General features: G+C 45.9%; 4 protein-coding genes and 1 pseudogene across 9 annotated transcripts; all 5 read left to right on the top strand.

Moving 5' to 3' along the window:
* The first annotated feature begins 12030 nt into the window (after positions 1–12030).
* LOC128779651 (small ribosomal subunit protein uS5 pseudogene) lies at positions 12031–12633 on the top strand (annotated as a pseudogene).
* A 3083-nt stretch (positions 12634–15716) lies between these two features.
* On the top strand, positions 15717–28618 carry HAUS5 (HAUS augmin like complex subunit 5). Of its 3 annotated transcripts, XM_024577683.3 has the most exons (19): positions 15717–15858; positions 16642–16704; positions 16797–16829; positions 16953–16977; positions 17598–17703; positions 17783–17942; positions 19033–19102; positions 19196–19278; positions 19804–19861; positions 20016–20140; positions 20345–20408; positions 20517–20647; positions 20858–21020; positions 21236–21316; positions 21418–21563; positions 21811–21922; positions 22001–22133; positions 24149–24281; positions 24462–28617. In XM_024577683.3, exons 1-19 carry the CDS (start codon positions 15761–15763, stop codon positions 24565–24567), a joined length of 1890 nt encoding a protein of 629 aa, XP_024433451.2. In that variant the 5' UTR covers positions 15717–15760; the 3' UTR covers positions 24568–28617. The 3 variants fall into 3 exon arrangements, with proteins under 3 accessions (XP_024433451.2, XP_053771597.1, XP_045041425.1); XM_053915622.1 differs by lacking the exon at positions 21236–21316 and having other exon boundaries at positions 24462–28618; XM_045185490.2 differs by lacking the exons at positions 15717–15858; positions 16642–16704; positions 16797–16829; positions 16953–16977 and having other exon boundaries at positions 18990–19102; positions 24462–28618.
* Positions 28619–34999: 6381 nt separating this feature from the next.
* RBM42 (RNA binding motif protein 42) lies at positions 35000–43565 on the top strand. Of its 4 annotated transcripts, none has more exons than XM_024577664.3 (10): positions 35000–35237; positions 35475–35619; positions 36911–36995; positions 37102–37176; positions 38851–38916; positions 38995–39170; positions 39670–40005; positions 40507–40624; positions 43033–43227; positions 43320–43565. In XM_024577664.3, the coding sequence occupies exons 1-10, from the start codon at positions 35110–35112 to the stop codon at positions 43430–43432; spliced, it is 1437 nt and encodes a 478-aa protein (XP_024433432.1). In that variant the 5' UTR covers positions 35000–35109; the 3' UTR covers positions 43433–43565. The 4 variants fall into 4 exon arrangements, with proteins under 4 accessions (XP_024433432.1, XP_024433435.1, XP_024433434.1 ...); XM_024577666.4 differs by having other exon boundaries at positions 35008–35237; positions 43033–43202; XM_024577667.3 differs by lacking the exon at positions 38851–38916 and having other exon boundaries at positions 39016–39170.
* A 2739-nt stretch (positions 43566–46304) lies between these two features.
* ETV2 (ETS variant transcription factor 2) lies at positions 46305–48590 on the top strand. The gene is made up of 6 exons (XM_071219945.1): positions 46305–46374; positions 46479–46556; positions 46843–46902; positions 47161–47589; positions 48031–48143; positions 48375–48590. The coding sequence occupies exons 1-6, from the start codon at positions 46305–46307 to the stop codon at positions 48573–48575; spliced, it is 951 nt and encodes a 316-aa protein (XP_071076046.1). The 3' UTR covers positions 48576–48590.
* A 3135-nt stretch (positions 48591–51725) lies between these two features.
* On the top strand, positions 51726–66968 carry COX6B1 (cytochrome c oxidase subunit 6B1). Its single transcript, XM_024577532.3, has 4 exons — positions 51726–51860; positions 53663–53779; positions 54917–55017; positions 66783–66968. Exons 1-4 carry the CDS (start codon positions 51740–51742, stop codon positions 66834–66836), a joined length of 393 nt encoding a protein of 130 aa, XP_024433300.2. The 5' UTR covers positions 51726–51739; the 3' UTR covers positions 66837–66968.
* Positions 66969–69347: the final 2379 nt, after the last annotated feature.

Below are 69347 nucleotides of genomic sequence, written 5' to 3'. Positions count from 1 at the left end.
TGACAGAAAATCGAACGGCAAGGGGGTCCAACACCAAGGAAATACAAAATAAACATTCATCCAGACCGGTAGGAGGGGCGGAGACGGGCACCGGGGTGGAGAGGACTCACGTAGCTGTGGCGGGACTGAGACTGGCGGAGTGTGGGACAAACGGGGCAGGCAGTCCGAGCACTAGCAGGCCCTGCAACCCTACATTTGTGCGGATGAACCGAGAGGGCCGGACTCAGAGTGGCGGAGAGCGGGGCAGGCAGAGCAGTGGGTAGCACCCTGGGGCCCCACATTCGCACACAGATAAACTGGGCGAACGGCGGGGAGCGAAGCAGACTGCGCAACCTAGGGCTCCAGCGTGGGGAAATAAAGCCTCAAACCTCTTGTTGAGAGCTAGGCAAGAGACCTAGGCAATTATAAGCATTGCTAAGCAGAAAACCTCTTGAAGGTCACCAGAATAGATAGGGGAGAGACACAACATTGTCGGCCAAAGTAAGGGTAAACAATACGTGATTTGCAGAGGGCTTATTCTGAGTTACAGCCAATTAGTTAGAGGGCCATAAAACTTTGGGTGCCAGACTCATCTCAGGTCTGGACCCTTATCTTTAAACTGAGGATACAAATTAAGTGGGACAGACAGATGGTTCTTATCACGGGAGACAGGGTTTCAAAAGAAAATTTTAACATCTGGTTAATGTTCCTCCAGAGCCAAGAGCTATGCAGAGATAACAGCAACTCCCGCTTTTGTAACTTGCTTGCTTGCTTCTCACTGTATAAAAGAGCTAGCCTGTGAGCGTTCGGCGTGGCTCTCATTTGCAGCTCTACGGAGCACCGTGACTCCGGTCACTTTGGGAGAGTTCGCCCCTGCGCAGGTAAAAGCTTTGCTTGGCCAATAAACCATCTATAAATCTCTTGAGAGTCAGAGTCTTTCAGTTCCTAGAACGAGAACCCTCGATCTCGCATATAACACTCTGATTGAAAGCGCCCGTGGGGGTTGGGGCAGCAGCAGGAGAGACTCCCAGCCTCACGGGAGAGGTCGTTGGAGAGACCCACAGGGGCCTAGAGTGTGCACAAGCCCACCCACTGGGGAACCAGCACCAGAGGGGCCCAGTTTGATTGTGGGTATCGGAGTGAAAGACTGAAATCCGGAGGAGAGTGAGGCGGGCGCCATTGCTCCCTCTCGGCCCCTCCCCCACATACAGCGTCACAGCACAGCGACCAGCATTACCCCGCCCCGGTGAACACCTAAGGCTCCGCCCCTTAAAGTAACAGAAGCGCCAAGACCAAAAAAAAAAAAAAAAAAAAAAAAAAAAAAAGGCCCAAATGACAGAACACTTCAAAGCTCCAGAAAAAATACAATTAAGCGAGGAAGAGATAGCCAAACTATCGGATGCACAGTTCAAAGCCCTGTTATCAATATGCTCACAGAATTGGTTAAATCTGTTCGAAAAGTAGATAAAAAAATGAAGCCTATGCAAATAGAAACAAAGGAAAATGTACAGGGAACCAATAGTGATGCGAAGGAAACTGGGACTCAAATCAATGGTGTGGACCAGAAGGAAGAAACAAACATCCAACCAGAAAAGGATGAAGAAACAAGAACTCAGAAAAATGAGGAGAGGCATAGGAACCTCCAGGACATCTCAAAACGTTCCAACATCCGAATTATAGGGGTGCCAGAAGGAGAAGAGGAAGAACAACAAATTGAAAACTTATTTGAACAAATAATGAAGGAGAACTTCCCCAGTCTGGCAAAGGAAAGGGACTTCCAGGAAGTCCAGGAAGCTCAGAGAGTCCCAAAGAAGCTGGACCCAAGGAGGAACACACCAAGGCACATCATAATTACATTAGCCAAGATTAAACGCAAGGACCTACATCCAAGATTACTGTATCCAGCAAAGCTATCATTTAGAATGGAAGGGAAGATAAAGTGCTTCTCAGATAAGGTCAAGTTAAAGAAGTTCATCATCACCAAGCCTTTACTATATGAAATGTTAAAGGGAGTTACCTAAGAAAAAGAAGATCAAAAATAGGAACAGTAAAAATGACAGCAAACTCACAGTTATTAATGACCACACCTAAAACAAAAACAAGAGCAAACTAGGCAAACAACTAGAACAGGAACAGAACCATAGAGATGGAGATCACATGGAGGGGTGTCAATAGGGGAGTGGGAGAGGGAGAGGCGGGGAAAGGTACAGAGAATAAGTAGCATAGATGATAGGTGGAAAATAGACAGGGGGAGGGTAAGAATAGTGTAGGAAATGTAGAAGCCAAAGAACTTATAAGTATGACCCATGGACATGAACTATAGGGGGGGAATGTGGGAGGGAGGGGGTGGGCAGGATGGAGTGGAGTGGGGGGGGAATAGGACAACTGTAATAGCATAATCAATAAATATATTTTAAAAAATAAAAAAAACAAAACAAAAAAATTGATTTTGTAACTAAACACTTTCTGGAAAAGAATTCTCCAGACCCAGATGACTTTATTGGTAAATTATACCAAACAAATACCACCATTTCCACATGATCTCTTCCAGAAAATAGAAGAGGGGGGAATTTTTCCTAATTCATCTCAGGACATCATTATCTTAATACTAAGACCAGATACAGACTCTGTACAAAACACTATAAACCAATATCTCTCGTGAATATAGACAGAAAATTTCTTCATGAAATATTAGAAAATCAAAAATGGAAGTATATAAATAGACTACACTATGGCGAACTGAGTTTCCTACCCCCCCGCCAAAAGGGGAAGGAGTTCTCCCTAAAATTTGCAAAAAGACAAAGATGTCCACTCTCACTACTCCAATTCCACGTTAGACTGAAGTCCTAACCAGCACAAGATGTCAGAAAAATAGAAAAAGGACACATAAATTATAAAGAAAGAAATAAAATTAACCTTAATTGCACATGACATGCTTGTCTGTGTAGAAAAATCACAAGAAATCTAAAAAAAAAACCCGCCCCTAGAATTAATAAATTGAGTCAGCAAAATCTCAGGTTGCAATATCAACACACACACACACAAAAAAACTACTGTATTTTCATATAGTAGCGAAGAACAATCAGAAACCAAAAAATTTTAATAGCATTTCAATAGCATCCAAAAAATCAAGTAGGTTGGTATAAATCTAAAATATTTTGTGTATGTATGAGCTATTATGTTTAAATTATAGCTGCTGATGATAGAAATAAAAGAACACCTTTAAAAGTGGAGAACCTTCCAACCATCATGAATTGGAAGGCTCAACATCTCCTTCAAAATTGACATGTGATTCTTTTTTTTAAAATATGTAATATGTTTTTTATTTATTCTTTACTTTTTTCCACATTTTTTATTGTCGTTCAAGTACAATTGTCTCCATTTCCCTCATCACTCCCCCACCCCTTATTAAAAGAGCAACAAGATTTGTTGATCTACATTATTGTGGTCTTAAAATGGATAATTATCAGTAATATTATTCCCAAGTAAACTTGAATGGTGTTATTTTATTCATAATTTGCCGTGTTTTTATCTTGTTTTTCTTAACTTCTCCGCATTCATATTTGCCTTTTTTTTAAAGTATTTTCTATTTCAAAAAATTGCCTCTTTTAACAGACTGATGGTTGCTACAGAGGACAGAGGGTTGGGAGCTGGGTGCAAAAGGTGAAAAGATTCAAAAGTACAAATTGGTAGTCACAAAACAGTCACAGGGAGGTAAACTACAAGATAGAGTATACAGTCAATAACATTGTAATAACTATATGTGGTACCAGGTAGGTACTGGAAATATTGAGGGGACCACTTTGTAAAGTATATGATTGTCTAACCATTAGGCTGTACACCTAAAAATAATACAAAAAATATTGAATGTAAATTGTAATTGAAAAATAATTTTTTAATGCAAAAAAAAAAGATTTGTTGATCTAGACAAGCATAGTCAAAACAATTCTGAAAAAGAAAAAAAAGTTGGAGTATCACACTACCCAATTTTAAGAAGCACTGTAAAGTTACATTAATAAGACAGTGTGCTATTGGGAAACAAATATACACCTACACCAATGGAACAGAAGAATAAGGACTGCAGAAAGAAACCCACATAAATATGGCCAATTTATTTTTAAAAGAAATCCAAAGACTATTTGAGAAAGAATAGTTTTTTATCTGTAATAGTGTTAAATTCGGTGGAAAGACATTCGGTGGAATTCAGCAAAAAAATTAATCTCCACTAAACCTTCACATCTTATACAAATATGAACTCAATGTGAATCACAAATCTAAAATATATACACTATCAAAAATTAGAAGAAAACATAGGAGAAAATATTTCTGACCTGGAGTTAAGCAGAGTTCTTAAACATGACACCAAAAGCACATCCTTAAAAGAGTAAAAATAATAATTTAGATTCTATAAATATTAAAAACTTTTACTCTGCAAATAATGTTAGAAAATGAAAAGATAACCTACCCACCATGAAAAAATATTTGCAAATCACATAACTGGCAAAAGGGCTGTATCCAAAATATATAAATGACCCTCTAAAATTTAGAGTCTAGCTCTGGCTACTTTGGCTCAGTGGATTGAGTGCTGGCCTGCAAACCATTCCGTTCCCAGTCAGGGCACGTACCTGGGTTGCAGACCAGGTCCCAGCAGGGGTCCCCGGAGAGGCAACCACACATTGATGTTTCTCTCCCTCTCTTTCTCCCTCCCTTCCTTCCCCTCTCTAAAAATAAATAAATAAAATATTTTTAAAAAGTAAATAAAATTTAGAGTCTAAATTGTAGTAAAAACAACTCCCTGGGTTGACCAATCACTCAAGAGAGTAGGAATGACTGGCACTCTATCAAACCAATCAGCAGGCAGGCCAGTATTAGCCTCTCTCGCTAATCACAGACAACCTTCAATTAGCCAATAGAAGTAGTAAGCTAAAATAAGAGGAGGGGCCTGCTTGATCTCCATGGCAACCAATGGCTTTCCGGGCGGTTTGGAGTAAGGGAGAGGCTGCATGTAGTCAGCACCAGATACCCTAATGCGGGTGTTTGAGAGGGGCAGGGAGGGAATTTATGGGGGGACAGGTGGGAAGGAGTTAGAAGGGGAATAAGGGAGCAAGGAGGGCTTCATAAATGGGCGAAGAGGGTGTTTTAACTAGATTAGTGTTTAGAGGGAGCACAGCTTTTTAGAGGCTGTAATAGGTGGACGCAGAAGGAGCTCAGAGGTCAGGAAGCTAGGTGGAGAGGTAGAGAGACCTGAGAGGGAGGAAGGGCAGGACTTTATAAAGTGACGGAGAAAAGGCTATGAGTGGCATGAGAGGGACTTAGAGTTCATAGGTGCTCAAAGAAGGTCTTAGAGGAGCCCAGTGAGAGTTTATGTGGAGCTGGGGGAGCAGTTATTGGGACAAAGTGAGGGATAAATGGGATGAGCAGAGATTATTGGTGACTTTACAAGTTCCAACAGGATGAGAGTTTTTATAAGGGACAATGAAGGTTTTACAGGTGATAGGTGAGACAAAGTGTTGAGTGAGGGTCTTCTTAGCAGGGCGTTTTACAGAGGCAAAGACAGGGTTGCTTGGGTGACAATGAGGCAATTATAGGAAGTGGATGAAGTGGATTGGTTGTGGTTTCAGGAAGGATAAGTGAGAGTGATCAGAGTCAGAAAGGAATTTGGGTTGACAGGATGGAGCCAAGAAAGACATGCTGCACAAGTTTGCAAGGTGGTTAAGGAAGACAGGAAGGAGATTATAGGAGACAAGGAACAGAGGGGGATTAGGGCATGGGGGCAGGTGGGGGCTGGGAGTTATAGGGGACAGAAAGATATTAAATGGGACAGGCAGAGGTTAGAAGGGATATGGTGGGAGTTCAGCAGAGTCAGTGAGAGTTTTAAATGGAGAATTCACAGGAGTCAAGGAGACACGTTAGTATGAGGTCAGAGGGAATGGTAGAGGCCAGAAGCCATACTAAGCCATACCCACTTTCTGCCCCCCAGGCGTTTGAAATTTTGCCTGACAAGCCCCCCAGAGATTACATGTGCCTGTCGATTTTGGCCTTCTTCTTGTGTTTTCCCATAGGCATTGTAGCCTTGATCTTCTCTATCCAGGTGGGAATCTGAAACATGCCAATCCTTGCCCTCCCCTTCCTCTTCATCCTGGCTATAACCCTATTTCAAACTCTCCCTTGTTTCTCTCCTGTGGGTTCAGGTCCCTACCCTATGTCCATACAGTTCCATGGTTTACCCCCATACAATAACCCTTTTAAGCCCATCTATTCCTGTTCTACCTCTCCCCTCAAATCAGACAAGGCACAGCAACAAATGGAATGAACGAGCCTTAGCAGCTGAGACCTCCCACCAAGTCTTCTACATTGCAGTCTTGGGGATTGTTATGGGAAGCCTCATCACACTGATCCTCTTGATTTTCTACATGATGGACTTATTTTCTCGGTAACATCCTCCAGTTCATGAACAAACCAACAAATATATACAATTGTGCTACTGCCCTTGGCTCTGAGTATACACTTGGGCCAAATGGGACTCCTGCTGAACCTGGAGTGCCTGGAGTGCCAAATGTTGCTAGTCTGAGCCTGTAATTTGATGTGGTTGATAGGGAAGGAAGTGGTAGCTCAGGCAGCCCCTTGGACCAGAGCTCAAGGCCAACCCCAGGACCCTGCTGAGGGATAAGGACCACAGGAGACAGGGTAAGGGCACTGTGTCCCCAGGACAGCCTCCTCTCCTGCCAACGTTCATTCGTTCATGCCACACATTTGTTTATGTTAACCAAGGGCCTTGACTGTGCTGTCTGACTCTGGAGACAGACCCTTACCCCCATAGAACTTATAAACCAGGGTGGAAGACATATCACCAGACAGTAACGATACACAGCAGTCTAATTTCTAACGGGAGAAATTTAAGAAGGTGGGTTGTAAAGGCCAGACCTAATTGAGGTGCTTATTATCTACCAGCAAACCAGGAAGTCAAGCACCTATCAGTGAACTGGTTACAATTTGGTTCATATTCTTATTGTAGAGAGCTTCTATAATAGGTATAAATTGCTTTCTCTCCTCCCTCCCCCCAGCCATCAAGTTCATTCAGTGCCTTCTAAGCATCTACAATATACCAAGCACTGTGCTAGGAGCGAGAAACACAACAGAAAAAAAAAATAAGACCTCTTTCTGATGGAGCCACATTCCAGTGGGGAAGAAAACCATAAACAAATAGACCTTTAAACAAGCAACATAATTACAGAGGATGGAAAACATTAAGGGGGGGGGCCATAAGCTAAAGCAGTGCCAGTACTGGTCCACCACTGTTAACGGTTTGCAACAAGGTAAGTGAAGAAATTGCCAGTAAGTGCTTACAGCAATTTGCCATGACATTCAAGTATATCACCAAGAGACTTATCTTGTTGAATTGGGTATAGAACAAAGGATCAGTCCATGACTCATTGAAAGAGGTATCAAAAAATGAGTCCTACTCCACAATCACAGACAGTTTGAGATACAGGAGGGAGGAATGAGATCTAGAGGGTATGTTGTTTAGGGCCTTGCAAGCAGCTGTAACAAATAAAGCCCACCAAATAAGTAGCTCAAAAACTAGCTTATTTCTCCTCACAGAACCTACCAATGGGTATATCTGATGATCCACATATTAAGTCAAGGATCCTGGCTCCTTCCACTTAGCGATTACAGCATCTCCTAAGGGCACAGCATCTCCTAAGGGCTCAGCATCAGAAGAAGAGAGAGTGAAGAACTCACACCTCCTTCTTAAAAGCCTTGGTCTGAGCCCTGGCTGGTGTGGCTCAGTGGACTGAGTGCCAAACTGCCAACCAAAGAGTCGCCAGTTCAATTCCCAGACAGAGCACATATTTGGGTTGCAGGCCACATCCCCAGCTGGGGGCATGCAAGAGGCACTCAATCGATGTATCTCTCGCACATTGATGTTTCTCTCCCTCTCTTTCTTTCTTTGCCTCTCTCTAAAAATAAAATATTTTTTTTTAAAAGCCTTGGCCTGAAAGTGAAACTTTGTTCACTGTTGGTAGGATGTACATTTGTACAACCACTGTGGAAAAGAGTATAGAGGTTCTTCAAAATAAAAGTACCATGTGATCCAGGAATCTCACTTCTAGCTATATATCCAAAGGAAATAAAATCACTGTCTCAAAGAGGTATCTGCACTCCTCCTGTGACAATTGCAGCATTATCCACAATAGCCAAGATATGGAAGCAACCTAAGTGTCTAACAACAAATTCATGGATTAAAAAAAAAGAAGTGGAATATATACACAAAGGAATATTACTCAGCCACAAGAGTTAGGAAATCCTGCCATTTCCAGCACCATAAAGGAACCTTACTGGTGTTATGCTAAGTGAAATAAGTCAGAGAAAGACAAATACTGTGTGATGTATGTGTGAAATCATAGAAACAATGTATAATGGTGGTTGCCAGGGGCAGAGGGCTGGGGGGAATGAAGACAAGTGGGGGGAAGGTAAAACCTTTCAGTTATAAGATAAATAAGTTTGGGGGATCTAATGTATAACACAGTGAATATGATTAACAATACTGTATTGTATACTAAAATATGCTGAGAGTAGATTTTTTTTTTTTAATACAGAGGGGAAGGGAGGGAGATAGGGAAACATCAATGTGTGGCCGCCTCTCACACGCTTTCTACTGGGGACCTGGCCTACAACCCAGGCATGTGCCCTGAATGGGAATCGAACCTGTGACCCTTTCGCAGGATGGAACTTAATCCACTGAGCCACACCAGCCAGGGCTAAGAGACTAGATCTTAAGCATTTTCACTAAAATAAAAAAACAAAACGTAACTATGTGAGGTGATGGGTGTGTTAATTAACTTGATTATGGTAATAATTTCACAATGTATACATATATAAAATCACCATGTTGTGCACCTTAAAAATATTACAATTTTATTTGGCAGTTATAGCTCAGTAAAGTGGGGGGAAAATTGTTACAATCAAGCCCTACACTTTTGCATTCGGTCCATTGGACAGAATGAGTCTCATGGCATAAGGAGCTGGAAGGACAGAGCTCCCCTTGTCTGATCTTGGGAAGGGGGTGAGAAATAAGTCTGGGAAGGTATGGTGTAGCAGTCATTAGAGTGTTTGGGAGCCATATTCTGGCTCAGAGATTCATTCAACAGTGGTCATGTGAAACTTCCTGAGCCAATGAGACTTAAATAAATAGTTTTGGGAAGCATTTACTAAAAAGAAGCAGCCTACCTCTTCCATGTTAACTCTAAAACCACACCTTTCTCTCCCACCTTGGAGGGTGTAGGGTCTCATTTGCAACCACGTGGAAGAACTTGGGGGTGCCAGATGAAGGAGGAGCCAAGGAAGCAAACAATAGAAAGTGGAAAACAGTATAGTACTGGCATAAAAACAGACACATATATCAATAGGACAGAATAGAGAGCCCAGGGGGAAAAAAAACCCCACACCTTTGTATTCAACATTTGATAGAGAATGCAAGTACATACAATAGCTAAAGACAGTTTATTCAATAAATGATGTTAGGAAAATTGGACAGATACATGCAGAAAAATGAAACTAGACCACCTTCTTACACCACACACAAGAATAAATTCAAAATGGATTAAAGATTTAAATGTTAGACTTGAAGCCATAAAAATCCTGGAAGAAAATATAGACAGTAAAATCTCAGACATTGCTTGTAGCAATATTTTTTCTGATATATCTCCTCAGGTAAGGGAAACCAAAGAAAAAATAAACAAATGGGACTACATGAAACTAAAAATTTTTTGCACAGCAAAGGAAATCATCAACAAAATAAAAAGACAGCCCAGTATATAGGAGAACATATTTGCCAATATACCTGGCAAGGGGATAATATCCAAAATTTACTTAAAAACTTATAAAACTCAACACCAAAAAAACAAACAATTCAATTAAAAAATAGACACTTCTTCAAAGAGGACATACACATGGCCAATAGACATAGGAAAAGATGCTCAACATCACTAATCATCAGAGAAATGCAAATTAAAACCACAATGGGATATCACCTCACACCTGTCAAAATGACTATCATTAATAAATAAACAAACAACAAGTGCTGGCAAGAATGTGGAGAAAGGGGGAACCCTTTTGCCTTATTGGTGGGATTGCAGACAGGTGCAGCCACTGTGGAAAGCAGTATAGAGATACCTCAAAAAATTAAAAATGATGCCCTGACTGATGTGGCTCAGTGGATTGAGTGCTGGCCTGCGAGCAAAGGGTGGCTGGTTCAATTCCCAGTCAGGGCACAAGCTTGGGTTGCAGGCCAGGTCCCCAGTGGAGGGGGTGCATAAGAGGCAACCAAACACTCATGTTTCTCTCCCTCTCTTTCTCCTTTTCTTCCAATCTAAAAATAAATAAACAAAATCTTTTTAAAAAATGGAACTGCCTCATGACCCAGCAATTCCACTTCTGGAAATTTATCCAAAGAAACCAAAACACTAATTCAAAAGAATATAAGTCCCTTTATGTTCATTGCAGCGTTATTTACAATCACCAAGATCTAGAAGAAGCCCAAGTGTCCATCAGTAGATGAGTGGATAAAACAACTATTGTATATTTACACAATGGAATACCACTTGGCCATTAAAAAGAAGAAAATTTTAGCCTTTGCAACAGCATGGATGGACCTGGAGGACATTATTTTAAATGTAATAAGCCAGTCAGAGAAAGACAAATACCATATGACTTCACTCATACGTGGAATCTAATGAACAAACTGAAGGAACAAGTGAAATAGAGATAGATTCATATATAGAGAGCAGGCTGAGAGTACTGGGGCATGGGTGGTTAGCGGGAGGAGGGATGAGGACAAAGGACTCGTGGGCATGGGCAACAGGGTGGTGATTACAGGAGGTGGAGGGTATAAGGGAAATAAATGGTAATGGAAAGATACAATAAACATAATGTGTGCCAAACTTTTTTTAAGTGGAGGAGCAGGAGGCTGGGTCCTCAATGACATTACCATCATCATCATCATGACAGTCATTGAACAGTCAACTGTGTTCAAACAATATTCAAAGAGCTTATGCATATTATCTCATTTAAATGCTGCAACAACACTGAAAAGTAGGTGTTGTTATTGTCCCCAATTCATAAATGCAGAAACTGAAGCCAGAGAGATTGAGAGACTTGCCCATGGTTATCCAGCTTGTGAGTGGTGGAATCAGAATTCAAACCTTATTACTCTGAACACAGAGGTTTTGCTCATTATAACTGCCTTCCAGCATTTGAGCTGCAGGATCACACCTCACCTGAAGCAGTTTTTTTTTAACCATGTCAGCCAAGATATTTCTTGTTCAGGAGGGAAAAAACTACTTTGAGTTGGGTTTTCATACAGTCATAATCCAAAAAGTGGTTTAGCTCTGGGTATGAAGGAGGTAATCCAATAAACCTGGTGTTGGGGGAGGTGGGGCAGTGAAGGCTTTCCTGGGTCGGCACATCTGAGGAGGAGATAGCTATTGTAGATAAGAAGTAAGGGTGATTGAGGTAGCAGCAAAGGAATCAAATCAACAGGAATAAAACCCCAGAAGTGGAAGGAAGGTACCGCCCCAATGAGAACACTGGTCTCCTCTCTGGAAAAGTTTTAACCTGTGGATAAGTTCTCTCCACTCAACCTCAGCATCAGTCCCACCTGCCCCCTGCTATGTTTTAACCCCATCATCATTATTCCTGCCCCAGCCTCAGTCTCTTTCTGTGATCCACCCTCCACAGAACAACTAGAATGTTCTTTCCCACTTTTTAAAAACTTTAAATTTCTTAATCTATTTAGATAAAGGTTTAAAATCCGCTTCTTCTCCAAGGAAACACCAAACGGTGATGACACTCGTGCTACAGGAGGGCCCGGAGTTCTGGGGGCCCTGGAATGGGATGCTGTGGCAGCTTCCATGGAGGATTTGGCAGCAGCATCCAGAACCAAGGTCATGACTGTGGTCAGGTCTAGGCTGAGGCCATGGAGCTCACAGAAGCAAAGCCAAGGACCAGGAATGGATCCCTGTCATCAAGTTGGGATGTCTGGTCAAGGACATGAAGGTCAAATCCCTGGAAGATTTGTATCTTCTCCCTGCCCATCAAGGAATCATTGACTTTCCTGGAGGCATCCTTCAAGAAGGAGGTTTTGAAGATTATGCCTGTGCAAAAGCAGACCTGTGCTGGCCACAGGACCAGGTTCAAGTGATCCAAGGAAGTAGCCACTGTCATCCATTGGGGCCATCATCTTGGCCAAGCTCTTGATTGTACCTGTGCAGTGAGGTTATTGGAGGAAAAAGATTGGCAAGCCCCACACTGTCCTTTGCAAGGTGACCAACTGCTGTGCCTCTGTGCTGGTGTGCCTCATCCCTGCTCACAGGGGCACTGGCATTGTCTCAGCCCTGTGCTCAAGAAGCTGCTGCAATGGCTGGTGTCTACAACCGCTACATCTCAGCCAGGGGCTGCACTGCCACCCTGGGCAACTTTGCCAAGGACCCCTTCAATGCCACCGCCAAGACTTACAGCTATCTCACCCTTGACATCTGGAAAGAGATCATATCCACCCAGTCTCCCTAACAGGAATTCACTGACCATCTTGTAAAGCCCCACCCCAGAGTTTCTGTACAGAGGACCCAGGCTCCAGCTGCGGCCACCACATGATTTTACACAAGAAAAATAAAGTAAATTAAGCCTGTTTTTAAAAAGCATTCAAATCTACAGACTGTACTAAAAAATAGTCTAACAGACCCCTGTATAATGCCCAGATTTAACAGATGTAAACATTTTCCTATATCTGCATCAGATCTCTTATTTTTAGAAATAAAATATTATACAGATTAAGCCCCTGGCCCCTCTTCTCTGTTCCCTTCCTCCCTCCCTCTGTCCCTGAACTCAGGTTGCTATGAATCACTCCTATATGTATTTTGCACCTTTACTCAATATGCATGGGTACACTTGATGATGCAGAGTTGTTGTTTTGTGTGTGTAAAGTGTGGGAAAGCTAGTGCAAGCTGGAATAAACTTGTTTCTGCCCTTGATGGTATGAGCATCCACAGGAGAAGATGGCCTCCTTCATCATAGATTAAACACACACCTGGCCCAGGAGTTGGAGAAGTTGAAGGAAGATCCAGGAGAAGGTGAAATAATTGCTGGCCTGTCTACTGCCCTATGCAAAAATGATGAGTCAGCAGCCAGCCACCCAGATAAGCTGTGTGATCTAAAAAATGGCAGCTGCTTCACTTCTGACCTCCAAATCTTGCCCAAGAATCTGTTGGCCCATCCTAATCCAACACATAGAGAAAAAGGTATTTCCATGATATAGTTAATTCAGTCTAGTCAAGCTGACATATATCACAAAGACACTATACAGAGACTGGAGGAGAATAGTGAGAAGATGGTGAGTAGCTGCTGGGGAGATGGTCACATGACCAGATCTGCTCTGCTTTTAGGTATCACGTAAGTGGCTTTTTTTTAGAGTTGCAGGAGTATGGCATCTTTGTTACAATTGACCAACAGTGAAACATTACTACTAATTAAATCCATATCTTACATTAGGGCTCACTTTGTGTGGTACAGTTCTATGGCTTTTTACAAATGCATAATGTGATGTATCCACCATTACAATATTATACAAAATAGTTTCACTCATCTGAAAATGTTCCTTGCTTCACCTGTTCATCCCGACCCCCACCCCGTGATTTCCCTGGCAACCACTGATCTTTTTTACTGATATCTATAGTTTTGCCTTTTCCAGAATACCATGTAATTGTAATCAAACAGTCCATTGTCTATTCAGATTGTCTTCCAAAGTGGCTGTATTATTTTGCATTCCCATCAGCAACTAATGAGAGTTTTGTTGTTCCACAGCCTCAAGAGCATTCAGTAGTGTTGTTTTGGATTTTAGACATTCTAATAGACATGTAGACATATCCCATCATTGTTTTAACCTGCAATTCCCTGATAACATGTGATATTGATCAAGTTTTCATATGCTCCTTTGCCATCGTATATCTTCTTTGGTGAGACATTTGTTCATAACTTTTGTCCATTTTTAATTGGATTATTTACTATCTTATGGTTGAGTTTGAAGACCCAAGTTCACCATCGGATATGTTTTGCAAATATTTTATCCCAGACTGTGACTTTTCATTCTCTTAACAGCCAATTTTTAAAAACCCCTTGAAAGGCTCATAGACCCATGGAAGACATGCTGTCCATTGATTTTTTTTCTATTATATTCTAGAATGCCGTGAGTTGGGGAAGGGGTAAAACAAAGTTATCCATTTTGCCTTATATTGGTATATGGCAATAGGTAAGGACCTAAGTAGAGGTCCCCCCAAAATGTCAACAGTTATCTCAAAATACCTATTAAAAAATTTAAAACAACACCCATTGAAGAAACTTCCTATTCACCTGTCCAGTGATATTTAGATAGAAAAATACTCCACAAGAGGCAGAAGAGTGGAGACGTTTGAGAGAAAAAACAGCTGTTGCAAAATTAGGCATCATGGAATAGCAACTGCTAATCTTTCCTCCAGAAAGCCCACCTGGATTATATCAGCCCCTGGCACCTTCTTTTGCTTCTCTGCCTTTATGAAGCATTTGAAGCTGGACTCAGCTTCTCCCCCAAATCTGTTATCTCAATGGTGATCCCATGGGCCCCTTGTCCTTGGTCCAGAGGCTCAGGATGTATTCTTTGTTCCTCATACGGATACATTCTCATATTGTTAACAGCACCTCCCCCAACACTTCCCTTTCTTTCCTGCCCCCATTTTAAAGTCTGTTTCACCTATTCCACAGTCCAGAACCCTGGACCTCACACTAGTTGCCACCCCCTTCCCCTACAACAAATCAACTCCATCCACTCAGTCTTCTCTCTGCTCCACTGTACCCTACTGTGGACCAACAGTACCCTTGCCCCTCACTCCTCATTCTGCTCCACCCTCCTTCCTGGGTTCCCAGCTTTAGTGTCACCCCACCACCTCTCCCTCCCCTCCATTTGTTTTTTCAACAACTTTTTAGAGTTGGGCTCCGTGTTAGACACTAAGGGCAGAGTGGTGACCTAGGCAAGCATGTTGAATGAAAGGTCCCTAAATGTTACCATTTTCCAGGACTCTATTTGAGGCCAATAGGCTCTCCAGAACTCCAGCCCTAGTACTCAGTGCTTTCTGGGGCACCCCACAGACCTCTCGCACTCCCTGTATCCCAAACCGACCCACCCCTGTTGCTTATTTTCTACCCTCCCCACCTGGTGATGCATCTATTCCTCCATTGAACTGTGAGCTCCGTTGCATGAAGACTGGGACTGTCTCAGCCCCTGCAGTGTCCTACACACAGGGTCGGCTCATAAATGTGATGGAATGATAAGGACAAAGGACTCTGAAAGAAAGCATTCCAGGGCCATATTAGGGTCATACTATCTGCCCTCTATCCTTCACTCAGACCTAAGACACCCTGTTTCTGAAATTAAAGCGCTGTAAGGTTGGCATCTCCTTGCTTGGCTCTCATTCTCCTAGAATGAAAGTTCCTTTTTGTCAAGAAAATCAAACGAGACATTAGGGGCCTTTTGCCTCTTAGGGATAAGCTGGTAGTGAGAGGGAGGAAGCAGTAAGCAAGTGTGCCCCAGGGTCTCGGAGAAAGCAAGGTATCTCCGAGACCCTGCAACCCGGGATGCCCTGGTTTGCCTGGCAACCAATCAAGTCACTGTCGGTGCGCGCGCTAGTGACGTCAGAGGCGGGCGCCACTCTTGAAGTGAGTGTTGGAGACGGCGGCCTAGGCGCTGTCTGTCATGGAGGTCGTGCAGGAAGCGCGGGAACTGGTTTGCTGGTTGGAGGAAGAGATGGAGGCACCGGAGGCTGCCCGGGTCCCGGAGTCGACACTGCGCAGGTGAGGGTCGTTCGGGAGTGAGGATTCCCCAGCCTAGAGAGAGTGTCTCCAGGAGTGACAACCTCGTTTTTACTGAAGACGCACCTTCCTCCTCCTCCGACTCAGTGAGAATAACCTCCAAGGGCGCGCTCCTCACCCACCCCCACCCCCCGAGTAGAATACCCAGGAAGAGGATGCTGCATCTGAGTGAGGACGTTCTGGCGGTAACCCTCACACTCCACCCGCACCCCATGAGGGCGCCCAGAGGTCCTTTGCACCAGTGAGGCTCCTCCATGAGATAGCAAAGCCTTCTTCCCATTTGTTGAGTTCTGATAATCCACTACCATCGGACCAGCCCCTTCTTCCCATTTGTAAATAGGATCTCGTGGGTGAGGAAAGCCTCCCCGCAGCACCTCCCCATTCACCACCCAGCCCCACCAGTGAGGACCCTACCCACTAGAGATTAAATCTATAGGAGTAATAGCTCACAAACTATAATGACAGAACACTTCCTGGCAGTACACCCCTCATCCCCACTTCTGGAAGTGACTGAAAGTAACCCCCTCCACAGAAAAAGGAAGCACCCCACCAGGGAATAAGACCACCCCCACGCCAAGCAAGAATCCCACCTTCTCCATGACCCTCCCAGGAAAGAATATCTTGGCCCCAAAAATATGAATCCTCCCTCAACCCTGGAAATAAGAATTCCCTAGTAAAGACCTTCTCCCCCACCACCATCCTGGAAATGAAGATCCTCCACCCTGTGTAGTGCCCCAGATATACCCTTACATGCTGTCCCCACAGGCTGTGTCTGGGCCAGGGGGCTGACATCTGGGCCTATGTATTACGGCATGTGCACAGCCAGAGGTGAGCCTGACTGCATAAGGTAGGCTGTGGCAGGGGAGGGGACACAGACAAGTCCCACAGTAACTCCTCTTCCTCCTACCTCTCCAATATAGGAACGTCAAGAAGATCCGGGGAAACCTACTCTGGTAACTGGTCCTCAAAGCTATCACTTCCTATCTTCCGCAGTCCCATCCAGCCCTGTCCCCACCCACAGCCTCACACCTTCTGGAAGCCTCTGTCATCCCCTAACTCTGGTCTCATTCCCTCAGGTATGGCCACCAGTACAGTCCAGAGGTGAGAAGCATGTGCTACAAAATTTTCTTTCATCCAAAAAGAGGACTTGTAGATCTGCTCTTGGCTTAGCCTTGTGTTGGGTGATAATGGGGATACTGGATCACAAAACAGCCTTGATCCATGCATTCATAGAGTTTATAGTCCAAGGGGAGACAGGATAAACTGGGGGGAAGGGGAGGACATAGATATGAAGCACCAAATCTGGTGAGGGTAGATGGGAGGATGGACTAGTTTGGGAGAGATACTGAGGTCAGTATGGGACTCAATGTGTGCCAGTGGTCCAGGTGACATCTAGGGGATGCTTTCAGAAGACCTCAGGACTCCTAGATGAGGGGCTTATGAGGAAATAAGGACTGGGACAGAGATGTGATATCATCAATGCAGAGACAGGAAACACGTTGGGAGGGTGGTGTAATGCCAGGAGGAAGGGGCGGAGGGGCCAGGATAGCACCCTGGTGCTCCTCTGGGCCTGGAGGTTCAGACACAGTTAACTGCCTAGGAAAAATCCTCTGCCACCCTGCTGTGCAGGTGAAAAGACAACTGGTGCTCCACAAAGGATGGTCAGGCCAGGCTGAGCCGCAGCCAAGCCATTTACCTGACCCTATACCTGATCCCACCAGACCTCTCGGAAGTTGGAGCTGGAAGCTGCTGTTGCCCACCTACGGACAGAGATCCAGGAGTTAGACCAGAGCTTGGAGCTGATGGATCAGGAGACTGAGGCTCAGGGTGACTCATGGGGCTGGACAGATGGGCAGCAGAATGGGTGTTGGGGAGGTACTAATGGCCATGCCTGTTCCTCACACAGACGTGGCCATGGAGCAGGCACTGCAGAGCATGCAAGACACCCAGCGGCATGCTCTCCTCCTCCGGGCCCAAGCTGGGGCCATGCAAAGACAGCAACGTGGACTCCAACATCCCATGCAGTGGCTACAGAATCAGCTCAAGCACCTGCAGGACATGGAAAGGTGGGTGTCAAGTACCCAGGGACTGCCCGCACCAGGCTGGGTGGAGAGATGTTTTCCTCAGAAACCTCAGTACTCTGCCCTGACCCCTTCTTGCATTCTAGAATTCTGAGCTCCACTCTTTAGGATTTAAAGTCCATGATACCAGGGAAGTTTTATCATTTCAGCTACTTGTATCTGTGCCTAGAATGGTAGCACCTATATATCTACAATATCACCGCTGGGAAAGAACGGTAAACAAAGGACAACCCTGCCCTCGTGGAGCTTACACGCTGATGTAGAGGTGGCAGATGGTAAACTAGAAAGCAGACAAACCCTGTAATTGCAGCTAGAGATACGTGCTCTGAAGAAAAGGTGATACAATAGAAGGGGAGAAGGAGATGCTTCTCTAGGTAGGATGGTCAGAGAAGGCCTCTCCTAGGAGGTAAAGTGAGTTGGGGAAGGAATTTCCCTGAAGACAGCAAGAGCAGAGGCCCTGCAGTTGGCATATGGGAAGAACAGCCAGGAGGGCAGTTCAACCTAAGCAACACAGGCAAAAGGGAGAGTATGAGGAGGTAAGGTTGGAGAGGTGTACATAGCATCACAGAGGCACTGGAATTCTCCTCAGAGGCTGAGTTCATGCCCTCGCTTGACCACTTACAGCTGTGTGACCTTGGGCAAAGTTTGTGCCTCAGTTTCTAAGATCTATAAATTGGAGATAATATTACCTACTTTATATGGTAGATATGATAGTTGAGTTAAATCACTTAATAGAAGAGTTTCTATTACCCCTTGTTATTATTCTGAGGGTGATGAGGACGAATCACAGAGTTTTGAGCAGAACAGAGACATGATCTGTCTGAGGTTTGAACATAATCACTTTAACTACTGGGTGGAGAACAGATTGCAGAGAGTGAGAGCAGGGAGACCAGTGAGGAGGCTAATGGGATCATCCAGCTAGAAAATGCCAGTGGCCTAATTCTGGAGGTGGCCCCTGAGATTCAGGCTTAGTGATCCCTGTGACTAGCTTTGCTGGCAGCAGGAGGGGGACACAGACATTTGTTCTCCCAGCTCCTTCCAGGGACCCCAGTCCCAAATGCACTCCTCTCTCCAGGAAGGCTAAAATGGATGTAACCTTTGCACCCTTGACATCAGCAACCCTGGGCCTGGAGCCTGTGGTCCTGGTAAGAGTCCTGGGCCATGGGGGGCGGGGCAGGTCTGGGATCCAGTGGACCGGGCCCCTGGTTCCCCTTAATGTCCCATCATCCTCTTCCCAGAGTGATGTCCGAACAGTCTGCAACCTCCGAACTCAGTTCCTGCAAAACCTTCTGGTTCCTCAGGCTAACAGAGGCAGCGTCCCGTGAGTATCACCCAGTCCTCAGAAACCCTGGGAAGAACCTGGGCTTTGGGAAGGGTTACTTGTCTGTTAATTCCTCGGACATTGGGCCTCTGGGCTGTGGTAGCCCCAGGGCCTGCTTCAGCAGGGCTCCCAGGCTGGAAGAGGTAGAGACAAACTCATCACAGACAGTGACAACCCACATGGTCAGGACTATTGGCGGGTGGGGAAGCCTGAGAGGCTCTGGGTCCTGAGAGGAGGCACTCCACCCAGCTAAGGAAACAGGGAGGGTGGGTTTTCTGGCCAGGAAGCTTAGCTGGTAAGGTAAAAGGTAAAAGGTAGAGAGGGCATTCCAAGCAAGCAGCACATGTGAAAGGGCCCATGGCCAGCAAATTGGTATAAGAGGGAAATAGCAAGCATAGATGAACTTGCTTTCCTCATCTATAAACAGGGGACAGAGACAGCTCCTACTTTGTATGGTGGTGGTGATCATTAGGGGAAGAATTGGTTGTCTTGTAACATTCTCTTCCCCCTCCCGCAACCCCACAGAACCCCTCAAGAAGACCACTTTGGAACTTCCTACCAGCAGTGGCTTAGCTCAGTGGAGGTAAGGGGGGTTCTCAGGAAAGGCCACACCTGCTGCCCCATGATCAAGCCTCAGGGTACCAGGACCTGATTCTTCATCCCTGCCGCATCTTCATGTGGTCCCAGCTCACACCCCTGCCCCCAACCTGCCCTGACTTCACCACTCCCTGCACCAGACTCTGCTGACAAACCACCCTCCAGGCCATGTCTTGGCCGCCTTGGAACACCTGGCTGCAGAACGGGAGGCAGAAATTTGGTCCCTGTGCGGTCCAGAAAGGCTCCAAGATACACAGATAGCCAGGTGTGTGGTAGAGTGTTTCCACAGGCAGGCAGGGCGGGTGACTAGGTGACTTGGGATAGGGTCGAGACCGGGCACAGTGATCTGCTGATAGGGGCAGAACTGAAATCCAGGGACCAAACTCAGGTGGGCTGATGCTGACTGCTCTCAAGGGTCCTGCAAGGGGACAGAGCCCCTCCCTCAGCAGTTTCACCCCCACCCCCACAGGTCCCAGGTACCAGACCAATCAGATGCCAGCCAAGCCCTGCCATCTGTGGTGCATCTCATCCAGGTGACCCCCAGGAACCCTTCCCAGGCCCTCCCCTTCCCATCCCAAGACTCACTCAATCCCCTCACCCCCAGGGACAATGGCCACCCTGACTTTGTACCCCTGCCCCAGGAGGGCTGGCAAGCTGTGAGTGTGCTGGTCACCCAGCGGGGCCCCCTCCTGAAGGAACATCAAATCCTGACCCGGCGCCTCCAGAGCCTGATGGAAGAGGTGGAGAGATGTACCCTGGGATCCTGCAAGAGGTGAGGGGCTCCCTGGGCAGAGGCCTCTAGGCCATCTCTCTCCCTGGGGTCTCAGGATATTGGACTTCCGCCCTTGTGGCTCTCTTCTCTGCCTCTGTGCTCTCCATGCATGTGTAGCTCCTTGTGCACCCGTGCAAATTTCATCTCCCCTCCTCCACTGTGGGTCTTAGTCACCTTCCTCTCCATTGCTGTCTTCTGCTTGTCCCCCAGGCAAGCATTGGTGCTGGGGCTCCGAGACTGTGGCCTGCGGGCAGAGCTCAAGGCCCTGTGTGCCCAGAGCCAGGAGCTGGAGGAGGCTGCCAGACTGCGGCAGCTTCTGCTGCAGGAGCTGCAGGCCAAACAGCAACGGATCCTGCACTGGCGCCAGCTGGTGGTGAGAAGCAGGACTCCGGGAGAAATGGCAGGGCCTGGTGGAGGGTCAAAGTGAGGCTGGGAGCCTTATGATCCAGAACTGGGCTCCCTGGTTAGGGCAGAGGCCCAGGGTGAGTCTCCCAAGAGGAAGCAGACCTGTGGAAAGGGGATGCCAGGGCCAGAAGCTGGGAGTTGGGAAGGAAAAGCAGCTGTCTTGATGGCCTCCTGGCTGTCCAGGGGGAGACACAGGAACAGGTCCGCCTGCTCATCAAGGGCAACTCAGCCAGCAAGATGCACCTGTGCCAGAGCCCGAGGGAGGTGAGTTGGGATTTGGAGTGAGGTCTGGGTAGGGCCAGGTCTCCTAGGGATGTGGCTGGGTAACCTCAGGCTGCCCCTCTCATCCTTTCCCTTCCCTAAAGGTGCTGGCTCTGATTCAGCGAAAGGTGGTCCCCACATCTGAGGCGGTGACACCACAGAGCCAGGAGTTGCTTCACTGTCTGGAGAAGGAGGCCCAGCACCTGCCCCACCTTCTGTTGGGCACCCTGCTCCAGCACAGCCCTGGAGGGTGAGACTAGGGCCATCCCCTATGTCCTACCCTTAGTTGACTGTCCCACTCCAAAACAATAATCCCAGACCCCAGTGTTCCCAGGCTACTAGATCTTACCCTCAGGTAGGTCCTCAGCCCCACTCTGGAGTCCTACTTCCCAGACCCACTTCCAAGTTCCTGGACCTCCCAAGCCCACCCCTCAGCCCCCACAACCTCTTCAACCCAAGACTCCCTCTTAGTGCACCCAACCTGGACTTTCCCCCAGGTTGCAGCCCCTGCCCACAATCCTGCCATCCATCCACCAGCTTCATCCTGCATTCTCAAGGAGCTCCAGCCTCGTGGTGCTTAGCCACATGCTGGGGCTGCCCACAGGGAAGGTGAGTGCCTGTCCCCTAGGACCTATCTTCCCATCCCTACCCCCAGCAGAGGTGATTGTCCTTTCCCCCTCCCTCCAGGCTCCAGAGCTGCTTCTCCCGAAGGCTGCTTCTCTTCGCCAGGACCTTCTGTTCTTCCAGGACCAGTGGAGTCTCCGGTGCTGGGATCAGCTCCACATGAAGACCAGCCTACCACCTGGACCATCCACCCAGGGTAGGTCTGCACTGCTTCCATGTCTAGCATTCCTGCCCATTCCCAGGACCATCAACCTCCAGAACTAATCACAAAGAACACCCATTGCTGACACAGAGCCTTCTGATCACTTAGTGCTTTAAGCATGTTCACTATTTTCTTCTGCACAGCAGCCCCAGGGCATTAATGCTGCCATTCTCCCTTTTACAGGGGAGGCACATGGACACAGAGGCCTCAGTAGCTGCCCAGATGGCAGAGCTAGGATTTGAATCCAGGCAGTCTGACTCCTGGTGGGTCTTTGCTCCTAACCACTAGGTGACACTGCCCAATAATTGCCAAGTATTCATCTGTCACTATCCAAAAGTACACTTTAGTAATTAACAGCTGGGCTGTAAAGTTAGACTGCCTATATTCTCTTCGCAGCACTACCTCTTGTTGTGTGATCTCCCTGTGCCTCAGTTTCCTCCTTCATGGAGTAAGCATAAGGATAGCACCTTACAGAGTTGCTGGGGAGACACAGTCAGGTGACCCAAGCAGGGCACTGACCAATGCAAGACATTCAGTCAGCACTCTGTGTCTCTGGTGAGATTGCAATCATTTTATCTGATCTAGCGCAGTCTCTTCCAGTCCTTACCGTGAGGGAAGAAAGACTCAGTTTATCAATGAGGAAACAGAAACTCAGAAAAGTTGTTCATTGCTGGATTCCCCCAGCAAGCACTCACTAGGTACCTACCAGGGGCTGCCCCCAACAGCTCAATGGGGAGAAAGGCGAGAGCAGTCCAGCCCCAGGGGTGTCCCCATGGTAGAACCAAAGAGCAAAGAATCAAAGGATTAATAGATGTAAATAGACGGAAGAGGTGAAATGATGAATCAGGGTGCCATCAGCAAAGTAGGAAGGGACCATTTTCAGGCCTTTGAGTTTCAGGCTCTCTGCCCTTCCCCTCTCTGACAGGCAGGGAGCTGTGTACAGAACAGCCCAAGAGCCAGCACCTCTGCATCCCACCTCATGGGCATTGTGGAATCTAAATGGGACTTAGTTCTCTCTGCTTCAAAAAGCAGTTTTGTTTTTCTTAGGCTGGTTTCTTTCCCTCGACAAATGATCCTGCCCTCCTCATCCAGGTGCCAAAGCCAGAAACCCAGGAGTCATCCTTAATTTCCCCCAGGTCCCTAACCCTACCCACCCAACTTCAACCTGTCAGCAAGCCCAGGTGCCATCTCCCAAGTGCTCTACTGCCCCCACCCCACCAGCGTGTGGCTCAGGTAAAGTTACCTGACCACAGAAGGGCAAGTGTTATGCCCAATGTCACAAGGCAAGGATGGGTTGGAGTCAGGATTCAGGCCCAAGGAGTCTGATCACACTGCAGGTCTGCACTTGCTCTAAGCTGGGCCTGTTCTGGGTCTGTGGAGCAAGACTAGACCTAATCACAGTCCCCAGGGGAAAACAATGCTGGAGTGAAAGGCTGCAGCAGTCTGAGGAGGAAGCCTTGGGGTGAGGAATGCTGGGAAGGGCTACCAGGGGGAAAGACGGTGTCTCAAGTGGTGAGGTTTTGCTGAGGAATAGTGAGCAGTGCCGTATAATGCAAACCCTCAAGTACGATGCTGAAGAGCTTGGACTCTGTCTTGCGGTCACTGGGGAAGCCTTGGAGGGTTCCAAATAAGAAAGGGAAAGGATCAGGTTAGGCTTCAGGAAGATCACTTTGGCTGTCATGTAGAGGATGGAGCAGAGTGGGAGGCTGAGGCCTGGAACCTGGAAGGGAGGCTGGGAATGGGGGCTGAGTAGGGAAGGGGGAGGAAGCTGAGGGATAGGCCATAGGGACTGATGGTCTGTCAGGGAGAAGGTGGGCATCCAGGATGAGATCAGGCAGGGAGTAGACAGTGGGCTTATCCCTGAGATGAGGACCTGGGAGGAAGGAAAGGTTTGGGAGAGATGCTCAGGTCAAGACTAGGTGAGTGGAGATGTATTTGGTAACCCATTGGCTAAAAGGCACTAGAGAACCTGAGGATTCAGTGCTACCTCCTGGGCTTCTAACCTGCAGAGTTGCTGCAGATCCATGCATCCCAGGAAAAGGAGCAGAAAGAGAATCTGGAGCAGGCTCTGAAGCAGCTGGAGAACCTGCTGAAACAAGCTCTGGAGCGAATCCCCAAGCTGCAGAGAGTTGTGGGGGACTGGTGAGAGGGGGTTCTGGAGAACTGGTGATGGGGGGTAGGGCTAAGCAGGGTGGAACAGGCCAAACTCAGGGCTTAGCGGGGAGGAAGGGGAAAGGGCTGGTGACAGGCAGGCATGGTGTGGGGAAGCCAGTGAGGGTCTGGAGACCCAGGCCTTTCCTCTGACATCATCCTTTTCCCCAGGTGGGATCAGCCAGGCCAAGTTGCCCTCTCTGAGGAGCTTTGCCAAGGCCTGTCCCTGCCCCAGTGGCAGCTGCGCTGGGTCCAAGCCCGAAGCGCCCTGCAGTAGCTGTGCAGATGAAGAAGGGTCTCAAACGGGAGTCAAGAGCTTCACATTCGTTCACGCTCACACCTCAACATCCCCACTATGGAAGACAGCATTGCCTAGGTGTGTCACCCATTGTTCTCCCCACACCTGCCACCCTCTCACAGGCTGTGCTGCTGTTCCTCTCAACTGTCTTTCTCCTGTCCTGTCATCCCACCAAAGCCAACATGGTGCTCTGGACCCGACCCAACATCCCCCTGAAACTCCCCTCATCACTTTCACCCTCAGCCTAAAGTAATTGAGCACCTGTTGTAAACACTGAGGATCCAGCATTGAACAAAGTGGACAAAAGTCCCCACTGTCAGGAGCAATGGAACAGACCACTGTTTGCTAGGGTTAGGCATGCCAATCCCCTGGGGCAATTGAAAACCCACATACAACCGTTGCTTTTGACTGCTCCAAAATTTTACTAATAGCCTGCTCTTGACTGCAAGGAAGCCTCACTAATAACATAAACAGTCAATTAAACATTTTGTATGTTTCATGCATTATATGCTATATTTTCACAATAAAGTATGCTGTGAAAAAATGTTATTAAGCAAATCATAAGGAAGAGAAAGTGCATTTACAGTACCGTATGTTTACTGAAAACAATCCACATATAAGTGGGCCTCCGCAGTTCAACCCTGTGTTCAGGGCAGACTGTGCATGGTGAGAGTGGTAGGGTTACACAGCTGTGTCGATTCATCAGAACACCTCGAGCTGTACGTTTTAGGTCTGCATTTCACTGTGTGAATTATTCTTCGATTTATAAAGTAAAAATTTACCCACCTAAACTTTATAAAGTGAAACTTTGGGTGATTTGAGATGCCACTTTTTCACACACTGAGTAACTGTATCTGGATTCTCTCCAAGCCTGTTGTCTGACTTCTGTGTGCCATCCCCATGGTTTTGTAATTATACAGGCTTTGTAATACTTTTATTTATTTTTAGAGAGAGGGGAAGGGCGTGAGAAAGAGAGGTAGAGAAACATCAATGTGTGAGAAAAATATCCATCAGTTGCCTCACACGTGCCCCAACCAGTGACCTAGTCCACTACCCAGGCATGTGCCGTGACCAGGAATCAAACCAGCAACATTTTGCTTTTCAGGACAAGCAACCAACTGAGCCATACCAGTCAGGGTTGTAATACCTTTTAGTATCTGAAATGCTAGTTGCCATCTAATTATTCAAGGTTTTCCTGTCTCTTGCTACTTTTTTCTCCAATGAAATGAGCTTTATTCCCAACTTAACATGGCTCCAGAAGAAATACAAACATGGATGGAGAGTTTGTTGGGGTTGTAGTTAAGTGTATAAATTAGGCAGATTGGACATCTTTGTGATCTTGAACCTGGCTTTCCACCTCCTTTCTTGGCCTCCAAAGTACCCTCACTCTCCCAATGCTCCTTCTATCCCTGGCTATTCTTCCCAAGTCTTTATACATTTTCTTTCCTATGTGCCCCCTTCTCCCTTTCTTCATCTCAGCCACATCTCCCTGCTTAATTTTTCTCCATAGTATATCTTCTAGCATACTATATTTTACTTTAGCTTTAATTGGGCAAATTTTCTGAAATATGATTCAAAACCCAGATGCAATAAGGGGAAATTGACAAAAACAAAATTTTGCATGACAAAAAAAATGGGCAAGCTAATAAAAATGACAAACTAGGAATTTTGCAATTTATGCCCTAAAGGAGTGTGTGTGTTTGCGCGCAGGTGTGTGTGATACCAGATTTGAAAAGAAAAATTCCAGGTTCCTGGAGAAATGGGCAAAATATGTAAATAGACTACTTTCAGAAAATCAATCATAACAGGAGAGCAAATTGAAACCACACTTCGATACATTCCCAATCTATCAGACTGGGGAAAAGGAAACCCAAAATTTTGACATCTCTTGGCAAGACCATGGGAAAATAGCACTCGTAATACATCAGTGGACATACAACATGGGACATCACCTATGAGAAAATTTCCAGCAAAGCTATAACCAAACAACTAGTGGGGTCTTACTGCTTGTGGCCCATAGGCAATAACTCCAGAGACAGAGTCCAGTGGAAAAGAAAAAGGAATATTTATTTAAAAATATGCAGTTTTTTGGTGGGCACCCCCCAAAGCCCAGTCAGAAGAGTACAGGGGCAGCTGGCTGGTGGCTGCCGCAGTGGCTGCCCACACGCAAGGGCTAGGGGCTTGCCTCCCAGCCACACCACCTCCCAGGACCCGCCAGCCCAAGCCTTCTCCCCCCACCACCCTTCTTACCATCCTGGTACCTGAAGTGCTTCTGGTCAGGCCTGGAGCTCCCAGGGAGGGGTGTGGGCCTATTTCCTGACTGCGCCCGGCCGTCCTGCACTAACCTGGACCATGGACAGACAGCAGCCATCATGGCTTCCCATCTGGGGAAGGGGCATGGGGCTTGCCGGCCAGCCATGCTCCCAGAACCCGCTGGCCCAAGCCTTGCCCCTGCCCTCTTACCAGAACCTGCTGCGCTTTGGCCAGGTAGGTCCTAAAGCGCTCAGTCAGGCATGAGGATTCCTCCCAGCAAGGCCCACCAGCTCAGGAGCTTCAGCTCCCAGCCGCAGAACCACCAGCCAGGGAATGGGGGAGCAAAAGCACGTAGGGTTTCTATGTGCTCTGCTTTTAAAGACCCCCCGTAATCTCCCGCACAGCACAAATAGACGGGAGGTACGTCCCTCCCATCCAATCACCGCCCTAGCTTTTGGCACCAGCCCTACACTACGCGCGTGTTTCTGCTGCTTCTTGCGTGTGTTATCCTGGTTGCTCAGTGACACACTCATGCGCTGTCTTTGGCGCTTCTCCACCCTTCCCCATTTCTGAGGGTCCCCTGTTACAAAACTATATATACGTTTACTCTTTGCCCAAGCAATCCCACTGTTAGGAATCTATCCTGGGTGAAATACAAGTTGTGGGACCTTTTGTAAAACAACTAGACTGTATTCTTCAGAAGATCAATGGAAATTGGTTAGGTCTGTTTCAGAAGACAGCCAAATGCATGTGGGATCCACACACAAAAATCAACCAATACCGGTGGCTGGTGTGGCTCAGTGGATTGATTGCTGGTCTGCAAACCAAAAGGTTCCTGGTTTGATTTCCAGTCAGGGAACATGCCTGGGTTGCAGGCCAGGTCCCTAGTTGGGGGCGTGTAAGAAGCAAGAGATCTTGTGTTTCACTCCCTGTCTTTCACCCTTCCTTCCCATCACTCTAAAAGTAAATAAATAAAATATTTTAAAAGAAAGAAACAACCAATAAAAGCATAAGTAAGTGAAACAACAAATTCATGTTTCTCCCTTCCTCTTTCTAAATTAAATTGTAAAAAAGATTAAAGTTTAAAAAACGGTTTGAAGTACATTTTTGGGACAACTGGGGAAATTTGTGTATTGGAAAATAAATATCTTTGATAGAATAATGGTATTGTGGTTATATGGAAGAATGTTCTTAGAGGATATGTGTTGAACTATTAAGAGTGATATCTGCAACTTATTTTCAAATAAGTCATGCCAGGAGACAATAAGGTAGAAAGCAGAGGGATGGAAGCCAGACATTTCAAAATGTATTGTTTCATACTTAAAAAAAATTATAAGCATTTATTTGAGCCAAAACTGATAATGTCCAGAATCAAGATCTCAAAGATCTCAAGATCTCAATGTTCCTCTTTCGCACTTTTGACTAGAAACATCTGATAATTTTTTAAATGAGGAAAGGAAAAAAGAAAAAAAATACCTAAACATTGAAAACAAACTGAAATAAATGTCCTGATTCTGCATAAAGTTGGTGGCACAATTGTTTCAGGTAAGAATTATTTCAGGTGATGTTAAAACAGTACTTTTAGTTGATGCTTCCACTGGTACATAGGTCCTAAGATAAAAAGAACTTCAATGAATTTTTAAACTGAATTCAATTTTATTTTTATTTTGAAAAAATATATGGTATAATATTTTGAGACCCTACATTATCTTTTTTCATTTATTTATCTTATTTTGAAATTATATATTATACTAAAGCAAATATGTACCTTTGCTAATGTTACTGGAGACCAAGATTTTTAATGTAATAAAATTATATATATAAAATCAAGAAGTAAACACCTCATAATCTTTCATTTAAATTGAAAATATCACAATGAACATTCATGGGGGTTTTTTAAATATATTTTATTGATTATGCTATTAAAGTTGTCCCATTTTTCTCTATTTTATTCCCCTCCACTCTATACCCCCCTCCCCACTATCATTCCCCCCCCCTTAGTTCATGTCTGTGGGTCATACATATAAGTTCTTTGGCTTCTACATTTCCCATACTATTCTTAACCTCCCCCTGTCTATTTTGTACTTATCATTTATGCTTCTTATTCCCTGTACCTTTTCCTTTATTATTCCCCCTCCCCCTCCCCACTGATAACCCTTCATGTGGTCTCTATTTCTATGAATCTGTTCCTGTTCTAGTTGTTTGCCTAGTTTGGTTTTGTTTTTGTTTTTTAGGTTCAGTTGATGATAGTTGTGAGTTTATTGTCACTTTACTGTTCATATTTTTTATCTTCTTTTTCTTAGATAAGTCCCTTTAACATTTCATATAATAATGGCTGGTGATGATGAACTCCTTGAACTTTACCCTGTCTGGGAAGCACTTTATCTGCCCTTTCATTCTAAATGATAGCTTTCCTGGATAGAGTAATCTTGGATGTAGGTCCTTGTCTTTCATGACTTCAAATATTTCTTGCCAGCCCCTTCTTGCCTGCAAGGTTCCTTTTGAGAAATCAGCTGATAGTCTTATGGGAAGTCCTTTGTAGGTAACTGTCTCCTTTTCTCTTGCTGCTTTTAAGATTCTCTCCTTATCTTTAATCTTGGGTAACTTAATGATGATGTGCCTTGGTGTGTGCTTCCTTGGGTCCAAGTTCTTTGGGACTCTCTGAGCTTCCTGGACTTCCTGGAAGTCTATTTCCTTTGCCAGATTAGGGAGGTTCTCCTTCATTATTTTTTCAAATAAGTTTTCCATTTCTTGCTCTTCCTCTTCTCCTTCTGGCACCCCTATGATTCAGATGTTGGAACATTTAAAGTTGTCCCAGAGGTTCTTTTTTTTTTAATTTTTATTGTTATTCAATTACAGTTGTATGCCTTTTCTCCCCAATCCAAAAGGTTCTTACACCTCTCCTCATGTTTTTGAATTCTCAATTCTTCATTCTGTTCTGGTTGAATGTTTGTTTCTTCTTTGTGGTCCAAACAGTTGATTTGAGTCCTAATTTCCTTCCCTTCACTGTTGGTTCCCTATACATTTTCCTTTATTTCACTTTTCATAGTCTTCACTTTTTCCTCTATTTTGCGACCATACTCAACCATTTCTGTGAGCATCCTGATTAACTGTATTTTGAACTCTGCATATCTGATATGTTGCCTAGCTCTTCATTATTTAGTTGTATTTTTTCTGGAGCTTTGATCAGTTCTTTCATTTGGGCCATATTTTTTTGTCTCTCATGCCTGTTATGTATGAGAGGTGGAGCCTTAGGTATTCTACAGGGCAGGGCAACCCACATGGCTTCGTCGTGGCACTGTATGTCAGGGAGGGGTCTGAGAGGGCACAATGCTTCTTGCTCAGCTCTCCTTGGGCTTTCAGTTACTTCCCTGCCCCTGCCCCCACTACCCATAAGCAACTTGGGCCCTTCTGGTGCTGATTCCTGGGTGGGTGGGTTTGTGTACATTCTAGGACCCTGTGAGTCTTTACAGTGAACTCTCCTGGGAGTATCTCCTGCCACCTCAACCCCCACAGGTTTTTCCAGTCAGAGGTTTTTAGGCTTCATTTCCCTGCAATGGAACCCTGGGTTGTGCGGTCTGTCCTGCTCCCCAGTTGTTCCTCCTGGTTTATTCGCATGCAAACGTGGGACCACCCACTCTGCCAACCACCACCTTGCCTGGTCCACCAGCCACCCCCTTGCCCACCCTGGTCCTCCAGCCGCTGCCTTGCCATGAGTCCTTTCCACCCTGGCTGTCTTTCTCTTCCCCTCCTACCAGCCTGATGAATGTTTCTTCTTTAACTCCTTGGTTGTCAGACTTCCATACAGTTTGATTTTCTGGCAGTTCTGATAACTTTTTTGTTTTTAAATTGTTGTCCTTCTTTTGGTTGTGCAAGGGGGTAAAATGTATCTATCTATGCCTCCATCTTGGCCAGAAGTTGTCCTCTTTCTGAAAGAAAAAAAATACCCTAGCTAAGCCCACAGAAAAGGCCTAGATATAATGACAACCCAGTAACAGTGAACATCCCTAGTGCTCAGACTGTGGTCTCTAAATACTATTTATTTCTGACTATAAGGAACCAAGGGTCTTTGGAGAAATAGCTGATTCCAGGTTTGGAGGAGGAAATATACAAAATGAGTATGGGGCATCTTGTGCAAGAAAGCAAGGAACGCCTGTAAGACTACTGGAATTGAGTCAAAAGAACTCAGGACGTGATCTGAAGGGGCTGCCACAGGCCAAAGACATTAAGAAGTGGTAAAGATGACTGCAATGATTTGAAGCACATCAAATATGTTTGAAAATATAAGTTTATATTGATACTTACATAATGGGGGTGGAGTCTGGCTAGATCACTGGGCAGAAGGGAGTGGGGGACCCCGGGAGCAGCGTGAGAAGCTGCACCTCCCCCTCCATGGGGCAGGAGTTGGGAAGCTCTGAACAGCAGTTGTCCTGGCAACGAGGCAGTGCAGCATAATGGAGGAAAAATACTGTCCTAAGTGCTTCTGCCATGCAGAGGATTTGGGGCCAGACTATATAAAGTGGAGAGCCACTCTCCTTGTTCTCCCCTCTTTCCCTGGCCACCGAAGGCTGAGTTCCTGGGTACAAGGCCTGGAGACCTCATAATCTGGTAATGTTCCCTGCACCACTCCCTGAGCACTGCAGGGCCTGCCTGGCCAGAAGCACAGCAGGCACTGGGCTGGTAGGACCAAAGGAGAGGAAGCCTGGACCAATGGGTCTTGGAAGTCACATGGCCTAGCAACAAGATCCTCACCCCTGCCCTGCACAGGAAGCCACTGGCAGTGCTGGCCGACTGGAGCTGCACTGGATGGGTCCTGCCCAGCCAGGCACACAGATGCACTGGAGGGAAGCAGAGGGAAGTGACTGGAGGAAGAGGGCAGCGAGCCGTGAGTAGGCTGCCCAGACATAGACTCTGAAAGATGCCTGAAGCCGGACAGCAACTGGAAACAAGCTAAGCCACCTGCGTTTCTTACATTACAGTACTTTTGGGTGGGAGAAGAGGTTCCTGGCACAGCCTTGAACTAAGCTGGCAGAGGGTGGCAGAGTGATTTTCTTTGGGTGTCTTAGAAGAAATGAGCTTTGAAGCAAAAATCTGTCGTTATTTACAAACTGTATAGCCTTTGAATAAAAGATGACTTTCCCTTCCCACCAAACTCTGCCTCTAGAGTTTTTGCCTATTGGCAGTGAGTGATAGGACCCCACTAGTTTTCAGTTACACTTATACACTTATACCTCATTGGTCACCTTTGAAAGGTGCTAGGGCCCTAGCTGGTGTGGCTCAGTGGACTGAGTGCTGGCCTGCAAACCAAAAGGTCACTAGTTCAACCCCCAGTCAGGGCACATGCCTGGGTTATGCACCAGGTCCCCAGTTGGGGGAGTCAAGAGGCAACTGATTGATGTCTCTCACACATTGATGTTTCTCTCCCTCTCTTTCTCCCTGCCTTCCCCTCTCTCTAAAAATAAATTTAAAAAATATATTTTTTAAAAGAAAGGTGCTAGGAACCAAGTCATTTTGAATTTTTTTCCTAAAATAGGGAAAGAAGCAAAGCATGATCTCTGTCTTTCCTGCATGTGAACAAGTAACAAAATTCCTGATAAGTAGGAAATTATATGAAAGAATCACTAATAATCACAAAGAGAATGTTAAAATTAAAAAAGCACTACATTCCATACATTAATGGAGTAATACATACAGGTAATGGAGGTCAAGGGCTGCTAAAACTATTAGTGGAAAGATTGATTGGCTTCATAAAATGGCTGAAACAGAATGACACTGCTGATCAATCCTAGCCTGGCCAAAGGCGGACAGCCAGACTTGTGCTGATGGGATACAATGGGATACATTGCAACAGCATTACCTAGGAGATATTCTTTCACCAAATTAAACCTAAATTTAATCAAGCTTCTAGCTGTCACTACAATATATAAGAAAAGGGGAAGGGAGTATTGAGGAACAAGTGAAACAATGTAATGGAATTAGTTAAGTCCAAAATGTGACACATCCTGTAGGACAATTGATCCAGTTTTTTCAACAAATAGAAGGCCCAAAAATGGGGAGGGGAGAGAAAGAGAGAGGGAGGGAAGAAGAAAAAAGTAGGGGGAAGGAAATGTATATATTTAAAAAGATGAGATTTTAAAAGCTGGAACAATTTGAGCAAGAAAATACAGTAGGATTGAATTACAACCCAAAGTATAACAGATCCTTGAGTCCAAACTGATATGATTTAATAATTAAAGGGGAGAGAATAGGCAAATCCCATGTGCAGAAGAATTCCAAATAATTTATGTAGATATTCCATATCTTCAGTGTGGCCTGTGGATAATGACTTTCTTCCAAAGGAGCATGGAAAAGGAGTTGGTTTTATTTTTTTTAAGTAAGTGTTTAGTGGAAAAAGCTGACAAACGCTACCTTAGCCAGGAGATCAAATTTAACATGAACAGTGGTCAGTCGTGTTGATAGTGTTTATCCTTAATATGATATGATGAGAATTGCTCTTTACTTACGTGGTCTCCCCCACCCTGCAAAAAAACACACACAAAAACCCAAAAAACCATGAACACAGTCTAATGATGTTAAAAACATCAGACAGATCCCAAATGAGGAAGATTCTACAAAATACCTGACCAGTACTCCTCAAAACTACTGATATCATAAAAAACAAAGGAAGTATAAGAGATTGTCACAAGCAGAGAAGCCGAAGGAAATATAATTAAATGTAATGCGGTATCCTGGTTAGAATGCTCAAACAAACAAACAAACAAAAGAATGCTCAAACAAAAAAGAGAGATTAGGTTAACACTAAGGAAATCTAAATAAAATATGAACTCTAGTTAATAAGGATGTCTTTAAAAAGCATCTTATTCTCTTAGCAGATCTCTAGCACAGAAACAAACAAAAGTCAGCATTTAGACAAAGTATTCATTTGTACTGACTTAGACTGAAATTTCAAGAAACCAAGATAGCCAATAAAATTGACAAAAATATACAAACAAACAAAAAAAGCGACTAACCAACCAAATGATATATGTGGGTCTTATTTGGATCCAAGAGTTTACAAGACTATTGTGTAAAGACATTTTGAGGCAGAGAAAATTGAACAGTCTGGGTGTTAGCTGATACTTAGAAATTATATTTCTTGGGCTTGAAAATGTTTTTAATAGTCCTTCTCTGTCAGAGAAACATCATGAAGCATGAATTGACAGATGGCTGGAATTTAATATACCTCAGCAAAAAATAAAGAAATATAGATGAAAAAAGAAGTGTAGAATATTAGTAATTGTGGAGAGGTAGGGAATTTTCATTGTATTATTCTCTCTACTATTGCATATTGCTTACAATATTCATAGTAAAACATTTTGAGGACTACCAAAAAAGGTCAGCTGTATCACAAGAAAGGGCACAGATCAAACCTACACACGTGACCTTCTGAGTTGACGAATTTGACTACTGTCTCTTGGCCTTTACATGAACTATTCCTCCTACCCAATATATCTCATCCCATTTCATCTAGCAAAAGCCTCCAGCTATCATATTCTCCAGGAAGCGCCTCCTCTGAGATCCTTACATCATTTCTCTATTCTTTCTGGGAGTTACTGTCTGGTACCCTGTGTCTAAAGCATATTGGGAGCCCACACTCCTGAGCTGTCTCCAGCCTCGCCCACAAGCCTGGGCTGATGCGGACTTAGTGTGTTTTAAAAGCTTTATTATTATTGTTATTATTAATTAGAGAGAAACATCGATTCGTTGTCACACTTCTTTATGCATTCACTGATTGCTTCTTATATGTGTCCTGTGGAACCGCACCCTCGGCGTAGGGGGACAACCTAACCAACTGAGCTACCCCGCCAGGGTTTAAGTGTGTTTTAACACTTCCAGGAGGGGCTCCCAACTTTCCGGAGCTCTTCAAAGGTCCAGTTTCTATTTTAAGGACAGACCCCCAGACTTCGGAGTGCTCTCACTCACCCAATTATTCCGTGAGGGCGCCACCGCCTTCTGGGCTGCGCTCCAACGGATCCAGATTCTTCCATTGGTTTGTTTTCAAGCACTGTGATTGGTCTATACTTTTCCTTGGGTGGGCCCTCTGGGTGTAGCCAGATTCTCACTGGCCCTCGTTCTCAAGACTCCCGTTGGCGTATGATGTCACACACCAGCGCCCGTCGCTTTCGCTTATAGGTCATCTGCGGGCGTCTACAGGGACGTACCCAAAGAGTAGACTGCGGAGCTGGTGGACCCCGGGCGGTAGTAGCGGCGACAGGGAAGACAGCAGCGATGGCTGGGGCGGGTCCGGCCCCGGGACTCCCGGGTGCAGGAGGACCTGTGGTCCCCGGACCTGGCGCCAGCATTCCGGGCAAGAGCGGCGAAGAACGCCTGAAGGAGATGGAGGCGGAGATGGCCCTGTAAGGCCCGCGACAGGGCAGAATAAAAGCAGTCCTAGAGCCGGAGCTGCCGAACCCTGGGGCCTCCAGGCCGCAATAGGCCCACCATGTGGCTCTATCCTGAGGAAGTGGGACATTGGGGATTGTGGGGGCGGGAGTAAGAAAAGGTTGGCAGGGGTGAAGGCTCTGTCTCGATATAGCCAGCGTTACAGAATTGGTGCAAGGTCCTGAGCTGTGGTGTCTGTCCTGTACCCCCAGGTTTGAGCAGGAAGTTCTGGGGGCTCCGGTAACCGGAATCCCAGCTGCTATGCCTGCAGTGCCTACGGTCCCCACAGTAGAAGCGATGCAGGTCCCTGCAGCTCCTGTGATACGCCCAATTATCGCAACCAACACATACCAGCAGGTACGTCTGAGCTGTGGCATGTAAGTCAAAGAGCAGAGTGCCTGGAACTCAGTGTTTATATATAGAGAACTATTTATATGTTGGCTTGTTGATTAATTTGCATGACAAATATTTTATGTGCCAGGCATTGAGGACACAGTAATGACTACGGCAAAAAGTATTTCTGCCCTTTGAGAGCTTATGTTCTAAAGCATGTTGTTTAGTAGAACTTTATGCAATGATGGAAATTCCTCTATCTATTTAAGTTACATATTTGAGTTAAATAGATCCTTAATCTCGTTAGTCACATTCAAATGCTCAAGCTATCTATGACTAGTGGAGAGAAAGACTACTAAAAAGAAAACAATTAAATAAAACTTGTTCATTATGTCAACAAATAATTATTGGGTGCCTTCTATGCGCCAGGCACTATTCTAGGAATTAGGTATATATAGCAGAAAACAAAACATAGAACAACTACTACTTTTTTGGAGTTTACGTTTTACTTGGGAGAGGCAGGTCAAAGTACAGTTAGAAGGACAGAAATCAGCACAGTCAGGGAAGGCCGTTTTGAGGAAGTGACATTTAAGCAAAGATATAAAGGACATGATGGAGGAAACAATGCACATATCTGGGGAAAGAGCATTTCCAGTAGAAAGAACTGCTAGCGTGAGAGCCATGAGGCAGGCATGCACCTGACATGTTCAGGGAACAGCAGGGAGAGCAGTGTGGCTGGAGCGGAGTGAGCAAGGGGAAGTGTGGCAGGAGATGAGAACAGAGAGGTGATAGACACCATATCTGGTGGAGCTTTGTGGGCCATGGTAAGGACCTTGGTTTTCACTCTGACATGGGAAACCACTGAGGGATTTTGAGGAGAGAGGTGATGTGGTCCAACTTAGATGTTAACAGGGTCACTCTGGCTGTGTTTGGAGAACAGACTGTAGGGGGACCGGCAGAATCAAGGAGACTGAGGAAGAGGCTACTGTAACCATCAAGGCAAGAGCCAGTGGTGGCAGCACGGGAGATGGGGAGGAAATGCTGGACATAATTTCAGATAGTGCTACATGGTGTGGGGCATATGAAAGAGTAGGATAGTGAAAGTTGCTGCTAAGGATGGGCTAAGGACAGCTTTAGCTAGTGTGATCCCAAAGCCTCCCTGAAAACTGCCATTTCAACTAAGCCCTAAAGATTGACAGATAGCCAGCCCCGTACACAGTGTAAAGAATGAAACCCTTGACCTTCCAGGGTGAGCCATCCATGGCAGTTGGGGAGCACTGAGTCAGGTCCCTTACCCCAACCTCCTCCCCAACAGGTCCAACAGACTCTGGAGGCCCGGGCAGCTGCTGCAGCCACAGTGGTTTCTCCCATGGTGGGTGGCCCTCCTTTTGTGGGCCCAGGTAAGTAAGGTTTGGTGACTTGAGGGAACCAGGGGATTAGGGAGGGTGGTAAGAAGGGATAACCAGGGCTCTCCACCCACCATCCTTGTCTCTCCTCTCCCAACAGTTGGCTTTGGCCCTGGTGATCGGAGTCACCTGGACAGTCCAGAGGCTCGAGAAGCCATGTTTTTGCGGCGAGCAGGTAGTTCTTGGGCCAGGAAACCCACATTTAACCAAACACTCGTATTTCAACTACTTAAGCCTCTTGCCTGATTTATTGCTCTAACTCACACTGTCCATTTCATCCCCACCCTGATGTTGTTGTCATCTTCCTAAAGCACAAACCTGATTATATATTTCAAGTCATTTTAACCTTAATAAGGCTTCACTTGATCATTGCAAACCAGCCTCCTACTGTCACTCCTAATCCCTACCCTGCTGTATTTCCTAGCATTTAACACCTTATAATGAGCTGTACAATGTACCTACTATCTTTCGCTTCCTCTAAAATATAAGCTCAATGAGGAGCAGAAGTCCTGGTGTCTGCCACATAGTAAGCATTACATGCTATCTGTTAATGAGATGAACCACCAAACAAGAACCAAGCTGCTCACCTGGCACTCAAGACCCTACATCACCTGGCCCCTTGCAGAGAGATCCTCACATCCTCCCATATCCTTAAACATTGCTGGGATGTGCCAGCAATGCTCATGTTGAAGTTCTCTCCCTTGCTCACTCTTGCCCAACTATACCCTTCTAAAACCTATCAACTAAACCAAAATCAAATTAACCAAAGTCAGCTAAACTCTGTCCTCTCCAAAGACCATTCTTTTTTGTTGTTGAGGTAAACTTTATACACATAGTTTTTGTGATAGTACTTCCTTAAGTGTTATCTAAAGTTCTGGTATAATCTCTATGAGACTAAACGTTACTTAAGTCCTGTTATACTTTTTTATCTGATATCTGATACTTTTTTTTAAAGATTTTATTTATTTATTTTTAGAGAGAGCGAAAGGGACCTGGCCCACAACCTGGGCATGTGCCCTGACCGGGAATTGAACCAGCGACCTTTTGATTCGCAGGCTGCTGCTCAATCCACTGAGCCACACCAGCCAGGGCTGGTATCTGAGAAATTCTAACATCTTTTACTCTTTAGTATGGTTTTGATCAAAATGTAAATCTGACCTAGTCCCTCTGCCCAGCTTCCAACCCTTCTGTGACTCCTCGGTGCCCTCGGGAGAACATTCATGGGTCAGTCAGTAAGGCTGTGTTTGGATGCCTGCTGACATCTTGATTGTTCTCTTACGTTCTCCAACCCCGACCTCCTCTATTACAATTATACTAAACTGAAAAGGGAAAATGATTTTGCTTATAAATGTTCTCCTTTGCCATTATTTTTTCCACTCATGTTTTGCCTAAGTCTTTATTATCCTTTAGGTTTCAGCTCCCACGCCCCTTTCTTCAGGAAGCTTTCTCTAGTCTCCCTGGATAGGTCAGAGGGCTCCTCTGGGCTCCCACTACTCCCTGGGCTTCCCTCTTCAGCTCCAATCACCATGCCTAGACTTTCCCCCATCCTGGCTCTAAACACTTTGGGCTCTTACTCTCTAGTAATGGGTTTATTCCCCCCTACTCTGGACCAGGAGCTCCCTAAGAACCCTTGGTCTTTTGGTGTGTCCCTGGACAGGCACAGAGGATATCCTCAATGATAAATTTCTGCTGAATGAACAAATGAAAAGACCCCTGTATCTCCCAGAAGGCTCCCTACCCTCTTCTCCAGGATTCTTGGATGCTTAGAGTTACCCACCCCCCACACACACACCTTGCCCCAAGTGCCCTGGTCCCCCATGACACATACGCCCATCTCTCTCTCCCACAGCTGTGGGCCCCCAGAGGGTCCCTATCCTGCGTCCAGCCTTTGTCCCCCATGTGCTTCAGAGAGCAGGTGAGGGGCCAGAATCATCATCCCTGCCACATAACCACCCCCCAAGCCCTCTTAACTCCCCTACTAACACCCTGACAGATTCTGCTCTTTCTTCTGCAGCAGGTGGTCCTCGCCCTATGGCCCTGAGGCCCCCTCACCAGGCCCTCGTAGGCCCTCCTCTGCCTGGGCCTCCTGGACCACCTATGATGTTACCACCGATGGCTCGGGCCCCGGGGCCTCCCTTGGGCTCCATGGCTGCTCTGAGGCCGCCTCTGGTAAGTGTGAACAGGGTATTGATGGTCAGAGGTGCAGTGGATATGGAGATCCTTGATTCTGGACTGATGGACTTTGTCCAGGTCTGCCTTTTCCCTGGTGTTTTGTGTCTCTGCCTTCTCACTCTGTCTCTATCTCTCTGTCCTTGTATTTCTGTGGCCGAATCTTTCTATTTCTATCTTTTTTTGAGAAGAGTATAGAGAGAAACGTGAGCTGTGGATGGATTTCTATCTCTACATCTCCATTTTTCCTTTGATTGTCCCTCTCTGTTTTTCTGTCTTGATGTCTTTCTTTGTCCTTGTGTCTTTGCATGTGTATGTGTGTATCTCTTAACTGTGTTTCTCTATTCCTGTGTCTGTCTCTGACTAGAGACTCCTTTCTCTGTCTTGATATCTCTTGCCTGCTCTCTGATCCCAGGCCTTTGTCTTGTTGTATAGGATGGGAATGGGAGTAAGGTCTGAGCCTTGATCTGATCCCTTCATTTCCTCCCCTTGCCCACAGGAAGAGCCAGCGACACCCCGAGAGTTGGGCCTAGGCCTGGGGTTGGGCCTGAAAGAGAAGGAGGAAGCAGTAGTGGCGGCAGCAGCAGCCGGGCTGGAGGACGCTAGTGCAGCCGTAGCTGTGGGAGCAGGAGGTGCCCCCACTGGCCCTGCTGTCATTGGGCCCAGCCTACCACTGGCCCTGGCCATGCCTTTGCCTGAGCCTGAGCCCCTGCCCCTCCCTCTGGAAGTTGTACGAGGCCTGCTGCCTCCACTACGCATTCCTGAGCTCCTGTCCTTGCGTCCACGACCCCGGCCCCCACGGCCTGAGCCACCCCCTGGCCTCATGGCTCTTGAGGTAAGCAAGGAACACCACAGTGAGGGGATAGAAAGGACTGGGAGGGCAGACAGGAGCCCATGAGCTCCTACATACAGAAACACATGTAGTCCTCTATCAACAAGGTACAAGGGGCCCAGGAAGTTGGAGGAGCTGGGAAGACAGCAGCGAGAGGGTGGCAGACACATATACCCTACACTCAGGAGTACATCCAGTCCTTTAACTCTGGAGGAAGGAGGGCCAGGGAGCAAAGGAGGGTGGGAGGAGGACTGATGAGTCCAAAGACTCATAATGCCAAGCCTTTGCTCCCCTTTTTTTCCGTAAGATTTTATTTTTAGAGAGAGGGGAAAGGAGAAAGAGAAGGAGAGAAACATCAATGTGAAAGAGAAACATCAATCGGCTGCCTCTCGCACACCCAGGCATGTGCCCTGACTGGAATCAAACCAGCAACCTTTTGCTTTGCGGGATGATGCCCAACCCACTGAGCCACACCAGTCAGGGCTGTTTCTCTTTCTTCTGCAGGTCCCAGAGCCGTTGGGTGAGGACAAGAAGAAAGGAAAGCCAGAGAAATTGAAACGCTGCATTCGTACAGCAGCCGGTAGCAGCTGGGAAGACCCCAGCCTGCTGGAGTGGGATGCAGGTACTTGGGCCAATGTCCAGGCTTAGGCATTGCTCAGCCAGTCAGGCCAATTTCTCTTCCTTGGGGCAGAAGCAAGGAAGGTGAACCAGGAAAACTACACAAATGCCTCCTCTCTGTAGGGCAGGCACCATTAGCACACCTCATGGAGGACTAGGCTGTGGCTCTGAGAGAGAGGCAGGCCCTCACCCAGCCCCTGAACAGAACTTGGTGGAGGTGATCGACAGCTAGGACCTTCTGGCCTCTGTTTCTTATTCATGAGGGGCCTGGCTTGCTGAAGGGTAAAAGAACGTTGTTTTTTCCCTCAACTTTTTTTAAAAAATTTATTTCTTAGAGGAGAAGGGAGGGAGAGAAATATCATTGTGCGAGAGATGCATCAGTTGGTTGCCTCTCACACGCCCCCAACTGCAAGGGAACCTGGCCTGCAACCCAGGCATGTGCCCTGACTGGGAATCAAACCTGGGACCTTTTGGTTCACAGGCTGATGTTCAATCCACTGAGCCATACCAGCAGTATGGCTCAGTGGATTGAGCACCAGCCTGCGAACCAGGAGGTCACCAGTTCAGTTCCCAGTCAGAGCACATGCCTGGGTTGCTGGCCAGGTCCCCGGTTGGGGGCGCGCAAGAGGCAGCCACATATTGATGTTTCTCTCCCTCTTTTTCTCCCTTTCTTTCTCTGAAAAGAAATAAGTAAAATCTTAAAAAAGAAAGAAAGAAAGAAAGAGAAATGTTAGACACTAAACTGTACAATGAGCAGCCATATATCTACTACCTAGATTCAGCAATCAATATTTTGCTATATTTACTTTATCTCTCTATGTGTGTATGTGTTTTGGGTGGTTTTGCTCAATCTAAAGCAAGTTATAAATTATCACTTCACTCCTAAATACCTCAGTATTTATCTCCTAAGAAAAGTGACAATCTCTTCCATGTCAATACCATTAAAACATGTAAGAAAATTAACAATAATTCTATGGTTTCTCATATTCCATTTATATTCACATTTACTCAGTTGTCCCCAAACTAGTAACTCTTTTTCCCTAAATCAGGATACATGCAGTTTTATGTCTCAAATTACCTTTTAATGAGAATCATCTCTCTCCCACTGCCTTGTCTTGTGTATAGTAATTTGAAGTGTCCAGACCGGTTGTCTTGTAGAAGGTACCACCCTCTGAGTTTCTCAGATTATTTTCTCCTGAACTAGTCTATCTTCTTCTCAGAGTGTCCTTAAATATCACAGAAACCACGGGCAACTCCAGTTGTAGCCAAGGAAAGGGATTTACCTCTCATCCCAGTCCTTGACTTCTGCCTCTTCTCTTGGAACAGTCTACCACGCCAGGCCAGGGGTCATGGCAGCATAGGCCCAGATGAAACCAGTACAGGCTGTAGACCCTAGTTTTGTGACATAGTCTCATCTTCCTCATCTCTAACAAGGAGATAATAATAGTATGTGCTTCATGGGGAAGGGATTCTTTGGCTGTGAGCATGTTCAGTTGAGGCTCAGGCCCACCCTAGGGGATATGCCCAGAAATGGCAACGGAGATCAGCCTTGGAGAAAGATCGGGCAGTGTGTTCAAGTTTCAGGGACTCATGTGGGAACTAAGAGTGGGCTGGCTCAGTGGATTGAGTACTGGCCTGTGAACCGGAAGGTCGCTGGTTTGATTCCCCGTCAGGGCACATGTCTGGGTTGCAGGCCAGGTCCCCAATTGGGAGTGTGCAAGAGGCAACCTGTCAGTCTTTCTCAATCTCTCCCTCTCTTTCTCCCTCCCTTCCTCTCTCAAAAAAAAAAAAAAAGAAAGAAAGAAAGAAAAATAAAAATACAATCTTTAAAAAGAAAAAGGGCTTTGCTGAAGAAAGATGAAATCTGTGGTACTGGGATGCCATTGTGGGAGCCAGTGGTGTCAGGTACCTAGGGTATGTCCATGGGGAGGTGTCCAGGGACCAAGGGATGCCAGGGGCTGAGAGAAAAAGCCAGGGCTGGGACAGAGTTAGGGGCTTCATCATGGGAATGGGTGAGATGATCCTAGGGTGAAGAAGGGTAGTGCAATTAGTTAAAAGTAAGAATTCTGGAGACAGATGCCTGAATTCTTATCCCAACTCTACTACTACTAGTTGAGTAACTTTGGGCAGGTGACTTGACCTCTCTGTGCTTCAGTGTAAAAGGGCTGTTAAGAGTGCCAGATGTGTTAAAACCTCATGAGTGCTTAGCAGAGAGCCTAGCACGGGGTAAGTACCATACAGGTGTTGGCAGTTATCACTAAGGGGACCACAGGCAGAGACTGCTAGGGATGCAAAGGGAGGATGACTTGGGGGTGTGGGGTGGGGTGGGGGTGGAGGTGCCTCCAGAGATCCTTTAAGGCAGACACTGGGCTAAGCACATGCATCCTCTGACCTCCTCTCTTCCCACCCCAGATGACTTCCGGATCTTCTGTGGAGATCTGGGCAATGAGGTGAACGATGACATCTTGGCACGCGCTTTCAGCCGCTTCCCATCCTTCCTCAAGGCTAAGGTGATCCGAGACAAGCGCACAGGCAAGACCAAGGGCTATGGCTTCGTCAGCTTTAAGGACCCTAGCGACTATGTACGCGCCATGCGTGAGATGAATGGTGGGTGAGGACTCCCCTAGAGACAATGGGTGTAACAGGTATTTGGCCTAAACCCAACCCCAAACCTGACCATGAGCCTTCCATTCCCATAGGGAAGTATGTGGGCTCACGCCCCATCAAGCTGCGCAAGAGCATGTGGAAGGACCGGAACCTGGATGTGGTACGCAAGAAGCAAAAGGAGAAGAAGAAGTTGGGCCTGAGATAGGGTCTATGGCTGGGCACCTGCTCCCACCTGGCCAGGCATTGGCTCCTCCCCAGTGTTCTTTTTGGAAAACCCACAACTATCCACCTAGCCATCTTCCTCAAAACCAGTTTCAATAAATTTTTGTTCATTTCCATCTCTGGCTGAGCTTGGAAACACTCTTTGGGGTACAAGGCCTTGCATCTCCCCACCTGGGAATAGTGGGGAGCCATGAGCTTACCCAGATAGAAGTGCAGATGGTCATTTTTCAGTCCCTACTGAGTGCCTACACCTGGAAATCTCTTAAGTGCACGCTGAGTACAACCCATTTCATGGAAGAGGAAGCTGAGGCTCAGACCCATGCTCTTCTGACTCTAGCCTGTGTTCTCAGCACCAAGGTAGGGGGTGGAAGGGTCTACTGGGCCCTACCCTTCTGGAGCTCACAGCCTTCCAGGCTTTCAGCAAACTCACCTAGGGCCCACACAGCGCTTGGAGAGACACATTGGTGACTATAACAGCCCCAGACCGTTTCCTCAGAGCTCCTGGTCCAGTGGAAGAAGAGAGGTCCATTGCCAGACAGGGACAGCTCAGAGAGGTCAGGGTTGGAGTAGGGGAGCCCAGGGTGCGAGCTGGGAGTCAAGGAGGGCTTTCTGAAGGAACTGGCTATTTCTGAGACTGTCTCATTCTCTTCTGTCATTTTTTCTCTCCGAGTCTGCAGTTCTCACCCTCTGGATTTCTGAGACTTTCCCATTATCTTCACTCTGCTGAACCCTAGACTATGTCTTTGTGTGGGTCTCCTTGACTGTTTCTCTATCTCTGTTGAGTGTCCCCTGGTTTGTCTCTCTCTGCATCTGTATCTCTCTGAGTCAATTTTCTGTATCTATGGGTCTACTCACCCATCTCCTTTCCAAGCTCCAAGCTTGTCTCTGCCCGTCCAAAGAAGATCCACTCAGGACCTTGAACACCAGACTAAGAGCTTACTTTACTCTGATGGCAGCAACCAGCCCCAAGAAGCTGAGACAGTTCAAACAGGGAACCAGCATGACAAATCTGTACTTTAGAAAGAGCCCTGAAACTACTGTGTACTGAGGTCTGGAAAGAGGCTGGGGCAGAAATGAGGCAAAGGGCGATTGCATGTTTCCAACAGGAGGGGATGAGGGTCTCCCAGGGGCACAGTGGTCAGAACCCTGGACTGGTAGGGGGGAAACTGCCAAGGCCTGTCAGGGAAGCTAGTCACCCAGGAGAGGTGTTAAGTTTTCCTCTGTTCCTGTCTTTCTGCTTTACAGCCCCCTCTCTGACGTCACATTTTCCAGTCTGGTCAGAGGATGAGGGCCTCCTCCCCCAGCAGGAAGTGCCCTTCAGTTCCCTGCCACCTGGCTGGACCACCCAGCCGGGCGACCCTCAAGCCCCACCTGCACATTACTAGCCCTCCCTACTCCCTGCTCACTAACCATGGGGGCAAGGGAGGAGATGGGAAGGAGAGTGATGACAGAAAGGAGGCTTTTAAAGTGTGCATTTAAGTCTTTCTGAGGACAGGGAGAGAAAAATCAATCATGGGTTGAGATGGACAGAGATGGAGTGGTGGGGTGGGAGGCAAAAGGATGAAGAGAGGTGAGAACTGTGAAGCAGTACAATGAGACTGGAAATGGGCAGAAAACCCAGAGAGAGAGAGGAACACTCAAAAACAAAGACATGGAGAGAGTTGATGAATCTTTTGAAGCAAGTTACAAACATAGCACTTCTCCCCTAAATATTTCAGTGTTCATTACAGAGACATCTTTCATATCATGACACCATTATCACATTTAAGAAAATTAGTAATTCTATATCTCATAGTCAATTTATACTCAAAATCCCATTTGTCCCAAACTATTAGAGCATGGAAGGGCATGGACTCTGGAGATGAAGAAAAGTGGTAGGAAGCCCGCTTCAATTTCCTCTGTCATAAAATGGAAATAAGACTAGTACCTACCTCATAAGAAAATTAAACAAAGGCCCATGGCAGTTGGGGGCATGCAATGAGCCCTCAACAAATGTTGGCTATTAGTATTACTGTTACTGTTTATTTTGTTGATACTACCGTTATCATGATTGATGCTCCTCTAGAATGTCCTCAAAGCCCTGGGAATGGGAGAACTCTGCCTGGTCAGGGATCCCAATCAGCCTCCCCCCACTCCATCTCCCTCAGACTCCCTGTGGATTGTGACGTAGGCCAACCGATAGTCTGGCCGGAAATCCCCCCTTCCTGTTGCAGATAAGTCTGGTGCAGCCTAGCTGTACCCAGGCCCTCCTCCCCCCAACCCCCCTCCATGTCGCAGGATCAAGTCCCCAAGATGGAGAACCTGTCTACCAAGCCCCCTGCCCCAGTGCCATCACCCCATAAACACCCCCTGCAGCCCAGCCTATTGTTCCCCTAGCCACCCCAGCAGGAAAGCCTCAGCTACCAGGAGGCAGGTGGCCATTCCTGGGTTGGGGGTAGTGTAGCTCAGCCCTGCCCCAGCCCCCTGCAACTCGACCTTAGCTTCAACCCCCAGCTCTGACGTCTTGGAAAATTCCCCCCTGCCCAGGTCCCCAAGGGAGGGGGTGCATGGTATCAAATGGGGCTGAGACCCTCAGCTGGGGACAGAGGAACCCGCCAGAGGTAAGCCATAAGCTGGGGACTGGAGGTCTGGTGTCCTGGACTCCTGAGTCTGAGGAAAAAGGGCTGAGGTCCCTCACTCCTCGACTGACAGAAAAGGACACTGGAGGCCAAGATTCCAGGGTCTTGGGGAAGCAGAGTCCTGGATTCCTGGGTCTGAGGGAAGCAAGACTGCAGGGTCCTTAAGTGTCACTAGCTTACCCTGTGTCTTCCCCACCATCCCACCCTCCCACCCCAGAACATTCACAAGGAGCATCCATGGACTTGTGGAAGTGGGATGAAACATCACCACAGGAAGTGCCCCCAGGGAACAGGCTGTCAAGGCTGGGTAGGCTGCTGTGGCTAAAACAATGTGTATGTGGGGGGCGGGGAGTGCCCAGGTGGGAGGCTTCCACTGACCCTGACGGACCCTAACCTCCTGATTGCCTGCAGAAGGAGCTGAACTCGGCTTCTGTTTCCCTGAAGTGGCACTCCAAGGGGATACGCTGACAGAGGAGCCTTGCTGGAAAGGTGTTTATGGGCTGGGACCCCTGGGTGTTGGGGAAGGTTAGATCTGTGGGAGGGAGGGACCATGCCTGGACTTCCGGGGTTTAATGGGGAGAGGGTTTCGGGCTTGAACTCCTGAGGATGAAGACGGGCTGGAGTTCCGAGTCCTAGGTCTGAGTGAGTAGGGGGAGGGGGTAATAATGACTCTCCGTCCCAGACAAATAAAAACTACTGTGTGAGTGGTTGAGGGGGGTCTCTAGTTATTGCTCACACCCTTCCCTAAATTCAGCTACATCCTTATCCCTCGCAGGATTCCCACAGCGGAACTGGGGCTCCACGTCACCACACCCAGAAACTCCACGGGAAGCGGGTGAGTGTGTGCAGAGACAGGGAAGGATGAACCTGGGGTCCTCCGCCTTGGTTGAAATTTAGCCTCCCTTATCTTTGAGAGAGAAAGGAGATAGGACTGAGGAGATAGGACCTGTGTCCTCCAGGTGGCCAAACCCAGATCCGGGAGCCAGGGGCCTCAGGAACCAGGGACAGAGAGCTTCGACTTATAGAAACCCCGAGGGGGGGCGGGGAACGAGACACTGGGGCTCCGCTCACTGGGGTCCGTTCCTCTTCACAGAGCACGCCTCTCAGGCTCTTCCATGGTCAGGAGACCGGTCACAACTCGGGTGCACCGGCTGGGACGCTGGGAGCCCAGTCTCTCGGGCCCTGGGCCCCGCCTCTCCCGGCCTGGGCCCTGCCCTCTTCGCTGGGTCCTTAGGGATCACCCACCAGAACACCACCTCCGCGGGAGGAGCCAACTTGTGGTCGTTCGCACCCGCAGCAGCCAGCTCCACCAGATGGGACTGTTCTATTGGCTGCAACCTCGCCACCTCCTGGGGAGGGCCTGAGGGCTCGTACTATCCCACCACCTGGGACGTGGAGTTGCCCACGAATCGCACCACGTCTTCGAAGGATTACCAGAGTTCAGATTCCACCACTTCCTCCGAACCGAGCCAGCAGTCGGACCGCGCAACTTTAGCTCGTTACCCCAAAACTAACCACGGAGGTGAGAGGTCCGCTAGACTTCGCAGGAAGCTAAGCCGCAGGCTAATGAGGCGGGGCCTACGCGCCTAAGGGGGCGGGACCCGGGTAACCGGCTGTGAGAGGGAGGAACTCAGTTGCCTAAGCGCTGGAGAGTGGAGACAGCAGTTGCCCTCGCTCCTGAATCCTGAGAAAGGTGGGGGTTAAGACCCTGGTAGTCTTCTAGGGAGCACGGGACGAGGACCTAGGCTCCTGGATTAGGTGAGAAGGAAAGACTTGAGAGTCTGGGTGACTGCGTCTTCAAGGTGGGGCAGCCTGGCCCCCCAAGGCCAATCCTTGGATCCCTTTTATGGAGGGATTTGGACTCGCTGGTACAGGACGGGGAGGGAGCCCGGACGCCTGGGTCATCAAAGCGACCTGGACTGGGGCCAGAAAACCTGAGTGTTCACCTGCCTCTACCCCGCAGGTCCAATTCAGCTGTGGCAGTTCCTCCTGGAGCTGCTTCAAGACGGGGCGCGTAGCAGCTGCATTCGCTGGACGGGCAACAGCCTCGAGTTCCAGCTGTGTGACCCCAAAGAGGTAGGGCAGCTTCCCAGACCCGCCAAGTCCAGCCCCAGTCTTCTCTTGTTCAGCCTAGTCCCGCCATTCATTTTGCCTAGTCTTTGGCCCTTCCCCAGACGCGTCCTCACCTCGCCCCTACTCCGAGCCACCTAGAGGGTGTCCAGACTATACTAGAACCCTGCCCCCAGCCCACCTATTGTCAAGCCCTCCCCTTCTCACCTTTTCAGCTAAGCTCTGCCTTCGCCGTAGGTGGCGAGGCTGTGGGGCGAGCGCAAGAGGAAACCTGGCATGAATTACGAGAAGCTGAGCCGAGGCCTGCGTTACTACTACCGCCGCGATATCGTGCACAAAAGCGGTAGGAGCAAGTACACGTACTGCTTCGGGGGCCGGGTGCCCGGCCTAGCTTATCCAGACGGCTCTGGGGGTGGACAGGGAGCAGCAACCCAATAAAAATATCCGGTCAAACCTCCTTTGCGTGCTGCCTTCATCCTTCTCAACGACCCTTAGACCTGCTGGGAAGCCTGTGTACATCACCAGGCAACAAGCCCCCCCGCCCGCCACCCACCACCTGTATGATCCTAAGACTCACCAGACCAAAACAGACGCAGACCCTTAAGGGACTTACTGTGTGCTCGTTGTGTGATGGGACATACAAAGGAATCTCAGTCCCTCCATAGGACCTACTGTGTGCCTGCCCTCTGCTGGGACTTGTAAAGAATCAGACCCAATCACTTGTGAGTTTACCTACTCTGGACCCCTTGAAAAAAGAACTGAGGCTCCAAAAAGGGCTTACTGTGTACCCTCACAGTGCTAGGGACTATCAAGGAGTTAGATGTAGTGCTTACGCCCCCTCAAAAAAACCCCCACCTACTCTGTTTCCCCACCCAAGCTGGGGGACATAGAACTCAGACCGAGACCCCAAGCAGAGCCTACCGCATTCTGGGAACTGCTGAGCTCCTAAAAAGAGCCAGCTCAGTGGTCTTCCTGTTGACAATGCTGGGGATTCAGGAGTGACCAAGACAACTCAGCCCTGCCCTTAGGGAGCTCACAGTTCAGTGGGGATACGGACCCATCACCAGACACCGACAGCCCAGACTGCTCAGGGCTGGGATGGGGAAACTCCAGGGGGTTGGGGAGACCCAAAAGGAGGGACCTGACCTAGCCTGGGGAAGGGAAGGCCAAGAAAGGCTTCCTGGAGGAAAAAATAGCTGATTTGAGAAGTCAGGCAAAGAATGTTCCAGGCAGAAGAAACAGCATGAGCAAAGACCTGGAGGTAGATCTCACAACACTGTTCAATGAACTAAAATGTCAGTGGGGCTGGAGAAGGGACCATGGATCACTTCACAAAGAATCTTTGGGGTCATGGTAAGGAGCCTGGACTTTGTCCTGAGGTCACAGGGGAGCTATGGGTGGGTTAAGCAGGGAAAGGATTTGGGCTTTAAGATGTTATTGAAGGGAGTGAAAGAAGGCATGCAGACAGGTAGTTCCACAAATAGTAACAATGTTGATGAACACAGAATATTTAAGGAGCCCCTGACCCAATAAGGCCTGGGCATTGCACCCAACATAGTGAATGGGAAGCTTTGGAGGCCAAGACCAACAGGAGGATGAAAGCAGTTCTCTTTCACACAACTCCTTCATTCAGTCTCCATTAGGCACTTTATTCACACAAGAAATTCACTCCATCAGTGTGCCAGGTGCTAAAGATACAGTGGTGAATAAGACAAAAATTGCTCCTCTACAATCTTCTATTATATTGAGGGAGACAAAAGAAGGTCATCAGAATAAAAGGAAGGATATCATATTTGAGAAGGTAAGTGCTATGGAGAAGTAAAGTAGGGAAGGGTTAGAGAGGTTGACAAATGGCAACTTAAAATATCTGAACGGAGAGGGGCTCACCAAGGTGACATTTGAGCAAAAAACTGAAGGAGGTGAGTCAGTCAGGGAGCCAGCTGTGGGAAGAACATTTCAGGCCAAGGGAATAAGTGCAAAGGCCCTTTGGGGGAAGCCAGACTGCATGTTTAAGGACCTTTTAGGCCAGTTCCCAGGCTGGAGCAGTGGGAGTCAGAAGATGAGTAGGAGATGTTGACTTAAACAAAGAGGTAAACTGAGGCAAGCTAAACAAAAAATGAACTTATTCTGGAACAGCAGAAGAACTGCAACTCAGGACAGGCAAACTAGCAAGCTACAGGCAAGCCCAAAGCACATCCAAAGAGACAAAGGGAAGGTCAGCTTCTATTATGTTTTAGGAGGAAATTATGGAGGGGTGTTTTGAACACAAGTCCATTAGAAGAGAACAAGAGTTTGAGGTTGTGGTGGTTTCTCATTGGCTGCAAGTGTCGGCCCAGAGTGTTGGTGCTAGGGCAGGGAGGGATCGTCCTTTTTCTTTCTTTCTCTCCCTCTCTCTCTCTTTATTTTTTTTTTAAGCAAGAGATAAATTCCCATGTGAAAAATATCCTCCTTTGAACCAGATGGAAAGTAACATTCTTATCATCACAGACAAGAACTTGAGAAACATATCTTGTTAAAATAATTCTTATCTTCCTTTTTTGTTATGGATGCTGCAACAAATAATAAGGGCATGAGAGCTCCTCCTTCAGGGCTTCCCAACTCCATTTTGAATAAGGTTTCCTCTATCAGTTTTTACAGAGATGAGGGTATAAAGGGGGCCCATCTCTGTAGGTCATTTGTGAGGACTTTCGTTATAAACTAAAAGTCTGACCAGACACCAGGGTAGGGTTCTAGGCAAAGGAAGGGAGCTGATCTGACTGAGGTGTTAACAGGGTACCTCTGGCTGAGTGAACTGAGAGTGGAGGGCAGCAGGGAAGCTGGAAGGCCAGAGAGCAGGCTACTATAATAGTCCAGGCTGGAGGTGCTGGTGGCTTGAACCAGATGTGGCAGAAGATTCTGACTATATTTTTAGAGGCAACGCCAACAGGACTTCTTTATAAGATCAGCTTTAGGGTGTGAGAGAAAGATAGGAGTCAAGTACAACTCTGTTCAGAAGAAGAGTTGCCATTTTCCAAGATGGACTGATTTCTGCCAGACCCTTCAAGAAACCACGTCTTAATTCTTAACCCCTCCTCTCCGTGATGCAGGACTGATTTCTGAGTTCTCAGCCACTCAAATCTTTTCGGGATTTGAAAGTGGAGTCTGGGTATTCTTCTTAACGTGGAAAAATGACCCTGGGAAAGAAGGCTGGTTCCTTTACAATACCGTAAAATTGACCCCATAATAATCATAATAAGGGTATAGATTGTTGTCTTTTATTCAACGATGCATCTCCAACCCTTAGTACTTGGCATTCAATAAATAATACTTGCACGAATAAGAGTACTTCCGCTTGGGTACTTCCCCAGGTCCACTCTCGAACCATCCCCAGGACCCAGATAGAAAGCCTTTCTCCAGGAAAAGCCAGGGGAAGGAGGACAACCTGTAACTAGGAGGTGTCCCAATCCCCAGCTCAGAGCCCTTCCTAGCGCTATCTGTGCAAGCTTATGACTGGGTCTAGAGTAATGATGAACAGCCATTTAGCCCAATAGAAAACTGAAATTCTCATGCATGGGTGTGGCCTTAATGGCCTCAGAGACCGCCTCCCCTGGGCGCTCTAGTGAATGGAGGACTCACTTATAACCCGCCCGGCTTCCGGTCCGCCAAAATTCCGCTTCCTGCCAGACGGAGGCGTCTTTGCCGAGGGTCACATTGAGCTGCGAGCGGCTTCAGGGGCGTCTTTAGGTGAGTGTAGAGGGTCGGGAACCCGGGATCCCATCTTGGGTGATTGAGGAACCTGCCCCTAGCTTCCCCGAGAACGAGAGGTTTCCGGCTAGCGGCTTTCGGCCTTCTGGGGCCCCGGGGTCCTGTTTGTGTTAGTAGTCATAGATAACGATTCTTCTTAATGCCGGGCAACACTCCAAATGATTTATATTAAGTCATTTAGTCTTCCCGCCAGCCTGTGGTTTTCCATTTTGACAGTGAGGCAACTGAAGCTCAGAGATATTAAGTACTTAGCCAGGGACCAGGCTTGGACACAGTAATTTGGCCTACGGTCCCCATAATCATCGGGCCGCAGGCGTGACTCTCAGCGGCTTGGCCCGCGGTAACCTAGTTCCCTGGGGTCTGGCCCCTCCCCTCCTCCTTGAACGTTGGAGTGACCTCAGTGTGGTCCCGATCCACCCTCACTCGAGATAGTGGGTCAAGATCTCGCTCCAGATTACTGTTCCACCATGACCGCATCCCCGCTGCTGGTGTTCTGCAACCCCCTCCCGACTTCTCCGCCCCTTCCCCCACGGGACTCTGGGGTCCCAGATCCCCATTGCTACCTTGGATCGCTTTCATTTAACACTGACTTGCGCACCTCTGTGTAACTTTACTCCTCGAGTCCTCGAGTTCTCTGGAATAGAGGCACTTTCAGATTCCCTGGTGAAAAATGTGTCACCTCATGAGCCGTTATAGCAAAGGGTTTTAAGTTTTATTTATTTTATTTTTAGAGAGAAGGGATGGGAGGGAGAGAGGGAAACATCAACATGTGGTTGCCTCTCGTGCGTCCCCTACTGGGGACCTGGCCCGCGACGCAGGCATGTACCTGGACCTGGAACCAAATGGGCGACCCTTTGGTTTGCAGGCCGGCACTCAATCCACTAACCCACACCAGCCAGGGCCGCAAAGGTTGGTTGTTTTTTTTTTAACCCTGAGTCCACAGAATCTATAGAATTCAAGGAGTTCTAGTACTCAAGTGGGAGGGGGAATTACATCTGTATTTTTTAATAATCTCATTAAAATGTAGCATTTGCTTCCATTAGGAATGGAGGCAACAACCTCAGGAGTATTAGCATCTGTGACTTTGTCAGCATTGAAATCACACATCATCTTATATCGCATTATGGTTGCAGATGGTACAAAATATCTTCACTCATGATTCCTTCAAAACTGTGATACTTAATAAATCCTTGGCTACATATATGTGGGTTTTTTGTGAGCCTGTGCAAGTTTTTAAAGCATTTAAACATATTCTGAGAAAGGGATCATTAGACCCCTGAAGAGTTCATGGCACCAAAGATATGAAGAATTTCTTCATTGTGCATTTCGTCATTGATTGAGTGCAACTCCACTACTTGTATGCTGTATGACCTTGAGAAATCATTTAAACACTGGTCACCCCTTGTTGGTGAAGCAGTGATAGTAATAGTTCTTACCTTTTATTAGATTGACTGTAGAAGTAAATCTGTAAGAGTATAGAACAACACCAGGCCTGTGGTCAGCACTCAATGAGTGTTAGCTAGTGTTATTTTGTGACAGATAAGGCCTGATTTTACCAAGGACTTGATCCTCCCTCTAAACCTTGCTGTGACTTCCACATTCAGATGTATGGATTTGCCCCGCCTTTCACCTCTGTGTGTATATGTTGAAAGGGGGTGGGGGGTGGCTTATTCATACCCAGCCTTTCCTCTCTCTCTGGGCCCCCGACAGCCTGAGTGGGCTGATGTGCCCAGGTTTAGGCCCCATAGAATCCATGCAAACACCACTCTCTTTGCCTCCAGGAGTCAGCAACATGGCAGAAGACATCAAAACCAAAATCAAGAACTACAAGACTGCCCCTTTTGATAGCCGTTTCCCCAACCAGAACCAGACCAGGAACTGTTGGCAGAACTACTTGGGTAAGCAGGGCATGGTAGTGGGGGGAATGCACATCTTCCCCATAATGTTCCCACACCTGTTGTCCACCTCTTGCCTCCTCAGGGACCCACACATCCCAGGCCTTTTTTATTTTTGGACATCCTACCTCGCAGGGCCTAGGGTGCTTATCACCAACTGTGTTCAGGATCTGGACCAGTGCCACAAACTCTGGTTCCTACAATGATTTCTTTTTTTAAAGATTTCGTGTGTGTGTGTGTGTGTGTGTATGTGATGTAACATACATACAGGAAGTACAGAAAACATAGTGTAGAGCTAAATAAATAATTCTGAAGTGAACACCTGTGTAATTATAACCTGGATAAAAAAAAGTAGATATTGCCTGAACTCTGAACTCCCCTGCCGACTGCACACCCTGTATTGAATACACACCCTACTCTCCCCAGCAGAGATGTAACCCCACTGACTTAGAGGCAATCATATTTTGGTTTTCTTACCATGTTTGGTTTGCCTCTTTGTGAACTTTATAAATATTGTATGTATTCTCTTGTGTTTGCATTTTTAATTCAACAGTTTTGAAGATTCATCTGTGCTATGACAATTAAGTTTGCTCATTTTCATTGCTATAAAGTTTTCCATGGTTTATTCATGGACACTTGTGTGGTTTCCAGTTTGGGGCTCTTATGAATGATGCTACTGTATACATTCTTATAGATGTAATTTCAAGTCCATATGAATGCTTTTCTTTCTAGAGAATGTGCCCTGAAGTAAACTACCTGGATTAATTTTTTAAAAATTATTTGCTTGCTTTTAGAAGTCAGATTTCCCGCTCCTGTCTCCCTCTCTTGGACTCCAGCATCTTAGCGTCAAGACTGTCTTCCCCTTGCCCTGGTTCTGGGTTTCTATAATCTCTACACATGCCCCTCATTTTGCACCCCCCAGTCCTGACCCCAGAGTTTTCAAGTTGAACGGCAGTTCTGTAGGGATTGCAAAGTCAATTTAGTGAGTTATATCTAGCCTTTTTTAGTATACTTGTGAGGGTGTACATTCTTTGTAAAGTGTGTGTGTGTGTGACTGGTTGTGAAGTATTTCTGTGAGTTTAGTTCAAAACTGTGTTCCAGCCCTTTGTCTGGACTGACCTGGAAGCCCTTTTTTCACAGACTTCCACCGTTGTGAGAAGGCAATGGCTGCTAAAGGGGGTGATATTTCCGTGTGTGAATGGTACCAGCGTGTGTACAAGTCCCTTTGCCCCATATCCTGGGTAAGTGACTCCTACTGGGGCCCTTGGGGTGCTGGAGTGGGGTCTTAGGAGAGGGGAATTTGGTAACTTGGTGGAATTCAGATGCAAGAGGCAGAGGGAAGACAGGGCATCACACTGTCCATGGGACTTGGCCTTTTCTTCCTAGAATTGCCTCTCTTTCCTTCTTTCACCAATACTCTCAACAAGTCAGGGCTCTCAGCGAAGGTGACCAGGGCTGTCTCTTTGATAAATCCGTCTCACTCAGCACTCTATAGATATTAGGTATACTCAGCGCTCGGTTCCTGTCCCTGTGGAGTTCACCGTCTTGTGCCCTCCTGTCCTTTTTCATTAGCAACATTATTTTTTTACAGATTTTATTTCTTTTTAGAGAGAGGGGGAGGGAGAGAGAAAGGAAGAGAAATATTAATGCGAGATAAAAACATCAATCAGTTGCCTCATGCATATACCCCAACTGGGGACCAAACTCACAACCCAGGCATGTGCCCTGACTGGGAATTGAACCAGCTACTATTCTCCTTGCAGGACAATGCCCAACTACCTGAGCCACACCAGTCAGGGCCTCATTATGAACATTTTGAAATATACATAAAAATAGAATAATTCAGTGACTACCAAATATATCCATTACCCAAATTGAAAATCAATATTTTCCACACTTCCTTCATCTGTCTCTTTTCTTTTTCTTTTTTCCTTTGCTGAAGTATTTTTTTTTTTTTTTATTGTTATGCAATTACAGTTGTATGCCTTTTCTCCCCATCCCTCTACCCCACCCCAGGTGAACCCACCTCCCTCCCCCCTCTCCACCCTCCCCCTTGGTTTTGTCCATGTGTCCTTTATAGTAGTTCCTGTAATACCCTCTTCCCACTATCCCCGCCCCCACCCCCCACCCCCGCCCTGGCTATTGTTAGATTGTTCTTAACTTCAATGTCTCTGGTTATATTTTGTTTGCTTTTTTCTTCTATTGCTTATGTTCCAGTTAAAGGTGAGATCATATGGTACTTGTCCCTCACTTCCTGGCTTATTTCACTTAGCATAATGCTCTCCAGTTTCATCCATGCTGTTGCAAAGGGTATAAGCTCCTTCTTTCTCTCTGCTGCGTAGAATTCCATTGTGTAAATATACCATAGTTTTTGGATCCACTCGTTTGCTGATGGGCACTTCGGTTGCTTCCAGTACTTGGCTATTGTAAATTGTGCTGCTATGAACATTGGGGTGCACAGATTCTTTTGGATTGGTGTTTCAGTGTTCTTAGGGTATAATCCCAGCAGCGGAATTACTGGGTCAAAGGGCAGTTCCATTTTTAGTTTTCTGAGGAAATTCCATATTGTTTTCCACAGTGGCCTCACCAGTCTGCATTCCCACCAACAGTGCACAAGGGTTCCCTTTTCTCCACATCCTCTCCAACATTTGTTTGTGGATTTGTTTATGTTGGCCATTCTGACTGGTGTGAGATGATACCTCATTGTGGTTTTAATTTGCATCTCTCTGATGGCTAGTGATGCTGAGCATCTTTTCATATGTCTCTGGGCCCTCTGTATGTCTTCCTTGGAGAAGTGTCTGTTCAAGTCCTTTGCCCATTTTTTAATTGGGTTGTTTGTCTTCCTGGAGTGGAGTCGAGTGAGTTCTTTATATATTTTGGAGATCAGGCCCTTGTCTGAGGTATCGTTGGCAAATATGTTTTCCCATACTGTTGGTACTCTTTGTAATTTGGTGCTGTTTTCTTTAGCCATGCAGAAGCTTTTTATTCTGATGAGGTCCCATTTGTTTATTCTTTCCTTTATGTCCCTTGCTTTAGGGGATGTGTCTGTGAGGATGTTGCTGCGTGGAATGTCTGAGATTTTCCTGCCAATGTTTTCCTCAAGGACTTTTATGGTGTTACGGCTTATATTTAAGTCTTTTATCCATCTTGAGTTTATTTTCGTGTATGGCGTAAGTTGGTGATCGAGTTTCATTTTTTTGCACGTAGCTGTCCAGATCTCCCAACACCATCTGTTGAAGAGGCTGTTTTTGCTCCATTTTATGCTCCTGCCTCCTTTGTCAAATATTAATTGATCGTATAGACTTGAGTTTATTTCTGGGCTCTCTATTCTGTTCCATTGGTCTATGTGCCTGTTTTTATGCCAGTACCAGGCTGTTTTGATTACAGTGGCCTTGTAATACAGTTTGATATCAGGTATTGTGATCCCTCCTGCTTTGTTTTTCTTTCTCAAAATTGCTGCAGCTATTCGAGGTCGTTTATGGTTCCATATGAATTTCTGCAATGTTTGTTCTATATCTGTGAAATATGTCATGGGTACTCTAATAGGGATTGCATTGAATCTATAAATTGCTTTGGGTAGTATGGCCATTTTGATAATGTTGATTCTTCCAATCCATGAACATGGTACATGCTTCCATTTGTTTGTATCTTCCTTAATTTCTTTCTTCAGTGTTGTGTAGTTTTCTGAGTACAGGTCTTTTACCTCCTTGGTTAGGTTTATTCCTAGGTACTTTATTTTTCTTGTTGCTATATCAAATGGGATTTTTTTCCTGATTTCTGTTTCTGCAGTTTCGTTGCTGGTGTAGAGGAATGCCTTTGATTTCTGGGTATTGACTCTGTATCCAGCTGTTTTGCCAAATTCATTTATTAGGTCGAGTAGTTTTTGAGTGGAGTCTATAGGGTTTTCCATGTACACTATCATGTCGTCTGCAAACAGTGACAGTTTCATTTCCTCCTTTCCAATTTGGATGCCTTTTATTGCTTTTTCTTGTCTGATTGCTGTGGCTAGGACTTCCAATACTATGTTGAATAGGAGTGGTGAGAGAGGGCATCCTTGTCTAGTTCCTGATCTTAGTGGGAAAGCTCTAAGTTTTTGTCCATTGAGTGTGATGTTGGCTGTAGGTCTCTCATATATGGCCTTAATTATGTTGAGGACTGCTCCCTTTATTCCCACTTTGCTGAGTGTTTTTATCAGAAATGGGTGCTGTATCTTATCAAATGCTTTTTCCGCATCTATTGATATGATCATGTGATTTTTGTCTTTGCTGTTGTTGATGTGATGTATTATGTTTATTGATTTGCGAATATTGTACCATCCTTGCATCCCTGGGATGAATCCCACTTGGTCATGGTGGATGATCTTTTTAATATATTGCTGGATGCGGTTTGCTAATATTTTGTTGAGAATTTTAGCGTCTATGTTCATCAGCGATATTGGTCTGAAGTTTTCTTTCTTCGTTGTGTCTTTATCTGGTTTTGGGATTAGGATGATGTTGGCTTCATAAAAAGAGTTTGGGAGTCTTCCATCAGTTTGGATTTTTTCGAATAGTCTGTGAAGGATAGGGGTTAGTTCTTCCTTAAATGCTTTGTAGAAATCTCCTGTGAAACCATCTGGTCCAGGGCTTTTGTGTGATGGGAGTTTCTTGATGACTTCTTCAATTTCCTTTGCTGATATTGGTCTGTTCAGGTTTTCTGCTTCTTCTTCATTCAGTTTTGGAAGATTATATTTTTCTAGAAATGTGTCCATTTCATCTAGGTTTTCAAATTTCTTAGCATACAGGTCTTCATAGTAATTTCTTACGATCCTTTGTATTTCTGTGGTATCAGTTGTAATCTCTCCACTTTCATTTCTAATTCTGTTTATTTGGATCCTCTCTCTTTTTTTCTTGATGAGCCTACTTAAAGGCTTGTCGATTTTGTTTATCTTTTCAAAGAACCAGCTCCTGGATTCATTGATCCTTACAATTGTGCTTTTAGTCTCTATGTCATTTAGTTCTGCTCTGATCTTGGTTATTTCCTTCCTTCTGCTTGCTCTGGGCTGTCTTTGTTGTTGTTCCTCCAGTTCTTGTAGGCGTAGGGTTAGGTTGTTTGTTTGAACTGTTTCTAACTTCTTAAGGTAGGCCTGTATTGCTATGAACTTCCCTCTCAGGACTGCCTTTGCTGTGTCCCATAGGTTTTGGGTTGTTGTGAGTTCGTTTTCATTTGTTTCCAGGAAGTTTTTGATTTCTTCCCTAATCTCATTCTTGACCCATTCATTGTTTAATAGCATGCTATTCAGTCTCCATGCTTTTGAGTGTTTTGGGTTTTTACCCTTGGGGTTGGTTTCTAGTTTCAGACCCTTGTGGTCAGAGAAGATGCTTGATATGATTTCAATTTTCTTGAATTTGTTGAGGCTTGCTTTGTGTCCTATCATGTGGTCTATCTTTGAAAAAGTTCCATGTACACTTGAAAAGAAAGTGTATTTTGCTTCTTTGGGATGAAAAGCTCTGTATATATCAGTTAAGTCCATTTCCTCTAAGGTATTGTTAAGTGACACAATATCTTTGTTGATCTTTTGTTTGGAAGACCTGTCCATTTTTGATAGTGGGGTGTTAAAATCCCCTACTATAATTGTGTTGCTGTCAATATCTTTCTTGAAATCCTCCAAGATTTTCTTTATGTATTTGGGTGCTCCTATGTTGGGTGCATATATATTTACAATGTTTATGTCTTCTTGGTGGATTCTTCCTTTGAGTATTATGAAGTGACCTTCTGGGTCTCTCTTTATGGCCCTTCTTTGGAAGTCTATTTTGTCAGATATGAGTATTGCTACCCCTGCTTTTTTTTCCTGTCCGTTTGCTTGGAAGATTTGTTTCCAGCCCTTCACTTTCAGTCTGTGTAAGTCTTTTGTCCTGAGATGGGTTTCTTGTAGGCAGCATATGTGTGGGTCATGTTTTCTTATCCATTCAGCTGTTCTATGTCTTTTGATTGGAGCATTTAATCCATTTACGTTTAAGGTTATTATCGATAGGTAGTTATTCATTGCCATTATTTCCTACCTGTGTTCCTCTGTCTTTCTCTTTTCCCTCCTTTCCTTAAAGCAGTCCCTTTAGCATCTCTTGCAGAGCTGGTTTGGTGGAGCTGTATTCTTTTAGACTTCTTTTGTCTGGGAAACTCTTTATTTGGTCTTCTATCTTGATTGAGAGCCTTGCTGGGTAAAGTAGTCTTGGTTGCAGGCCTCTGGTTCTCAGTACTTGGAATATTTTTTGCCATTCTCTTCTGGCTTGGAGCGTTTCCATTGAGAAGTCAGTTGCTAACCTTATTGGGGCTCCCTTGTATGTTACTTCCTTCTTCTCCCTTGCTGCCTTTAAGATCCTCTCTTTGTCTTGGAAATTTGCCATTTTAATTATGATGTGTCTTGCAGTGGGTCTCTTTGGGTTCCTCTTGCTTGGGACTCTCTGTGATTCCTGGATTTGGGTGACTTTTTCTCTCCTCAGATTAGGGAAATTTTCCATCATTACTTTTTCAAACAGGTTTTCTATCCCTTGCTCTTCTTCTTCTCCTTCTGGTATTCCTATTATACGGATATTGTTACGTTTCATGTTGTCCTGCATTTCCCTTATTGCCTCTTCATTCTTTCTGAGCCTCTTTTCCTTTTCTTGCTCCTTCTGGGTGTTTTTTTCTACTTTATCCTCCAGCTCGCTGATCCGATCCTCTGCTTCATCAAGTCTGCTTTTAATTCCTTCTACTGTGTTCTTCAATTCAGAAATTGTATTCTTCATTTCCGCTTGGCTCTTGTTGATATTTTCTATTTCCTTTTTCATGTTGATATAGTTTGCAGTGAGTTCATTGTAGTTTCCTTGTAGTTTCTGGTAGTTCTCTTTGAGCTCAGAGAGCTCAGTGAGCTTCCTGATGACCATTGCTTTGAACTCAGTATCTGATAGTTGACTTGCCTCTTTTTCGGTTAGTATTCTTTCTGAGACTTCCTCCTTTCCTTTCATTTGGGAATTGTTTCTTTGTCTTCCCATTGTTTGTGAGGCTCTTCTTGTTGGCCTCTGCGTCTTAAATTGCTTTGTTCTGACTCCCTGGATTTATGATATGAACTTCTATGGTAGAATGCCAATGGGATTCGGTGGTGCTGTCTCCTTACTCTCCTGTGCTCACTGGTCTTGAGCTGACGTTTATGTGTTTAACACGGTCTAACTCTAGTCTTTTCAGCACTCCAGGTTTTGTTGTCTCACCTGTGGGAAAAAGAGAAAGGGGGGGCAAAAGAAAAGAAAAAAAAAAAAAACACACACACACACACACAAAACAAACCAAAACAAAGATGGGAAGGAGGGAAAAAGGAAATAGGAAAGGAGGAAAGGAAGGAAGGAGGGAAGAAGGAATAAAGAAAGATCGGAGGCAAGATAAGAAGGAATTTTAGCAAAAATTAAAACATAGAAATAGATAAAAGAAGGCAGGAAGAAGACATAAAAATGGTAAAGGATGGGAGGAAGAAGGAATGAAAAAAAAGAAAAAAAGAGAGAGGAAGAAGGAATTCGGGGGAAAGGAAAAAAAAGAAAAAGGATAAAAAAAAAAAAAAAAAATCTTCTGTTGGCTTTAAACCGGTCAGGTTAGTTCTGCTGGTCTTCCTGTCTGTGCAACGGGAGGGGGAGGTTGGAAGGATTGGTTTCACTTTTCTCTCTTCCTGGGTCACACTCTTCGCTGTTTTGTAGGTGTGGTCCCTGGCAGTCAATCAGTCCGTTGATCAGCCAATCCAGCCGCTTTGGCTTGTGACACGTGCGTGCGCAGCAGGGGAATCCAGCCGCTTTGGGTCTGTGACGTTATTTTGTGCCCTGAGCGCGCAGCCGGCGGACCAATCGAGCTGCCATGGCTTGGAACGCTGGCGCGCAGGTGGCGGATTCAGCCGCCTTGGGGTTAGGACACTCGCCAGCAGCTTTGTATTTGGAAAACAGGCACCCAGCCGGCCCTGTGCTTGGTGAGCACGCGCAGCCCGCTGAGCCACAGGCTCTGTGCTTGGGAGCCCAATCCAGCCGCCCTGGGCTTGAGTCTCTCGGGCGGGCGGGGCCGCCCTGGGACTGAATCACGCGGCACTGGGTTCCGAGGTTTTGGGCCTGTGGGTGGAGCAGCTAGTCTCTGCTCCAAATTATCTCGGAGGTTTCAGGTGTGGGCGCCCCTCCGGGGTTTCAAATGTGGGTCCCGTTCGCTAATCTGCTCGCGCTCGCGACGGGACCTCAGGTGAGCGTAGCAGTCCAGGGGTGGAGGGGGAGGGGCGCCAGGGGCCTCGGCTACTACCGAGAGTTCTCTAATTAGCCCCTGAGTGTCTCTATTTTCTTTTTCTTTTTGAGAAATTCCTCCTTTTCAAGCCCCCCTGGTCTAATCAAGCACCTGGCTGCTCACAGCGCAGCCTGGCCCTCTCCCAAGACTCCTGCTGCAGCCCCTGCGCCAGGGCTGGCGCTTCTGCCGCCCTTGTACCGCGCGTTCCCGGGTCCCGTGGACCTTATTGTCCTTGAGCACTCTTCTTACCGTCAGATCTTTCAGTGTCCTCTATCTTTGGTCTCTGATCTTCGTATATGCTGGAATACTGTTGGCTGTTCGCTCTGCTCCTCAGATCAGCTAGGTATTTCCCTGGCGTTGAGGGGAAGTGGACTCCGCTCCCACCTATGTTGCCGCCATCTTCTCCTTGCTGAAGTATTTTGAAGCAAATCCCAGACATGTCATTTCACCCCTCCCTATTTCAGTGTGCATATCCAAAAAATATGGACACAATAAGGCAGTCCTTTTAGCCCTGATCTGACCAGACCTTTTGTCGCCATTTAATATTCTCTGCCATACCCTCTTTTTAAATAAAGAATTTATGTTTAACATGAGTCTGTTTCCTGATATGTCAAGGTTGCAGGTTCCATCTCTGGTCAGGGCACATACAAGAAGCAACCAATGAATTTGTAAATGAGTGTAACAACAAATCAATGTTTCTCCCTCTCTCCATTTCTCTCTCTAAAATCAAAAAATTAAAAATTTAAATAAACTAAAATAAAAACAGCCTTGACTGGTGTGGCTCAGTAGGTTGGGCATTGTCCTGCAAACCGAACGGCACTGGTTAGGGCATGTACCGGAGGCAATCAGTTGATGTTCCTCTTGCATGTCCCCCTCTCTTTCTTCCTCCCCTCCCCTCTCTCTAAAAATAAATAAAATAAAAACATTATTTCATCAAATCAAAGCTCCCATCAAGTGCAAGAAATATTGAGAGATGTTCATTTTTTTTTAAATACTAGAAACAAATGTAACAAGTATACTAACTTCAGAGATGTTAAAATGAAACGCCATTTGTCTTAGAATCAAAATATGATACTATTGCAAAAGTAATAGTGCTCATTTTTTAAAAAAAAAAGCAACAAATGTGAGCAGAACAGTAAAATAAAAAATAAAAGCCCAATCCTGCTCCCAGGAGGTAACTATTGTTAACTGATTCCTTTTTCTCTATGTATGAATTTATCATACGTAAGCCGGTGGCACTTTCTGTGTATGAACAGTTCATACTATATATTCTGTTTTATGACTTGCTTTGGCTTATTGGTTTGTCTTGGAACCTTTTTTTTATGGCAATGCAGAGATCTGCTTTATTCATTTTAATAACATGCTTTTATTTAACTGGCCCCCTTTTGATGGAGATTATGTTTTTAATTTTTCAGTATTTTAAGCATCCTTAAAGTGCATCTTTGGGGCTTGTTTCTGGAGAGCAAATTGTCTTACTGGCATTTTTCATCTCACTTCATTTTCCTTTCACCTCTTTGGCTACACTGTCTCATGTGTCTTTGAGTACCCTGTTCCCTCCCAGGATTTCTTAACAACCCTGGGTGATCTTGGGTAACATGATGAGTTTTGTTACTTGTTGTTTTTTTGTTCTGCTTAATTAGTCCTCACCTGAGGATCTATTTATTGATTTTAAAGAAGAAGGGAGAGAACGAGACAGAGATAGACACAGACAGACATAAATCAGTTGCCTCCCGTATGCGCCACGACCAGGGATTAAACCTGCACCCTAGGTATGTGCCCTGACTGGGGATCAAACCCACAGCCTTTTGGTGCATGGGACGAAGCTCCAACCAACTGAGTCACCTGGCCAGGGCAGGTAACATGATGTTTTAATCTCCTAACATCCCACTTCCAGCCTTAGGGCCTACATTGGGTACATGCTGGACATGATGCTAGGGTCATGCTACCCCCCACCCCAGTTTCCAGGACCTGGGCCTGCCCTTACCTGGGAATCAGACTGTGTGGTTCTTCCACTCAGGTGCCTACTGTGTCTGCCCTATTAGGGTTGGATACAGATATATTCTGTACAGGCTCCTTTATACCCAGCAGCCTTGGCATTTCAAAAACTTGATGAAGTACAAATAAGTGTTTTGTTATTGCTGTTGTTTTTGTTTTTTATAAACAATGTAATCAATTCAGTCTCTCATCTCACTATGTATATTTTGGGAGCAGTAGGGGTGGGAGTCCAGCACTTTTCCTATATGAGCATTTAAGACTTTTTTTTCCCAACCGTCTTTTATTTTCTGGTTAATAAAAAGAACATTTAGGAACATTTGAAATCTTGCTCCCTGGCATGTTTGGCTCAAATAAGCTCTTATAAAAATTTAAAAAATAAATAAATACATAAATCTTTAGTTTCTCCATAAAAAATAGCATTGGTATTTTGTAGAATCTTTAAATGAGAGATTTATGTATAATGTAGACAGTGAAAGCCCCCCTGTCACCCTTTCTGAGTCCTAAAATAACTTTCCTTAGGAATTTGGTGTAATCTTCCACTTCCTTGTTGTGTTCCAGTGTATGTGTAGGTGTGTTTTTTATGTACTTTTTATATAGATGTGGGTCATTTTCTAGGTACTGTTTTGAATTTTGCTTTTTTTTTTTTTTTCCCACTTCAGTGCAGAATGCTCAATTATTGGGTAGCCATCAGGTTTAATAGTTAAAAAATATTCCCTTCCCCTTTGGCTGGACTCATTTTTTTTTTTTTGACTAAATGATATTTGATATACAAGATATGTTTTCCCCTCCGTTTGAATGGTTTCCTTAGTTTTCTACCCATGAAGAGAGATCACTGGACAAAGGGTAATTTGCCAAAGGACCAGACCAGCGGGACCCTTTAACTTTAAAAGGTAGTGGGGACATAAACCCAGAACCTGAGAAATTCACACTTACAGAGCTGTGGATTGTAGACAGTACAAGTCCAGTATAAGGGAATCTAGGTGAATTCCACACATGAAAAGATGTCCATCCCCACTCCGGAAAATACAGCTTAAAACAACAGAGATATGCTTGTTTTTTTACCTTGCAGTCTGGTGCAAGAATGGTAAAGGTTAATAGTGTTAAGTATTGGTGGTTCTATAAATCATTTTAGTCACTTTTGAGGTCAGTTTGGCAGGCTATTTCAAAATGAAAAAAATCATACTCTAGATGTGGCATAGTTTTCAAAAAAATCATACTCTAGCCCTGGCTGGTGTGGCTCAGTGGATTGAGTGCTGGCCTGTGAACCAAAGGGTTGCTGGTTCGACTCCCAGTCAGGACACATGCCTGGGTTGTGGGCCAGGTCCCCTATTGGGGGCACATGAGAGGCAACCACACATTGATGTTTCTCTCCCTCTCTTTCTCCCTCCCTTCCCCTCTCTCTAAAAATAAATAAATAAAATCTTTAAAAAAAAAACATACTCTAGACACCTGTAAAAATGTTTGTATATGAAGATATCCATTGCAGTTTTTTTGTAATTGGGAACATTCAGAAACAACCCCAGTTAGATAAATGATACATTTTTATTGATCTCTACATGACAGAATATAGAAAGAGCTCTGCTACTTTTGGGAAAAAGCAAGTTGCAGGACAGTCTATATAATATGGCCCAACGTGTGTGTGTGTGTGTGTATTTGATAGTACAGAGTATTTGTGATGCATATGTCTATGTAAATAAAATAAACACATACCTGGCACTTACTGTATGGGCCAGCTACATTGTAAGTGCTTTATAGCATATAAGGGCAAACATGCTAAAAAAATGGGATGAGGTAGGTACTATTATCTTCATTTTACATAATTGGAAACTGAGGACCAAGGATAGAGTGGGTATTTAGATTCATTTTCCCTTATCCATGTTTTTATCCACTTCCTCTGCTACATGGTAACATATAAATGTGTTTGTGTATGCGTGTGTATAAAAATGAATATGCTTCAAATTGCCTGTATAGAGGGGTCTGCAAGGAGCAGAGTGTTACTTCTGGTGAGTGTTAACAATGTGATTCTGGCCTTTCCAACATTTTTATGTGTATGCACACATGTACTTGATTATATCTTAGACATCCATTCTTTTTTTCTTTTCTAAGATTTTATTTATTTATTTTTAGAGAGAGGGGATGAGAAGGAGAAAGAGAGGGAGACAAACATCAGTGTGTGGTTGCCTCTCACACACCCCCCCCACAAGGAACCCTGCGTGTAACCCAGGCACGTGCCCTGATTGGGAATCAAATGGCAACCCTTTGGTTCACAGGCTGGCACTCAATCCACTGAGCCACACCAGTCAGGGTGGACATCCATTCTTACCCTACTTTTTTCACAGCTGCCTAGTCTTCCTTCTTTCCTCTGTTCTGACAAATATCATTGAGTGTTCCTGAACACTCTGTTCCAAACATCACTCTGGGGTTCCTGAAGCAGGGCATAGCCACTCTCTTGAACCTATATACCTCACGTATCTCCTCATGGACAGCCCTGCAGTAAGCCTGGGATTTTTCTGCCCATTACTTTTCCTCTCCCCACCTCCTTGGATTCAGCTTGCATCAGCTCATTTAGAACAGTGATTTTTGTCTTTCTGGGTCACTGTTGGTTCCCCAACTCCTGGAACAGTGTAATTATTGGGATTACTTGTTGTCTGACTAAAGAAATGAATAGGTAGGCAAAGTGAGAAAGACAAAGAAGTCCACCTACCTGGTTTCCCCACAGAGGAAGGGAGTAACACTAGCTGTCTTTCCACAGGTGTCAGCCTGGGATGACCGCCGGGCAGAAGGCACATTTCCTGGGAAGATCTGAACTGGCTGCTCCCCACCTGTCCTCTGTCTTCCATCCTTCTCCCAGGGACATGAAGGGGGACCTGTGTATATCCCACCCTAGGATCCTGAATCATGGCTTAACTAACAATAAATACTTGTTGGAACAGTGTAAGACTGTGTTTGTGTAAAGAGCTGGATCATTGGTGAAGAAGCTGGCTTGGGATTAATACCTAGACCAGTAAGGGGGGCTCCAGAATGAGTGTTTTGTTTTATTTTGTTTTGTTTTTATTTTATCAAAATTTGACCACCTCTGTGCTAGACAGTAGAGTATATGGTTATATGAAATAGCCTCAAGCCCCACTATATATGCTAAAATTGATCTGTATGATCCCTTAATTATCTGTATGATTTTTAAAACTTCTGAGTATAGAAAAACACATATGTACCTCATGTAGCTCCAACAAGTATCAACAAATGACTAGTTTCATCTTTAATTATTCCTCTTCCCCACTCTTGGTAATTTTAAAGTAAACCTGAGAGATCATAGTTTATCTAGAAATGAGTAAGTGTATCTATCTATTAGAGATACATTTTTAAAAAGATTTTATTTATTTATTTTCAGAGGGGAAGGGAGAGGGAGAGAAACATCAATGTAAAAGAGAAACAATTGGTTAGCCTCTTACACGTCCCTAACTAGGGGCCTGGCCTGCAACCCAGGCATGTGCCCTGATGGGTGACCTGTCAGTTCACAGGCCAGTGCTCAACCCACTGAGCCACACCAGCCAGGGCAGAGGTACATGTTTTTTAAAACACAATCACACTACTGTTATTACACCTAAGAAATGAACGATACTTAATATCATCTGATAAGCAGTCTTCTGCACAATGTGTAATTTCTCTGTGCTATGGGCTCCCTCCTTCAGGTTGAGCATGGTAGTGACTGGATGTCTTTTAAGTAGGCTGAGTTAAGAAATGTTCTTGCCCAGGCCGGGTAGCTCAATTGGTAAGAGTTCTGATATCAGTTCTCATATGCCAAGGTTGTGGGGTTGATCCCCAGTCAAGGCACATACAAGAATCAACCAATGAATGCGTAAGTAAGTTGAACAACAAATCAGTTTCTCTAAATTCAATACATAAAAAATTTTTTTTAAATGCGCTTTCTCAATGTCCCCAAAAGCATTGCCATACAAAGACAACCCAAAATATCATGTACCAATCATCCACCAAACTTGTCAGCAAGGAAGCCCTGAGACTGTTGCCAGCTAGAGCACCATGTGTGGCCAAATTGGTATTTCTTCAAGACCACTCGAATGGTGGTGCCACAGACTTATCTGAAGGATAAGGATATTCAAATGTGCAGAGAGATGATTCTTGATTGAGGAAAATGGCCCTAGGGAAGGATCTGCAGTGGCTGCCTATAAAAAGGAGGGGCTGAAAACAGGACCATTGTACACGCATAGGGATTTTGAGGGGCTGTAGAGCTTACGGCACACATTGGGAAGAACAAAGAACTTAAAAGGAACACGGTGAAATTTTCAAATGAAACAGGACATGCAGTCAAAAGTCAAGATGTAGGACTTGCTGCCTTCAGACACCTAATTCTGCCAAGGGCCTACTGCCAATAGCAGTCTAGAAGTATTTGTAATTTATAATTAATCATTTTTTATTGTTACTGTTATGAAGGAGCTTGTAATTAAGCATGCTTTAGAAGAGCGGCTTTCTAGCTTCTTTGATGGCAGCTCACAGAAATGTGCACTCCCAATACACATGTGCACATGCACATAACTGAAATAAACTTTCCATGAAACTGCTTACCCTTTCTGCCCTTGGCAGAAATGTGTTCTGATGTTTTCTCAGTTTCACACCCCATGAAGCTGATTTTGTGACACACCATTTGGGGGAGCTCTGGAGAACATTGTTCCTTTCTTGTGGGAGGTGAGAAGCGGGAAACTGCATATGCAATTCATGGCTTCAGCCCCAGATGTCACTCACCTTCCCCTTTCACAGAGTTGCTGCTCAAACACAGTCTTGAACAAAGCAGGATTGTCATCAAAGTCCATACTGGTAGGAGAGTTTTTAGATGAAGCTTCTTTGCTCGCTTGGACCTCTTCTGCCAATCCTTGGCTTTCTGGAGGACAGTGCCTTTGCCTGTGACCTTGATGGAAAGAGGTCTGTTCTTGAGTGCTGTTGCAGAGTTGGCAGTTACATCTGGAGGCGGGGATAGAGGCTGCAGCTTTGGGTCAGGGCTCATGTTCTCCAGATGGGTGGCGTCCATGGTGGTACCCAGTAGCCTGGGCCTGTCCTTGGCCTTCTCCTGGTTATCCTTAACCTCTATGATAGCTTAAGGTCCACACACCTGCTCTCCTCCATCCTGCACTCCTCGATTTCCTTCAGCTTCTGCTCCAGGACTCCCTGGAGCACTGGCCGGGACTCCCTGGTCTATACATTTTAACAGGGTCTCTTTCAACTCCTATTTCTCTTTCTGGAGCTGGCTCATGTGCCCCTAGATTCTTCCTTCTTGAGTCTCTCCTATTGCTTTGTGTCCCACTTC

This window comes from Desmodus rotundus, chromosome 12, assembly GCF_022682495.2.
Source record: "Desmodus rotundus isolate HL8 chromosome 12, HLdesRot8A.1, whole genome shotgun sequence".
Classification (NCBI taxonomy): domain Eukaryota; kingdom Metazoa; phylum Chordata; class Mammalia; order Chiroptera; family Phyllostomidae; genus Desmodus; species Desmodus rotundus.
Note: the sequence above shows the minus strand (reverse complement) of the source record. Positions and strands in the feature narration are given on the sequence as shown.

Bases quoted from the DNA above. Each gene is read 5' to 3' on its own strand.
- HAUS5 (XM_024577683.3), top strand. From the start codon at position 15,761: ATGGAGGTCGTGCAGGAAGCGCGGGAACTGGTTTGCTGGTTGGAGGAA. The intron at 20,409-20,516 runs GTGACCCCCAGG...CCCCTGCCCCAG, and splicing joins CTGTGGTGCATCTCATCCAG to GAGGGCTGGCAAGCTGTGAG. The intron at 21,317-21,417 runs GTGAGTTGGGAT...CCTTCCCTAAAG, and splicing joins TGTGCCAGAGCCCGAGGGAG to GTGCTGGCTCTGATTCAGCG.
- RBM42 (XM_024577664.3), top strand. From the start codon at position 35,110: ATGGCTGGGGCGGGTCCGGCCCCGGGACTCCCGGGTGCAGGAGGACCT. The intron at 38,917-38,994 runs GTGAGGGGCCAG...ACACCCTGACAG, and splicing joins CCATGTGCTTCAGAGAGCAG to ATTCTGCTCTTTCTTCTGCA. The intron at 39,171-39,669 runs GTAAGTGTGAAC...CCTTGCCCACAG, and splicing joins CTGCTCTGAGGCCGCCTCTG to GAAGAGCCAGCGACACCCCG.
- ETV2 (XM_071219945.1), top strand. From the start codon at position 46,305: ATGGACTTGTGGAAGTGGGATGAAACATCACCACAGGAAGTGCCCCCA. The intron at 46,903-47,160 runs GTGAGTGTGTGC...TCCTCTTCACAG, and splicing joins AGAAACTCCACGGGAAGCGG to AGCACGCCTCTCAGGCTCTT. The intron at 48,144-48,374 runs GTAGGGCAGCTT...CCTTCGCCGTAG, and splicing joins AGCTGTGTGACCCCAAAGAG to GTGGCGAGGCTGTGGGGCGA.
- COX6B1 (XM_024577532.3), top strand. From the start codon at position 51,740: ATGGAGGACTCACTTATAACCCGCCCGGCTTCCGGTCCGCCAAAATTC. The intron at 53,780-54,916 runs GTAAGCAGGGCA...CTTTTTTCACAG, and splicing joins CTGTTGGCAGAACTACTTGG to ACTTCCACCGTTGTGAGAAG. The intron at 55,018-66,782 runs GTAAGTGACTCC...GTCTTTCCACAG, and splicing joins CCCTTTGCCCCATATCCTGG to GTGTCAGCCTGGGATGACCG.